The 60,948-nt window shown below is 44.7% G+C and overlaps 1 protein-coding gene across 3 annotated transcripts; it reads left to right on the forward strand.

Moving 5' to 3' along the window:
- Positions 1 to 5,777: 5,777 nt before the first annotated feature.
- Positions 5,778 to 59,633, forward strand: zeb1a (zinc finger E-box binding homeobox 1a). Of its 3 annotated transcripts, none has more exons than XM_029525603.1 (8): positions 5,778 to 5,870; positions 42,929 to 43,129; positions 50,519 to 50,671; positions 51,155 to 51,357; positions 51,671 to 51,797; positions 53,501 to 55,323; positions 55,759 to 55,939; positions 56,755 to 59,633. In XM_029525603.1, exons 1-8 carry the CDS (start codon positions 5,813 to 5,815, stop codon positions 57,447 to 57,449), a joined length of 3,441 nt encoding a protein of 1,146 aa, XP_029381463.1. In that variant the 5' UTR covers positions 5,778 to 5,812; the 3' UTR covers positions 57,450 to 59,633. The 3 variants fall into 3 exon arrangements, with proteins under 3 accessions (XP_029381463.1, XP_029381464.1, XP_029381465.1); XM_029525604.1 differs by having other exon boundaries at positions 55,762 to 55,939; XM_029525605.1 differs by lacking the exon at positions 5,778 to 5,870 and adding an exon at positions 7,541 to 7,590.
- Positions 59,634 to 60,948: the final 1,315 nt, after the last annotated feature.

Raw genomic sequence — 60,948 nt, forward strand, 5'->3', positions numbered from 1 at the left:
TGCATGCCAGTGTGCAAAGAATATTTCATCTTCCTACACACATGCCAAGCTTGTAGTTTAAATTTAAAACACACTCCAGTAGTGACTCTGTTGCAAAAAGGTCCAACACAGGATGTAATTAAAATGGCTGTCTAAGTGCACACTGGGGGATTTAGTACAGTCTGCTTTTGGAGTTTCCAATAAGATTAAAGCAAAATATTATCTGAAATGATTTAGTGTATATCTATAACCATAGCGCTGCACTGCTGAGTAAAAATTTATCAGGCTTTAAGACCTTACGGATGAAATAGGAGAGGTTATTCACATCTTAAAGAGGCGTATTTTTCAGATTTTAGATTTAGAGGTCCCACATTTTCATCGATTATGTTTCATCTAGCATCTGCAAAATGGCAGAGCTGCATGTCGAAAAAGCTTCCTTTTAAGGGGTCAGAGGAAGTTTAAAGGAGATAGAGCTTCCTAACATGAAGCTCAAAATGGCTGTTGTCAGAATAAGGTCAGCAGGGTCGCTAGCAGGAGGCTTTTGTTCCATATGGAGTGAGAAGGGCTTAGTCATGTGACTTCCATGTGTCCAGAGCTGCAGTGCTGCAACAAATGAGGTCAGCCTCCAGGTATGGGCCTGAACAGCAGGCGGTGCCTGGGGACGAGCACTGCGTTACACAAACACTCACACGCATGCAGGCATGCTGTAAAAACACACTCACACACATCCAGCCATGTAGAATGGCTTGCACTGTGGCACTGGCAGTGTGTGTGTGTGTCCGGTCCCAGCAAGATGAAGTGATGCAAAATGACATCAGTTGTTCCTGTTTCTGCATGTGACTCAGTGCACATGCCGACCACTATCACTGCTGAGAGTGAGCAAACAGGCCAGGTTATCACTGCACACATCACCTGAACTGGACGTGGGCCTATTGATCACTGGTGGGATGTGAGGAGGTTGATGGCCACTGCACAGGAAATGAATGTTGTGCAAGAGAGGAGAAGGGGGGTTGGCGTTGTTGATTGTTTGGAAGGTGAACAGTGGGAGTGTGTGAATATATGTCAGTGTGATTTGTCTCTCTAAAGCTACATGAGTCTATTCTGGGCCAGTCAGGGCCAGAAAAAAAATAACAGCCACAGATATCAGCAGGTTAAATGTTTATATATGCAAACATTAGCGTGATTTCAGGACTTTTATTTCTGCGAAATGAAATTTAAGCTGTTTTTCTTTGACTGACACATACGGCTGCTCAGCTGCTACACTTTGGTCTGTAGTCACTGTAGTCACCTCCTCAGTATGATGCAAACTGTGTATTCTTTCTTTTTGATTGAGACCTAATTGAATTTATTTAATACATTTTATTTTCTTGACAATACTGAACCAAAAATGACACTGCAGCCACTTATGTGTTGATCCATTTGTTTTGTCTTTAAGTGACAAATTAAGAATCACAGTTAGTCCAACCTGTTAACCTTGTTTAAAACATGGCTGGGTCTGAAATATCTGGTAAATGTTCAGGCTAGAGGAGTTTAACAAGGTGTACGAGCAGGAGAATCGCGACGATGTGGCGTGATTAACTCACTATGAATGTTACAAGTCAGTTAATTAAAAGTTCAATTTGCAGATATTGTTTGATGTCCATTTAAATTAATACATCAGACACACCTGACCTTAAATTATCATAAATTATAGCATCCGTTTTTTTAATTCAAAGAAACCACGTGACCTGTTGGTGTTTGTTCTGCACATGATCCACCTCATGAGTTTACCCATTACCTGCTTTCCTGGTGTTTAGACGGTTTATTGATCAGACAAGCAGAACAACACACACACACACACACACACACACACACACACACACACACCTGTGAGAGTGTCAGCCAACTGACCGTTGGTTTACCTGTTGAAGCCAAAACACCCCTACAGACTTTGCCCTGTCAAACACAGTTCTTATCTCAGGTAGGAGGATGCAAGAGAAGCTCACATCACACTGTCTCAGTCGATGAGTGATCAATAAAAAGAGCTTTGGATGATTGGAAATCCAATAATCGAGGTTTACAAATGTCCAAGGTTGCTTTTATAGTAATACACAGATTAATGAGTCACTTCAAAGATCCATATTGTTGTGTAAATACATGCATGAGCCAAATTTAAAAGGAACCGTGGCTTGAAAACAAGCACATTAATTAACATTTCTGTTTCTTTTATTCCAGGTTTATCCCTCTCTCTTCATTGATGATGTGGTGTCGCTACACTGTCTTTACAGCTTTTCATTAAGAGAGAGTGCGGCAGGGTGAGAGGATGAATTACCTCCATTCTCCTCCCACCTTATAAAAGGCGACTCGAGGACTCACCATTATCTGCTCCCCAGCCACTCATCCAGACAAGTGATCTACAGCCGTCATCCTGACACAAAATTACATTATTCATCTTTTGGTCACCGTCGCTTAGCCCCTCCGTGAACTACGCCAATGGAGCTGAAGGTAATTGATTTGTTCTGAGGAAATGGTACATGTTTGGTTTGATTAACATATGAGTCGTGAGTCTGAGCTCTTTTTCTTGGTCGTCACACCTCTTGAAAAGCACTTACTAACCTGCAGACCCATGTTATAGGAAAGCAGGGGAGGGGATCAACACACATTTAGCCTGACAGGACAGCTCTGCTTGAAAGGCCAACTCTATTAGCTCCAATACGTCGACATCAGAATGACAACGAGTATCACTTTAGGTAGAAAAGATCGCTGCGGGTTGTGACATCAACGGCACCACGGTCTGTTTGTCCTAACCTTCAACATCAGCACGCATCAAGTACCAAAAAGGTATAAAGGTTCAAGCTCTGCGTGAAACTGAAACTGAAACAATGATTCTAGGTTTGGTAGAAATTTCAGAAACAGCCATGTTTACATTTATTCTTTACTGGATTATTATTATCATTTTCAGGGATTCCTGGGGCAAAACTCTGAAGATGAATAATTACGTGCATTAATAAATATGAGGACTGTAAAACATATACCATATAAAATAAAGTTATGAAAGACATAAACATTAGATGACTTTTAATATCATTTATTTATATAGTGCAGACCTGCAAACCATGTAATGTTTCCCATCCTCACTTTAAAACAAAAAATAGCATCTGTTCTTTATTTTATATGTAGCTATACAGCTCACTGCAGCCACGCTGATCCTGTGCCTTTAAATGGTTAGTGTGAAGTTTTAACACCTGCAGGTTTAGGGGTTAAATTCTCTAGCTTCACCCTAAAGGTAAAGCCCCTTCCTTATGAATGACAAAAGAAACAGCTGATGAAGGAATAAAAAGCCGTGTAGCCTGAGGCTTAGCTGCTCTTCAAAGAACAATACTCGTAGTCTATTGGCCGACTCCCCATCGAGAAAGATTTTCCAGCAGAAACACAAATGAATTTACTAAGGAGAGAAGCCCAGAAGCCCTCTGAGACCAATACCCATGTCAATACCAAATTAGCATTGAATAATGACGTCCATTTCCTCTTTCACTTCACAAGACGGCTGTAGAGACGTTGTGATGTAGAGGCCTCAGTAGACCGCCATATCCTGCCAGTGGGAGACTCAATTAAAGCATTAGAGCTGCGTGGCCGCACAGCTCCGTTCAAACCGATGGACAGATCCACCAAAATGATCGTATGTAGGTGCAGAGGAAAATCTTACAGCTTTATTAAATGTACTTCTATTGTTATTCAGATCAATGTATCTCGTAGGTATTTTTAGTGTTTAACAATCATTTTGTGCATTCAATTCAAACAATTTAAAAACGATTTAAAAATGTGCCCGTATATGTGCCTCCTTAACTTTATTTAAAAAAGTGTTCTCGATACGATATCCTCTCTATTCACTCTTGCTTACAAGGTGACTCCAGCAAAAACTTTCCATCGCGCAGTGTGTGATATTTCATTAGACAATATCTGGGAGAGGCTGACCCCTTTCGACCTCAGTGACCCCGGTTCGTAATATAGTCCAGAAAAAAATACATTAATTATTCTTTCTGACTCTACAGCGCCCCCCCCCCCCCTCAGAAGACATTATTCAACTCCTGTCCTACCCTCAAAGTGAACTTCTTCATGTGCAATGCGTATGTGTGATGTTTTTACATTCACTCAGATCAGCAGACAAAGCCCCGCCACTGTGTGCTGCCATGCTGAGGCAGTAAGTACCTCCCAATGTGATTGGTTGCTGCTTAATTGGTCAATTAAGTCGCAGCTCATTCAGCCTGAACAACAAAGAAACAACAGGCACGAGAGTCGTGTGAAGCTTTCTGTTCATGTGAACTATTAAACCTAGCTAACCATAGATATATAGACATGTAGCTGCCGGACAAATGTTGTGAGTATAAAGTAAAATAAAGTGTTAATACATGGAAGTCATTTATTGGTGCGGTGAAAATCTCCCTGCTCAGATTAATTGACCCTCGTATATATAAAACACACATCGTCCAGTCTGGTCTCATGACTCCGGCAGCTGAATTTATAAGCTCAACCAGAAAAGCACCTTTGAGCAAAACATATAATCTCAAACTCTCTGCCCCAACTCTAATCCCCTCACACACCCATTCTCCACTCAGTGTGAGCGATTCACAGCAGCACCTGGTGTGTCTGAGCTGGAAACCCGATCGTCGGCAGGTACAAGAATAGCTCGACAGGAGTGCGGAGGCCACTCCCCTGACCTGCTGCGAACTGTCCTTGGACTTCTGTCCCTGCCGAGGACGAATCAGTGGGGAAAGGGGGTGGGGGCGCTCAGGCCTTGGATGGTGTTTAGGTGCCATGTGTTTCATTTGAACAGCAATAAATTTCAGCGCATGAACTCAAACATACAAGGTCAAGATTGTTCAGGATTTCTGAGTATTGGCCGTTTTAGTCCGACTTTTATTCCTGTTTCCAGATCCACCGGTTCTAGAGGTGGAACTTCCCTCCTTCAGATACGCCTGTTCGTTTCTCCCCTCATCGGCGCTTCAGTCATCCTCACGATCATTTTTCATTGCATGCTAAGTTAAGATTTTCCACTCAGTGCTTTAAATCCTTTCTGCAGGAATACTCTTTAATATGGATCAGAAGATCAATATTTGTCTTCTGCTGACTCTCACTTGCTCTTTGAAACTTAAAAAATCTATTTTCTTCTTCGAATGCCGGAAAGTAACTCCTTAGATTTGCACAGCACCGTGATAAAGTGCACTTAATGCGAGTATTTCTCTTTTCTAATTATTTATATTGCACCTTTAGTTACGTTTCACACTAAGACTGGATAACATTATGTTAACTTATAATTGTATATAAAGTGCTTTGTTATGGATTAAACTGGCTTCCTTCAGATTAGTTCTCCCCACTTCCCAAAAAAAAAAAAAAAAAAAGTGATTAACCTGTGTTTTGACCACCTTGATGGGAGGACTCTCACTTCAGTGCTCTAAGTTTTATTCACGTGAGTTGGATTTTGAATGAAAGATCTGATCCCTGCTCAGCTCTTCAAACAAAAACAAACAAACACACCAACACCTCAGTGCCTGTGCACCCTGAGTCCTCCAGGAGGAGCAGGGACCGAGCTGGGTCCACGGCCGACCCCTACCGGCCTGCAGGAGGGGCCGTGCGGCGCTGAGGTGTTGGGGAAGGTGCTGCCGTAAAAGCGGCCCATGTGTCGCAAACCAGGTGTTTTTTTTTTTTTTAACAAGCTGGGGGAAGGTGATGTCGTAAAGCGGACGCAGAGGGAAGGGAGGGGTGAGAAGGGTGAGGAAGGAGGGAGGAGGGAGGAGGAGGAGGAGGGAGGAGGAGGTGACTCTCAGCGGCTGCGTTTCAGACTCAGCGGAGGATCATGGCGGATGGCCCCAGGTGTAAGCGCAGAAAACAGGCGAACCCGAAGAGGAGCAGCGGTAAGTCCCGGCTCCTCCGTGACCGGCCGGGGAGCGACCCGGCCGGTCACCCTCCTTAGCGAGCTCCCCTCCCGGACACTTTTTTTACTTATTTATTACTGTTTATTTCTGAAGCTGGTGGAGAGTTGGAGCACGTTTCAGGGGAGTTTTAAGGGTGGAGGGTGGAGGAGGAGGAGGGGGGGGGGGGGGTTCGGAGGACCGTTATACCTGGATGGGTCCTCTCTCTCTCCGCCTAGCGGTGCTCGGGGCAGGCCGGCCCTGGTGAACCGTTATCCGGCAGCGACGGCCCGGAGGAAGCCGAGCGCGTCTTATTTCTCCTCATGCAGTTTTTCTAACACTTTCCCTTCCTCCTCTTCCTCCTCTTCCTCCTCCCTCCGCTGTCTTTCTCTTTGTTTCTGCACTTTTTTCCGACACTTTTCTCCACCATGAATAACTCCTGACGGCAACGTGGCCCGCAGAGCGCAGCTTTCTATCATCACCGTGATAATAATAATATTAATAATAATTATTATTATTGTTATCATTATTATTATTATTATGAGGGTCAGGTTGTGGTTCAGGTTGTCGCTCGGTTTCAGTCCAAAATAACTCAACTTCGGCTAAAGTCGCGCAGTTGCAGACGAAAGCATTGGATTATAATTTCTTTTTATTTTTGGTGGTCGGTGTGTTCTGCTGCTGCTGATGGATAAAGAGATGGGATGTTTGTTTTATCTGCTCTTCACCCTGCCACACCACATGTTCCCCTTAGTTAAGGTAAGGGTGGAAATCGGATTGTTAATATCTTAAAAATACATTTTTTTTTCTAATATGTTTTTATTTGCATTCGTTTCCTCATCAGTTTTTATTATTATTATTATTATTTTGCAGACTGTAGCTGCAGCTTACCTTTCAGCCTTTACAAATGGACTTATAAAGCCTCCTTGTCTGCCACAGTGTTGATATTATCTTTACTCTTAGTTTATTTCTGTTGTAACACAGCAGTAATAATCCCTTCAGGTCACCTGCAGGGGGCTTATCCTCATGATTTTATTATAAACAGCTCAGAGTTGGTGCCTTTGTGGTGGTGGTGGTGGTGGTAGTGGGGGGGGGGGTTCCTTTCAGTAAACCTCCACCTGTTATAAAGTATAGAAATAGGAATTTGAACGTAACTTTAAATCCAGACAGCTATTTGGATTCCGAGTCTCTGATTGGTCGGTGCCTCACCTGTCCTCCTCCCCCTCTTACGTCGTATCCACCAATAAAAACATTTATATTTATTTATTTATTTGCCCCCCCCTTTCCACCCTCCCTTATGAGGCAGGGTGTGTTTGAGCTGAAAGGATGGAAAGCACCTTTATTATTATTTTTTTTTTATTTTAAATAAAACACCCTCCTCTCCGCTCCTGGTGACGACACGACGGTGACTGTGTGCGTCCGTGCAGGAGCCATCCTCCTCCTCCTCCTCACCACCATCATCACCATCATGTTTACCTGAACGCGGATAACGGGTCTGACAAAATGGCCTGGAAATAAACACAAAATAACACACCTGCGGCTTTTTTTTTTTTTTTCCTTTTTTTTTTTTTTTTTTTAATTTTTATTTGGCGTGGATCGTCGGATCCGGATCTGCTTCTGCTTTCCTAAATGCTCGGTGTCTGGTGAGGAGTCCGGAGGAAATTAAAAAAAAAAAAAAAAAAAAAAAAGAAAAGAAAAACACCACTCCAAATGTCAACTTGTGCAGGTAGAGATGTTTTATTATGACTGTTATTATTTTCATGTTTTGTAGTTCATCACCGTGTACCGTGCCACCTTCGCATGGATGCCTGCCTCCCTTCACTCTCGCGGGATTTATCTAATCGACACGCATTTCTTGTCCCACTTGTGCATGTTTCTAATCTCTATTTTGTGGATTGCTTGGCTCGTTTTGGTCGAGTGCACCCTGCCCCCCCCCCTCGTCCTATCTGTGTGCAGAAAAATTAGCGGTGCATAAAGTGGTTATTCTGGTGTTAATGCCCCCCCCCCACCCACCTCCACCTCCACCGTGAGGGCGCACGGAGCCTCAAACCTTTTTCCTCTCCGTCTATTGTTTTTGCGGTAATTTGGCTGCACAGCTTCCTGAGCGCTGCGCGGAAAAGGGGCGGATGGCGGTCAGTACCATTACTGCAGTGAAGGCGGGGTTGCTGCCTGTTTTTATCCTGGACCGGAGGCAGCCAGGTACGCAAGGTGATGCAACACCTATGAAGGTGTCTTTTTCTTTTTCTCCCCCCCCCCCCAACCGATTTCCTCATCTTCTCCCCATTCAAGGTGAAAATCCTGCACAGGAATACTGTCTCAGCTTTCTAAGTATACATATGTGTGAATATATTTATATAAAGTCAAAGGAGATTAGAATATGCAAGAGGTGCGTTTAAGGGCGGACAGCTTTGATCAGATACAAGTGAAACTCATCTGCCTCTCACTTCAGTCGTGTTATTGTTGTTGTTTTTCATTTATTTAGTCTTTTCTTAGTTTTCATCCGCACTGCCCGTTCACCTTTTTTGAATTTCAAAAGGGCTGATGTGCCAAACATTAGCCGGTGTTAATGTACCGTGACCTCCAGGCTGTCATCAGCAGGGTGAGGCGGCCGATGCTGTTTATTATACTGTGACAGGAGCTTTAATTTGTCCTTGTCATTTCCTCGACAGTTCGTGTGCTCACGTTATCTGATAGCACTGACTGTGTGTCCAGCTCATTAACATATATGCAAATCTAAAGGTGTACAAACTACTAAAAGTGAGTAAACAGACTATTTCTTATGTTTAATTATCGTACAGCTGATTACAGATACATTTCCCTTCGTGTACTTTTTTTAAGTCATTATGGAGTTTAGTGTCAAAGCAAATTCACTGACTCATCAGTTTGTCACCAACTTGTTTCTAGAGCTGATCAGAGTCTCAGGGAAACAGGTCTCTTATCTCAGATCTCTGTCATCGAAATAATCAGATTATTTCAATCTTTAAATATCTGTCGAACACCACAGTGACAAATCCAATGTGTTTTTGGAACAACACCGGTTGTGAATAATGATACAAAACAGAGAATAGGCGCAAACCCTCATGTTGAGATGTTCAAATTCGATAATTGTGGCAGTTCTTGTGTGACAATAATGATCATTCAGCTGTCCAAATAGTTGCCAGTTTGTGTTCTTTTGATTGACTAATTACAGGAGCTATAATAAGAATGACAACCTGACAGTTATTAATTTATTATTTTGTTTCTTAAGAGTGTTGATATTATCACTTCCTCCAAAACTTAGTTTCATTTTCTTTGAACTTGTGTCTTTTGTTTGTTTTCAGGGGCCCACTTGTGTTTGAAGTGAAGTTAGAACGGTGAACTAACTCACAAGTAGAATGTTATCAGATGGATTAGATAGCAGGGAAGTTTGGGGGTTGAAGACTAATCTCCTCCCTCTCAACGAACGTTGCACTTCTGCTGGTTATTAAACTAGTTAGTGAACACATAAAAAGAAAAAGCTGGATGAGAGCAACAGCGCCGACTTTATCTTTGAGCACTTTTTTTTTTTTTTTTTTATTTGTGCATCAGAAGCAGTCAGGTGTTGACAATCGTCTTTTCATATCCATAAAGCTTTGTGTTTTGCAGTCATTTCCTGGAGATGTGATCTCTTCCATAACAAGCCAGGTGGCTTGGCTCTGGAGTTTGCTTAAAAGAAGCCTGAGACTCATTTTCCGCCGCCCCTGAGCTTTTACGTGGTGCTGCATAAATTCAGATGTTTTTGTTCCAGCTCCAGCTCAAACAAACACACCCTAACCTGCCTGGCATTAATGATAGTTGACGGTCTTGCTTTGGCCTAGCTCTGCTCTTGTGCTGAGATAATTTCCCACCAGGCAGCGACTGTAAACATGCCAGCGTAACAGGGCTTTCGAATGACGAGAGCCATCTTGATATACGTCTGCAGAGACACCCAAAAACTTTCACCCCAGCCCAACTGCGCTCACGTATGTGTGCATGCACGCCGCTCATTGTGTTAGAAGAGGTGAACTTGTTTTTGATAGCTGCAGCCTTAATGACCTCTTTTTCTGGCTCCAGTGTAAACGGCAGGTGTCTCCGTGCTTGGCTCGGCTTGCCCACCCCTCCGAGTCACCTTGCTCGTCGCTTCGTCATCTAACGCCTCCCCTCTCGCTTTTAAACGCCCCCTGTTTGTGTGTGCCATCTAATCTGGGGCTGTAATGTAACACCACAATTTAGGGACTACAGGATCACGGCCTGGTGTTTGCATACCGTGACGGGGTAAAAACAGCAGCCCGCTCTCAGGCTGGAACTGAATGTGCGTACGTACAACCTCGACATGTTACAGCGAGGGTCTGTCCAGCGGCCCTGGGGGGGCTTTTGGAGAGGGGGTGCTGAAGAAGGTTGTTTTTGTCTGGGTTCCTTGTTTTGGTGCTTTACAGAATGCTGGTCTCTGTATTTTATATGAATCCTACACTGATTTCATGGGCAGATGTTAGAGGATGCAGTGATATTATAGTATATAGTGTCGTGTTGACAGCACTTTATTAAATCAGGTCAGCCTGCAATGAAACAGACATTTATTGCTGTGAAACTCCTCTGTCTGACTGTTTTAAAGGAATACTCTCTGACCGGCTCTTTCTGTGACCCTTTGACTGAGAATATTGGTTTTACATAATTGCTTTATCACTTTGTCCAACTATATATCTGGTACAAGTGAATCTGGCTGTCTGCCTCGCATAGTCACACTGCAAGTTTTATATATATACATATATATATGGCTTCTGTTTTTAAGTGTGAGGGAACCATTTGTTATGAGGTCCCCCTGAAGTGCTCCTCTCTGAGGTTTATAGGAGCATAGGAGTCATGTGAGTGTGCTGCCTCTGCTTTGCCATAGGCTGGATTCATCCTGTTACACTCATCTGATCAGACTGATAGAAAATAATAGATGTTATAATAATATATAATGCAGTTAGAAGAGCTAAACAGAGTTTGTCGCCTCTAATTTTAACTGTGCTTCCTGCAGGGCTGCACAATTAAAGGCTGTATAGTTGAAATCACAACATTGTTGTATCTTGTTCTCCTCATAAATGTTGCAGTGCTGCAGGTCTACAAATCATGTTGACAAGATATAGGTGCTTTCAAATGCTTGTTTGGCACGAGTCACGAAAAAATGCATCGTCATTGCTTAAAAAAACTTCGCTCAAACTCAAATCACAACTTCTATAAGATGTGATATTTTCTGTTTCCTACAGAACAAATTTTCCTTATTCCATATCTATCAAATTTCTTTGCTTGGTTTTAAGATTAATTTGCTTCAGTTTTTTAACTCTGGACTCACCTTTGTTGTGTGATAGAGAGAGAAATGTTCTGAGTGGGAAAAGAAGAAGTGGTTGTGGTAAAGAGTGGCTCTTAATTGATCCATGACCACTGGTCATTCATGTCACTTTCTCCCTTTGCATAAGAGCCACAGGCTGTGTGTGTGTGTGTGTGTGTTGTTTCCCTTGCACAAATGGGCCTGTGGAATGACAAAGCACTACAGGATGTCTTTAGCAAGTCAGCATCACTCCCATTGCCTTTTATGGTTTAGAGGGGGAGGTGCATCGGAGCTACTGATGCTGCTGCTGTGACTAATTGAGTAGTTTGTGTGTGTGTGTTTGTGTGTATACATGAAAGAGAGAGAGAGAGAGAGAGAGACAGTGTGTTTGTGTGTGTTAGCATCAAGGTGGGAAACAGCTACTTTCCTCCAGGCTTTGCATAACAACACGGAGCCTGCTTGTTGGGATTTACATGCATTAACATGGAGCCTGTGAGGGAAAAATCTTCCTGCTGATGCTGTTGTGTTTCAATTAGGTGATGTCGGACAACCAGGGCACCTTGATGAACAGGGCGTGGAAGCTAAGGCAGATGGCTGAACACAGCCAAACCGTTAAAACATATCAGTTTTCAGCACACAGCCCCTCCCACACACACACCTTTGACTTGTGCTGTGTGCCTGCTTTCATTGGAGGGAAGTCAAATGCCAAATGAAGTAGTCAGAGCCTAATGTGGATGATGATATAAAAAGTGTGAAGCGTACACAGAGGTTGTAACGCAGAACAGCTTGGTGGATATAAATAGTAAAACACGCATCCTCCTCATTCTTATCATGTAAACATGCCACACCACCTTAGAAGAATTTTAAAATTTAGCCCGAAGTTGCTTCGAAAATGTCTCATGAGCTGAAACGTAGAAACAAAGCGGTGGGGTCTTCAGGCGGCAGCAGACATTCGCAGGGTGTTTAGGAAAGCTGCTGATCTAATCTCTGACAAACTGCAGCCAGAATCACAACATTAACTAACCTGCACTTTCAGAGAGAAAGGACAAATGAGCCTGTTTGTCATGCAGGTGTGATTTGACCCAGCAGCTCGACTATTTTTAGTGGCTGTAAAAGGGAAATAGTCAACCGCCTCTGATTGAGCACCAAACTGTTGTCAGTTCAATCTGCACTCACATTGAGAAGCGTAAATACGTGTGAAACTTGCACGGCAGCACGGCCCAAGTAACAGAAACACCCATACGCTCAGGTCTCCACGTAGAGGTCAAAGGTCAGCGGAGCTGCCCTGCAGCTGAGCCACACGTGAACAGGACATAGATCCTCCAGGGTTCCATTGTTTGGTACAAAAGCAGACAATGAAAAGTCAGATTAGCACAAAATGTGGTGGCACAAAACACAAAAACAAAACAGAACAGGTTGTTTAGACCCAGTCAGTCCATCACAATAGTTATTTTCTTACCACAGCTGGCATTTATTATGCATTCATTTATTCTGCGCTGCACATTGAAAAAAGCAATAAAGCCAAAATTATTCACAATAATGCCAAAGCACAGAGGAGTAGCTTCACAAAATCAGTGTCTTCAAGGGAAATTAAAAATGTGGGTTTTTTCTGAATAATTACAAAAAAACATTCCTGCTGTGACTTAATGAAAGACATTCAAAGTTTAAAGCTGCCGTGCTCTTATTAAACTAACAGGGAATAGATGCCATGAAGAGCTGAGTGCTGGAAAAGATCAGTTTACTGCCGCGTTCAAATCAAAATAAGATTACAGCGAAGCCAAATCCTGCTCTAAACTTACAATGCTGTTTAAAATTGATGTTACGGAGACAAAGTTTGCTCACTGCCACCTACGCTCAAAACAAAAGCTAAATGTGGAACCAGAAGTGAAAATCTACCTCAGGCGGCAGAAAATCACAGAGGAACTGCCAAACTCCTATCAGCACCTTCTTTTCTTAAAGGTGGCCTAAACCCGTTTCCACGAGTAACCTGCTTTGCTGATGCCTTTCATCATTCTCATTCAGCCACCTGAATATTCATGTATTCAAGAGGCTCCCCTGAGCAGCCAGCAGCTAAAACTTTAATCTACGCTGCTTAGCAAACCGAAGCTGAGCTGTGAAAGGCGGCCTGTGGTGAAGGGACTGGGTTTATTCTGCTGCTGACCACCTCAAATCATGCAGGTCTGCGTTATTGTGCGTCAAAATGTCAACGTGTTTGTGCATTTGTGCAGTTTTGTGAGTGTGAAAATAGCGTTTGGGGTTTTTTAATGCGTTGTGGAGATGGTGCGATTGTGAGGGGGTTACACGGGCTCGCCGGCCTGTGTGTGTCCAAAGAAAGAGTCCCATTCAAAGTCCTGCATGTGTGTGGGAGAGGGGGAGCACTCTCTCACACTCAGCTGGTGGGAAACTCCTCGCCCTCGTCTTTGGTGGTGGTACAATTTGCATATTCTGCCGTATTCCATTCTCTTCCCTCTCCTGCCACCTGAGACGCGGAACAGAGGCTGTCGGCTCCTCGAGCTCAGAGGAAATCAGCAAAAAACGCAGCCCAAAGCTGCCGCCGCCTTCAGGCTCAACGCCGAAGCACGGAGTCGAGCCGTAATCCTGTGAATGTTGGTAATTGAAGAGGAATGCAGCTTGCCTGTGATAGGCTGCTGGCTTTGATTTGGTGCCATTGAAAATTGGGACACATCTCAAAGGTAAAGCGAATGGAAACAGGTGCAGGAAAGTTGAAACGGGAAAGAAACGTGGAGATGAGAGGAGGAGGAGTGGAAAGATGAAAAGGGCAAATAGAACAGTGAAACGGTACAAAGTGAAAGCCCAGCACTTTATTCGATTTTCTCCCCTCTTCCTCGCTGTATGAAAATGGTGTAATAAGCCTTTCCTTTCTGTCAATCATAAAACAGGTCAGGTGACATAATACTGTGATTTTTCAAGCAGAAATGTCAGCTGTCCTTAATTTTCTTCTTCACTTGTGAGATTTTTCTTATTTTGCTTGGTTGAGATTGAGTCACTTTAATCTTTATGACGTACCGACTCAATTAATCTCAGTTTCTAAGATTAACTCCTGATGAGAAAATCATTTTTAATCTGGTGTCATCTTGACCTGGATGCCTTCTGGAGGTTAACATTTAATTTAAATAGTTCTGTGACTGTACAGAGTAATACGACGGATTTCTTTAGGCCTGTTATTTATTCTGATTTCATACTGAGTTGGTTTAGTTACCAAACCAAAGCTATAAAAAGAAACCTAAAGCTTCGTCTTTTTTATAGTAAAACCTACAGTTGGAGCGGGAGAGGCGACCTCCCAGCATCCTCAGCGGTCTCGGGAGACATAAATCATGAGTGGTGGACAGGTGGGTTAGGAGGGGCCTGGGCTCACTAAAGACCCCCCAGAGACCTGAGAGAGTCCAGCAGCAGCAGCAGGACAGGTGGGAGTGGAATAGAGAATCAGATTAGAGGCACAGTAAAGTGATTTCTCTCTCCTCTTTTTGTCCTTAGCTGGGTCTCCATTTAGATCGTCTTTGTTTCAGGCGTGTGTACGAAACGGGAGGAGTCGCACAGGAAAGGCAAAATCTGATAAAATATTTTCATACACAGTTGAGGCGGAAAACTCAAGCGAACAGAACTGAAACCACAATCACCTCACTGGTCAAAAAGCGTCTTGGCTGAGGAACTGTATCAACATACCTGCTGTTCGCACACCTACTGTACCTTTAAATGACGGCCATGCTGCACACGGGAGGGGGGCGGGGGGATTTCAAGGCGTTTTGAGAAAAGTCTGTTTTACTAATCTCCTGTTCACACATATGCAAAGTGACAGGTCCTCTCTTGCCCCTCATGAGCCTGAAGCTTGTTGCCGTGTTTAGCATGGAGTCTGATTTACATCACAAATGGAGACAGTTATTGTCTCCTGTTTCCACATTAATAGTGAATAGTGAAGTTTATTTCCTCTTCGAGTCACATCGGAGAAGGATTCATGAAGCGTTGACCCACTTTTGCTTGTCACATGCCAGCGATTCAGACATTTTTGCGTAAATTTGGGATCTCAACATTTGACCAATCTCCATGTGAATTTGTTTATTCCTGGTGTTGATCCTGCCAAGTTTTCATGTTGACATCACACCGCTGTGCATTTTTTTCGTTTCTATAGACGAGCAGAAATAGAGATCTTTGGAAACGACCTCTGTGGGTCTGTGTGGCCTCGAATACCAGCGGCAAAAACAACATTATTGACAAATTAGAAGTTTGTTGTCTTTGCTAGCATCTGGTGTGCCTAGTGCAATATTTTCCTGGTTATACGTTAATGGTCATGTATTTGTTTCTTGTGTTTTAGTAGATAAAGGTAAGACATTCGTCAGTTCGGGAATTTTTAAAGCGTTTTGACAAAGCAAAAAAAAAAAAAAGGTAGCAGTGTGGATGCAGTTTTAGTTAACAAACTGTGGGATTGTGTTTTTTGTAGCAACTGAGCAAACAAAGAATTGACGCCCACCTTTTCTTCCTAATTATGTGTTAGCAGTCACACCGTACCTGATTCATCCTGCTCCATCACATGACCAGCAGTGACTCACAGTCTCTAAGATGATGGTGCAAGTGAATCAACCAGCTCTTCAAAGCAGAAACTGAGCATCCTAACAGGACAGGGCTGCGGCTGATATTTAGGTTTTAGCGATATAATTAGAAATGCTGCCCCACTTGGTGGGTTTTTCTTTTATTTATTGCGCCGTATTTAAGTTTTACAGTTGGATAGAGACAGAGCCGCCGTCTCACCGTGCAGGATGGATGGTGAGCAAACACATTTTAACACAGAGCAAAAGATTTGATTAGAAGCTGAGCAGAGATGTGCAATGTGGAGCCCCTCTTTGTGCCTGTCCTCCATCCTGTGTCCTATGGGTTTGATTTGCAGTGTGTGGAGCCACAGGGATGATATACGACGCTTATAAAAGTGAACACCGGGAGGAAGCAGAGAGGGGAGGGGGGAAGACACCTCCTGCTTGCAAACAAAGTATGCAAGTCTATTCAAGGCCCTTAATAAACTGTCAGTGTAGATTTAGATTTGCCCGCTGATGTAGGAGAGCATTAAGAGTCGTCCGTTTTTTAAACCACGTGAGCGAATTCACGATCGAGTGAGAGGCTGAAAGAAAGGGAGCGTTGTTATTGAATTACAGGTGATGGTTGCTAATTGGGCCCTCTAGAGGTTGTGTGTTTGGTGTGAGCGTGTGTGTTTCGCTCTGGGGATGCAGAGTTGATGAAGCTGTTAGGGTAAAGTGCGGGGCCCCTGTGTGCTCCCTGAGTGCCGTGCTTTAGAGGCCGTCCTGTCCCTGTGGAGGAGCGCTAATGGAGGCCACCCAGCCCTGATGAAAGTGCAGCCCAGACTGGATGGAGGGAGGTGGGGGAGGTGTGGGGTTGATGCTGCTGTAATTGAGGCGGCTGCTGGGTGAGAAGAGTACTCTGTTTCTGATGAGCTGCGGGCACGAAGCAACACGTTTACGCCGCGACAATAACTGCATTACCACCCCGCCATGTTTCAGCCCCGAGAGTCACACCGCTCGAGTTTTCTATCGGAGTACGTGTCATTGTGCTGTCACCGCCATGACTCAGCCTGTAGCCTGCCCGCGACATTGTAAAACCGTGATGTGGTCAGTTTTCTGGGAACGTCCTTCCCAGTGTAAGAGGCAGAGTGTTTAATGTTTACTACTCACGCCTTCTTTGGAGTAAACTGGAGTAAACTGGAACCAAAAAAAAAAAAATCTCATTTACAGTCATTTTTTTGATTTTTGATTTTTTTGCTGATATTTTCAGATTGCAGCTTCACAAATATAAATTTATTGCACATCAGGGACAAAAACAGTTGATCAGAGAAATGAATGGAGATATTTTTTCATCATTTCTGGACTTGCAGTGCACATCACAGACTATGCATCTCTCCATGCTGTCGCCATAAGTAATTAGTTTGAGCTGCATGCTTCGTTGTCAGTGAAGCTCCTGTGCTCTCTGGGGAAATAAACTGGCACTCATGTTTTTTGCATCATTTTAAAGGACACTGACGCTCGTATGATGTGCGGTCTGGGGGACTTTCAGTTTTCACTGTCTTAAATACAGGTAATAGATCAGTAACAGGCAGATTAATGAATGAACTCCGTCTGTTGTGTCGCTAGAAAGCACGCTGAATAAAAATAAAAACACTTTTTTCCTCCACCATATTTCTAGCTTAGTCTGCCTGTGTAATTATTGTCCTCTTTTCTGCTGAGCGTTCAGGAGGTAGGACACACAATTTTCTGTGTCACCGTGTTTATCCACTTCTGTGTATTTTTGTTGATCAAAGCAGTTTAGGCTTCAGTGTTGCTGCTGCAGAATGACTGCTGAGGCGTCAGCTGTTCGGTCTACAGGAGATGCGCAACAGCAACATTGCAGGCTTTGCTCGTCTTTTTGTCTCTGCACCTGTCTTTCCCGGGTGAAACCTGCCGTGGTGCCTTTAGATACATCTTCTTATGCATGCGTGTGACGACATCAAAGCTGGTGTGTGTGACACCTCACCTGCAGAAAGCTGCAAAGCCTCGCTGTTAAAAAGGTCACAGGACCGAAGCTGCAAACAAAATATGTATACGATTGTGCGGCTTGTTTACTTTGAGGAAATTGTGTCAGTTATGGCAGGATGTACACCACGGTGTCTGCTCTGTGTCCTTGCTGGGTTTTCCTCTGGACCAGCGCTGGTCCGGATCATTGTGACAAAAGCTGATTTCCTTAACGTTACCCCGCGGTTGCAGTCGTGTCTTCTCTTGATGTTCGACTCCTGAGAGAGGAAACTGTGTTATCTTTACACCTGCTAAACTGTTTACACTGTGAGGTATAAACCACATCACTGCCTGGGAAGGTTACAGTTTATCACAATGTCGATAGGAAAGCAGCAGCACAACCCAGCTGAGTAACCAGAAAGTCAGATTCCTTAATGAGCGTTTGAGTCTGATATTACTGAGGCGAACACTCAGTGTAATTAAAAGATTTTGGCGTCGGTGAAACGTCACCATCAGCAATGCTGCTCCAAAAGAGCTGTTGACTTTTGAAAACCCTCAGCCGGTGTAATCGATGGGCAGAAAGTTTAATTTCCTGCCCTCATCAAGTATGAAACCCAAGCCAGAGTCTGGCTGGGCTGCAGTTTTCCTTTTCGGGTGATGGTTATGTGAGAGTTGGCACAGGTGCAGCTTTGACTGGATTTCATCAGCGCTGTTTGTTTTCCCCTCTCCGCCCTCATGCAGCAAGCACCTTAATGTGAGCTCAGAGAAACTCCGAGCTAATCTCGCCAACCTGTTGGGAGCTCGGGCAAAGGCTCGCTGGTCACCAGCCGATTTGGACTTTATGATCTAACGGAGGAGGGAGGCGGGGTCCAAGAGTTCACCAGCAGGAGCACTTTGACAGCGGTATGCAGTCGTGGTTCTGGGAGGGCGGTGTTAAGTTCAGGCTTTTTTTATTACAAAAAGAACTGAGCTAGTCTATGAGGAGAACAAAACCGAAGAAATGTTTGGATTACATGGTCAATATATGAGTCTGTGATCCCCCCTCCACCCCGGTGAGTTCCAGATCACTCCCCCTCTTCCTGTTATTGATACGAGTAACGAAGGCCCAGTCAGGCAATAAAAAAAAATCAAAAGCTAAACGTAATTCAATGCAATTCTGTGGACGCTCTGGCTGATGCCTTCCAAGTCGAGACAAGTACAAGTGTATTTATCAGATTAGTGTGTGACTGAAGATGAAGCTAAACCAGCAGATGAAATCAAACAGGAACCTGCAGAATCCAGAATTTGGTGCTGATGTTTACGTTTGTGTCTCCCCCCTCCTGGTGCAGCAGGTGTGCCTGGGATTCAGTCGCTTTACAAGTTTCATAAATACCATCTGACACCGCTACAGCAGGCAGACCTTGGTATAACCCCCCCCACCACCTCCTGTGGAGTAAGCACAGTCATATTATAGCTCAGTTGAAGGGTGGAAAGCTGCAGCTCTTAGCAGACCGGACCGGTCTCGGCACACACAGCTCCTCTCAAGCTGCGTCTCATGACTTTGACATTGAGCTGCTTTTACTTGTGTATTTAAAGCACGGTGTGTTTTCGGGGCTTCGTGGAGTCATTTGACTTTATTAGTCCTCAGTTGGCTGCTGCTCTTTTCTTTTTTAATGAAGGCTGCATTATGTAATGTCCAGAGCCACACGGAGTTATTTTAGAACTGCACACTTTAATTATACATCCACTTTACTCCTAAAAAACTTTGAGCCCTCGGTGCTCTGGGGGTGAATTTGTCTGTATCCTTTAACTGCTGGTTGCATCCTTTGGCTTAATAAATTTGTCTGGCATTCACTTAGTGCAGAAACACACCTCTGCATCGTCTGCCTCTCTCATCTGGCTGACATTTTGGTCAACCATGGTTTTGAACGTGCTTGACATTTTGCTAAACTGTGTTCGGAAGGTCCTGCCTGTCCCCGTGTTTTCCTTCCCCCTCCTCCCTGCATTGTGTGACTCTTTAAACAGGCACACACACACACACGTATAGCCTCACAGACTGCCTGTACATCAGGGGAGTTTGCTTTGTACGCCTGCAGGCTTAGGATTATGGCTTTGTCTTTTGTTGCTAACCGTGCAACAGAGCAGCCTTGAATTGTTTATTTTGACGTTTTCCCAGAACACACCTGTTAAGGAAAAAGTACACTAGCATCTCATTATGCTCTCAACACAGGTCATTGTTTCCTTGTGTTGTGGGAATGGCCCCTTTTTGAGGTAACACCGAGCACACTGTTGTTGTAAAGTTAGCCCGAAGCTGTGCCCCCCCCCCAACCTCTGCATCATCCCCAAAGTTCAATTGAAGTTTTAATCCTCGGGCCGAAAGCACATGAAGATCCTGCCTCTTTGAAAATGAATCTCCCAGCTTGACGTTCGCCTCGCTGACAGCCATTCAAAGCATGCTAGCTAGCTGCCCGGCATCCAGACGGCAGCAGCACGGTCTCCATTTAGCAAAGACAGAACGGCCGTGCCAGCAGAGGCTTCATGCCAGAGAGCCGCCCGCCGAGCGGCGCTGCGGCCGCTGCCAAACTCCTAACATACAGTAGACGGGCGGTTTTTATGGCGCTGCCAAAAATACAGCAGTCTGATTAAGTAACGTGATGTAAGATGGTGGGGTGGTGTGAAGTAGCATGCTGGATTTGGAAGATGGAGATATTGTTCGTGGTGAAAGGGACGAGGACAGTGCAGCTCTGTCCGTTCTCCATCTGCGTTCGGATTATGAAATTAAGCTGCGACCGGATACACAAACCCATTCATGGGGACTTAATCTTCAAGGAGGGCTGGGACTGTACAGCAGCTACACAGGTGGGCCAGGACAGCAACTTAAACTGTATCAGTGTCACTTTGTTTAGAGCTCGAGGCAGGAATTTAGCATATCTGAAAGAGATTTTTCTAATTCATGGCGAGAATAAGAAGCAAAATCTCATTAGACCTCAGGATCTGGATCTCAGGAGAGCTCTAAGGATATAATGTGGACTGCAATAAAAACTCCATCTGATGAATCTGCCCCCCCTTCAAAGAGGCAACGGTTGAATAATAAACATCCTACAGCACACCTGAGAAGATCTCTGACAGTGTGGGAGGACATTCAGTGAAAAAAGCGTCGTCATCTTCCGTCCTGCTTTTACCGCCCATGATTGTGCCTCCCCTGTCGGCTTAACGCTGTAATTCCTTGTTAACCCTGAGGACTCCTGGGATTTTAGCTGTTTGATTGCACTTTAAAAAATGTTTACCATGCCAGTGTTTATTTTTCAGCACATTAACTTAATGACTTTTCAAAATCTGGCATATGAGACCCAAAATAAATAAAAAAACATCCACAGTTCAAAAAATGTGTGTTTTGTTTTCAGAAAACAAAAAACATGAACATGCCAAATGAACAAACAACCACCCATCTCTCTCCCTCACTGGCTTCTGAAGACCTCTGTCCTTAGTTTACCCCCCCTCCATCCGGACGGGCATCCAGCCTGTAGAGCCGAGTCCGCAGATTACTTTCAGTGTCTTTGTATGACGAGAAATGGCGAAGGTATAAATTCAACTCTTGCCCATTATTTTAGTAACACAATCGTAAAAACTCGTACTTGATCAACATCAAACCAAAACTAGCATATTTAGCACAATGGAAGGTGACGTTTGTACGCCGTGACACTGTGGCAACTCTTTTCTTTTTGCTGGACAAGAGCGATCTCTTTCATGCCTGGGTTGTGGATGTGGGGTGGTGCTTATCCTGTTTTGCCTTTTGTGTGCTTGTTAATGGAAAATGGTTTGTTTTTCATCATAAAACATATTTAATAGAGAATTAGAATTCGCAAAATTACTATAATTAGGACTGCAACCAACTCTTTTTTTTCTTTTTTTTTTTTGGGTCCCAAACCCAAATTTCAACAGTTTACAGTCACATCAGAAAACTGACTGAATTAACTGGTAAACAGCTCAACTCCCTTCTCTCTGTTTATATTTGCAGTTAAAGTACAAACGATCTTATTTACTAACCCAAATCTGGGTCATTAGTTCCAGATTTAGACTGTCCTGGTCTGCTGTGATGTGTCGTCTCTCTGAGAGAAATAGCGACATTTTGGGTGTTTTTATGAGACGGACTTGAACAAAACTTGTCCCAGTTTTGATTTTATTGCTTGAAAAATGTGTGAGATTCTGCAACAGTGGCGTCTCCGGAGAGCAGCAGCGATACTGGGTTGATTTGACCCTCCACCCACACCGCCCACATCTGTGAAGTCAGATCAGGAGGCCAAGCAGGAGATTGATTTTAATAAATGAGACAGACGAGGCTCCATATATCAGGTTCTTGATGTACGGTTGTGTTCAAAATAATAGCTGTGTTTAAAAACGGGAGTAAAGCTAAAAAAAAAAAAAAAAAATAGCGGCATCAGTGATTCCTGTGAATCACTTCACATCTGTGTTGCTTCTGTCACCTGTGGACAGGTATTCCAGCCCAGCATGACTTGACAGCATTCATACAATATCCATCCATCCATCCAATGACTTAAAAATGTTTTCATGTTTCTGTAGCTGTGTATCTCAGGAAGGGTCAGGCTTAAAAGGTAAATGTATGTAAATGTCGATGAATCAAGTTCCCCAAATGTTATGAGGAAGTCAACTGGCGTCTTTGTATGGAGGATTTTTTCCCCTCAGTCATGTAAACATTTGGACTGACTCAGTTTGTCCAGACAGCCGAGGCCAGCAGTGTTGTTGTTTTTTTGTTTTTTTTTAATGCGACAGCAGCAGCCAGTTTAGCCAAAAGCCCCCAGCAGTCCAACATAAGGCCCGCCTGGTCCAGTGTTAAGCCAAGTGCTTAGTTTAGCGTAGCATAGCCTGGCAACTTTGAGATCTAGAAGTCGCTCGGGGCAACACACGCTTCCCGCCCTCCGCGGGCTAGCTTGTGTTGCACAGGCTAAACACACAGACGCCATGTTTTACACATCACAGTGCTCAGCTTGAACCGATTCTAAGCAGCTCTGAAAGTCTCCGGCTCTGCGACCTATTTCCCAAGGAGCTTTCTGCCAGCCAGGGAGCGCGTGTGATGTGAATACTGAGCAGGTGAAAGCAGGAGCGAACTGTCGTGAGCAGGAGATCATGACCGCAGCGGTGCAGCAGTGCCTGCTGGGACATAACTCAGACTGACAGAGAATATTATTATTGATAGGATGGAAGTGTTTTATCCCATTGAAACTCCTCTTGACTTCCACACCAAAAGGAGATAGGCAGATTTTGTCAGACATGCTGCCTGCAAACAAGCTGAAGAAGGAGCTTCCTGTTGCCTGATGGGAAACATGTACATGTGAATTGTGGACCTCTGGGATATGCCGGGCCTTCAGATGTGCGTTGCAGACTCGCCTCAGGGGCAGTTCCTCGGGCAAACACACTGATTTATAGTTCAGTGGTTTGACATATAATAATCTGAGCGGCTGCTCTGCCCTCAGATCGTCTTCTGTTGGTCTCCGCTGGAAGAGAAAACCTAATTGATATAAAATTAGTCCTCATCCAGATTGAAAAAACATTATGAATTGGAATGAAAGCAGATCTGGTAACATCAGGGTTGAAACACAAGACGTTTTGGAGGTAACTGGGCCGTCCACGCTGTCCTGTAGCCGTCATTTGAGTGTCTCTGGAGCTTCATCTCTTCCGTCCTGTTTTGTGATAATCACGGCGCTATAAATGGGTTTTAAGGCTGGAGTGAGCAGAGAGAGCGTCCTGTGTGATTCCAGCTTTAATAGGTGGGCCTGAATGAAGGTCAGTGGAGGCAGCGTTAACACGCAGAGCAGAAAACCAACGGAAGTGTGTCTGTTTTAACTTTCAGAGGAGAGTCGATTTTACTCTCTGGTTTCATTCAACAGTTTGACTCTCCTCTGATGATGGAACAGTGATGGAGAGGACATTAACCCTGTTGGACCCAGGACTCATCGATCCCCCCCCCTCCCATCCCCACTTGCAGTGTAGAGTGAAAGGAAAGATTGAAGACAGAGAACCAGGGCTGGGCCTCGTGTTTAAAGGTCGGAAGTCAGTGCCTCAACCCCCCCCCCACTGAGTCATCAGTCCACTGAGTGGCCTGTACCGGTCTTGTCTACCTGACTGGAGAAATCTGGTTGTGGGAGTCGTTGGGGGTCAAAGGTCAAGAGCAGCTGCAAAACTGCCACTCTTAATACAACAAGGAATGTCCTGTGAAGGACATTTCAGCAGGTCAGACGGTTGAACGCAGCTGTTTGGCTTTAAGAGCAGTGTCCTCTTCCCACAGTGTGAGTCAAAACCCTGCTGGCCCCGTAAAGTGGCCCTTAAATTGGGGCCCCATTATAACCTTGTCCTGCATGGATTACGGTATTGAATAACCATCTAACTTTCTAGTGACTGGGAATTGAAAATGTTTGTATTCTAGTTTCAAAAATGATGAAATTATTCAATGAACTTTGGGATTTGGTTTTAAATTTGATAAACAGTGCAAATATATTCAGTCCACTATCCCAGAGGATGAAGAAAATTAGCAAATCTGCACATCCAAGAAGCAGACACAGGCATTTCTGCTGAAATTGTGTGTCATTTATCAAAAATTGTTGCAGATTAATCTCCCGATCATCAGCTCCAATGAAAATCAAACCCTGTGCCGCCACCTTCTCTCTCTCGTGGCTGCATCTAATGCTCAACAGTATCTGACAATATAGTCAATTAGCTCGTCTGTCAATTTTTCAGTTGCACGATTATAAGAATCACAATCACTTGAGCGGCTGAGTACGATGAGCGGGAAGGTCATTTGTCTGGGAGAGGTTGCATTCAGCGGTGGCACTGTGTACACAGAGCTGCACAAAGATGACTGTGCCTCACAAACAGAGGCAGGGAGCAGTGAGGGACATCTGCTGCAGAGAAGAGAAATGTGACATCGGCGGCTGACTCTGGAGAAACCTTTAGAGCCGCTGAGATTCTGCAAAAACATTTATTGAATTAAAACCCTGCTGCCAGTTTGACATTGCACACAATATCCACAGTATGATCACATGGTTGTCCAGGTTCAGCTTTCTTTGTCTGCTGCCTCAAGCAAGCACAAAGCGTTGTGTCCCTTCTCTGTGTGTGTGTGTGTGAGGTTTACTCAGCACACACTGCCCAGTCCACATTCATGCAGACGGGACACATACAGACCTGGAAACCACCGGTGTCATCACAATCATCTGCTTCTATCACTCACCGCAGAGAGGCGTGAAGTTAAAAAAGTGATTACCACAGAAGACTGTTCTCCATTCATAGACCTCGAGCCATAATCCCATACATTTCAGAATTCATTTCATGAAATGTATGGGAAAATGTCCTTACCTCCCACTTGAGGTTAATTTGCTCAGTAATAGTTTTCTTAATGACTTTATGGTCTCAGTCTGTAGTTTCAAGTCCTCTTCATTAAAACGTGATGTTCATTGTTGAAACGATGGACAATTCAGAGGAAAAGGACCATAAAGCAGGTGTGGCTACAGTGTGATTGGCAGACTGTATCATACAATAAGGACAGAGTACAAATTACAATCACAGTGAATCTAAACCCCTTTTGGGTTTCCATGGTGACTGTAGGTTGGAGTGCGAATGGCGTTCCCCTCTGTATGTCAGCTCTGTGATTGACTGGAGACCTGTATTGGGTTTTCCCCCACCCCTGCATGAAGTCACCTATTATTGGTCATCCCGTGTCAGAGACAGTGAAGTGTCGGCCTGTATCTGTATCAGAAAAGTGTTTTTCATAGCTTTGGGATTGTACTTTTAATGAGATCGAGCAGACAGTGAAATGTGACGGCTAGTTGACTGAGCCGAACTGTCAGAGCGAAACGTTCCACCCGATCATGTTAGAGGATCTAACAGTCTGGAAATTCCCTGTTCAGCGACAGTACTGGGCATCCACAGAGCTGGCATGGCCCAGATTTTATATCTGTCATCCCAGCAAAAACCAAACAAACAAACAAAAAAAAAAACCCCACAGAAAAACAAAGCAGGCCTGGAGGGGCTGCCAAAATAAAAGAAGCCCTCCAACAATCTTCAACACTTTCTGAAAGTGTCATCGGCTGCTTGTCTGCTTGTTTGTTGTTTGTTTTGGTGATCACAAGACGCACAGTGCAGCATCTGTGTGCAGCAGGTAAAGCGTCACGTAGGCACATTTCATAGGAATCCAGGGCCGGCTAATAAGTTGTTCAGAGCACATCCAGCTCCAGATGTGCAGCATGTCTGACAGACGGGAGAGACTCAGGAGATGTTCTTTTCGCCTTTAGCTCGTGTTGCAGTTGATCTGGGTTTAGTTCGAAATCTGCATTCACGAGTCCAGAAAAACAGAAAACAGGCCGTAGACACAATTTAAAATGGAGCACAATTCGGTGGCGTCCGGGAATCGCCTGCTGGCCTCAGGCTGCGTTCACACTAATATCTCCGGCCAGATGGGAGTTTTCACCCTTCATCACAAACTACATACACACAAACACACACCTACCTGACCATTCCTGATCAATGAGCATAAGCGAGCAGGTTTTTCAGTGTTTCTCAGCAAATATGTCGGAGAAATTATAAGTGAGGAGTGGTGGTAGTCATGGCTGGTAAGAACCAATCAGGGAGAGCGACCTGGTGTGCTGTCTTTCCTTTTGTCCTGGCAGCTGTGATAGTTGTTTTGTTTTTGTTTTTATTACATGTTTATGGCAAAAATAACAAATCCAGAAAACAACCCACCAAAAGATTTTCTTTTTCTCTCGCCAAATTTGCATTTCCATTGTAAGTACTGTGAGAACACAACACGTTTTATTTCAGTGCACATTGACAGGAAACTTTAAATTAGGAGGCACTACCAGACTGTTGTGGATAATTTACATAAATACAAAAGGAAATGTGCAAATGTTACAGATTTTCATATTTTTTATTTAACTGTATTGTGGCAAGGAAATTAAATGTGTACCTCTCCGGAACATGAAGTCAATGTGATGACAACATGATGCTGTCTTTGTCAGGGGACAGTTCAGACTTTACGAACTGCATAGTTTACAGAGTTTGAGCTGCATCAGTCGTTTTTAAAACAGTTGTGCTCCAGTTCAGCGGATGGTAGTTTTCCTTTGGTCAGTTAAGGAAGGCTTCGGAAAGGTGCAGTCAGTTATTATATCCCAACGTTGTCATGGTCCTTGTTTAAAACAGAAGAATGTTTTCCCGCACACCGTGGCTTAGGAATCAGCCTCTTGGGCCAGAATTCAAAACCTGATGTAATTCTCGCTGTAAATTGTGTGCTGATGCCACCAGCAGAGAGACGCCGTCATCTGCTGCTGTATAAACTGATTTCTATTCAAATGGCTGGATTCAGGAGCAGCTCCAGCTCGACAGGGTCCATTGTTGCTTTTCAGCCACATGCTCGCTCCCTTGCTTTTCTTCTGCCCTACTGTTTGTCATGTGGTTAAGGGCCATGTGGTCAGAGCCCCCACCCCCACGTCAGTGCGGTGACCTGTCCCTCCTCCTCCTCCCTCGTGAGGTGGCCTCTCCATGCTTTGTCACTGCTCGTTCCCAGCCAATGGGCGCCAGCGGCCGGGTGGCGACCTTTCCGACCTCTTTAGCGCTGATTGGCGTAGCGTGGCTCTCAGCTTGGCCGCACTCTTTCCTCTCTGTCCTCTGGTCTTACACTGAAACATGGCCGCTCACCAGGAGGGGGGCTAACAGTAGCTCGTCATCATGGAGGTTAACAGTTGCACTTTATGTCCGTCTACTCTGAGCAGATTTAAAGGTACATCTAAAAACGACTGAAATGAATCTACATTTTGGTCTGAATTAAAGAAATCCAGGCCCGCACATTGGGTGTTAGAGGAAGTGCATGCTAATCTTTATTTTATTTTTGGTCATTTATATTCCTGTGTGCTGCTGGTAACCACACCTGAATGTAAAACAGCTTGGAGAGAATCGACCTTGCTGCGTAGAAAGAAAAGGACGTAAAAGCGCGTTAAATAAAATGTAAAGAAGCTGGTCTGAGCTCATTAATCACATTTATTGATCTGATTGTTCACGATTGCATTTTTGGCAATATGTATCGGAAAAGCTCACAAAGCTGTGAAGCAGATTTAAATATGTGACTCACTTCAGCAAACCATCCACCATCCAAGATGTCCCTCAGTAACACCGCTGATCTCTGTATTCCTTGACCCTCTCATGCTCCGGTTGCCAAATCTCATCTGCTCTGGAGCATAATTAGCTCTGAAACTGTGTTCAGTAAACGCATGGAAGAGTTCTCCAGACCGAGACTTGTATCACTGCAGCAAAGACAAATACTGGACAGGACTGCGTGTGTGCGCGTGTCCTTGTATCCATGAGTGTGTTGACCATCCTGATGTGTATTTCTGAGATCAGGGTTTTTCAGTAAAGGAAGTCAAACGGAAAGTAAAAAAAAAAACATTTTTTTTGTTTGTTTTGTTTTGTTTTGTGAGTGACTCACAAGCTAAACATAGCTGACATCGTAGCCTTGCATGTTTAACAACTCATTTGTCCTAAATTATGTTTTTGTTACAGTGTTTGACTTGTATATTTGATTTATTGAGAGGGAGGGGAGAGAAGCGAATGAAGAAGTTGTTCGTTATAGATTTTTAGAGGTGGTGAGGTCTGCTCACCTGTATGAGAAACCAAAAGTACTGGGGAGGTGTAAGTATGTTGGTGTTAGTATGTTGTGGTTGTGTGATGTAGGTGGTGTTTGGCATGTTTGGCTGTAAGTCGTATAGATCAATTGTCTCTATATCCCTCTATTCATAAACCATCTTAAATGAGCTGATGGGAGACAGAGCAGTAACTGGGGGGGATCAGCAGCCAGTTATCTCTTAATATGTGAAACTGAAAACAAACTGCACGACGCTGAAGGACAGAGGAATATGTAAAACTGCTGCACCAAGGACGAGGAACAGGGAAATGATGAGCACTGAGCAGCTTTCGATAAGGAACCTGGTCACAGAAGGTCAAGCTGCACATGCAGCGCTCTCTATTTGGGCCCATAATGAAATCAGAGTTACATGCAGGTGACGTAGGGATAATGTATAGCTTGTCATGAGCTGAGGTACTGAGAATGGTCCTGCACACACACACACACACACACACACATTCATTTAGAAAGCCAACAAGATTTAATGTAACTCATGTTTCCCAAAGTGGAGACCGCCATAAAAATGGAATTACAAAAAGGGAGATGAAAGGAATGTGCTGCTATGGTAGTTTTTTTCTCAGCAGGCTGTCTTTAACACACACACACACACACACACACACACGGACACACCCCTCTCTGTCCATGTCTCAGTGTAACAGCTGGGCTTCTTAGGTAAATTGGATCAGACACTCCCTGGTCGGCCGGGCTCTTGTGTGGCCCCTGGCATGGAAACTCAAGCTATCCAATTGATTTTCGCTCTCCTCAGCCTCCCGCCTCCCTCTCCCTTTCTTCTTATTCTGCCCCCGGTGTCTCACAGCTGCTTTGACTGGTCCACTGAATCCAGCAGAGCTGAAAACCTGGGGAGGCCGGTAAATGGCTGCTGCCTGCTGCACCCACCAGACTCACAGCTCATCAGCTGGTCCACCGACGGTGCCGTAAGAAGTCGGTCTGTGTGAGCGCGACAGTCGCTGCTACACTGAATTTGTGAGTGTCTGCTGGGAGTGCAGCTTATGTAACCTCCCCAGTCTTTGATCCCCACAGGTCTGCTTCAGAGCAGAAAACTGGGTCAGACCAGCTCCTGTTAATCGCTTATTCTTGGTGAGGCAGCCTTGAGACAGCACACACACACACACATGGATCTCCTTGAGCTATTCACTGGCCGACTTCAGGTCCTGCCCTCAAACCTGTCCGCCATCTAAGCTCTCAGACTCAGAAGGCTATTAAAGAGATATTTCACCGAAACCCAGCCTCTGGTTCAGCAGGCTGTTTGTCACTCCGTGGGGATGCATCACTGTGATTAGCCTGCTGGCCTCTCAGTCCGGAGTTACTGATGTTACGGGAACACAGAGCCCATCAGCCGCTGCACGAAGGTGTCCTGGACTCAAATACAGCAGGGTCCGTCTTTTTTATGCCCCCCTCATGTATGTGTGTTTCCTCCAGGTGCCCCTGACAGTCCGAAGTCATCCACGTCAGGTTAATTTCAGTTTGTGTGTGAGTGTGAGGCGACTCTGTCTGACAAAATGATGAATCCACGATAGCCTGCTGTTACACATTAAAGCGCATACTTATGCATTTTGACACCTCATAAAACGTGTGACTTTCCCAACCACTGAAGACCAAATGTAAACAGTTCACATGTGTTTTTGTAGTTTTGTTTTGGGGTTTTTTTTGCAGCTGCCAGGCTGTTTTTATTGGCTGATGTCAAACTTTTTACATAAAGTCTTCATTGTTAACAAAGCCGAGAGACACTTAGAATCTGTCTTAGAGTCTTTTTAACTGAATATCTCCGGATTTTTTTTTTTTTTTTTTTTTTTTTTTTTTGATAATAAATAATAAAATGTCCTCCATACAATCTGATATTATTGGAAGAGAATTCGCCAAATGTGTGATGTCATCTGCAGCTATCTCATTAATTTTGACCTTGTCAGTGTTTGTCTGCAGCTACGCTCCGATCACCGACTAAATTGACGCACAGGAGCTGAAACCGAGTGAGTTCAGGGTACAAACATAAATCAGACGTGATAGATTACAGTATAAAAGCTTCTAATCCGGGAGCAGGGCTGGTATGGATGGCCTTTTTGGTAGAGAAGATTAGTGGATGTGTGTGTGTGTGTGTGTTTACCTCCTGTTGTGGCAGATTAATGCATGTACTGTAGTATTAAATTAAATTTAAGCTGGAGCATGAGCAGCCGCTCTGCTGATGGAGGGTGGGAAACGCCCCACCACAGAGTGAGTGTGACGGAGGTTATGAGCGAATATTACATGCAATCACACACACACTCCTACTGACAGGCTGCCGCCACCATCACACACACACACACACCTCGCCCTGGAAGTGGCAGCAGGGAGTTTCCACCAGCAGCCCGTTGTTAGCGCTGATGTTCCTCTCGGTTCCTAGATGTGAATCAAACAGCGAGCACGTGACGAGTGAGAGAGGATGCGGTCCATCAGGCCAGAAAACAGTTAGAGACCTCCAGCATCTGTCTCTGTTTCTCCCTGTTATACTTAATACATGCCAAGGGTCGCATTATAAACACTGCTAATTTATTAAACCTTTCAGGAGCGTTCCCTCTGAAATAAAACAAGCTGCTTTAAATCAGCATGTAGCGAAGCAGTAAGTAGTTCAGACTTCAGCTTCCTCATCACAGTTTTTCCACGTTGAAACATATTGATCAAACATTTGTTTTATGAGGGATTTGATTTTCCTCCTCTGATATTTGTTTGTGCAGCAGCTCTGCAAGTGTTGATCAAATTTAGACGAGTTGAGGAAATTTTTCCTCTGTTGGGGGACGTTATTATCAAGTGAGGTGTTTGCTCATGGTTTTGACTGATTTGTGTTGGAGGTGATTTAGCGAAGTGGATATCGGCCTGAAGGTGACTGATCAACACTTAATAGAATCTCATTATTATTATGACAAAACCTGCAGTCATTTTTTCATTACAGGCCACATTCGAGCTTCATTTTATCCCAGGAAGTGAATGTGTAAATGTTGATTTTTGCGTTCCTAATTTTACTTTCAAAGATGAGACTTTCTAATGTTGGGCTTGTGTTGGCAACCAAAAGGCTACAATCTGCAAACAATGCTACACAAATGAACAATATTGTCGCATTAATGAGGTGCATCCAAGTTGCACCCTGAGCAGCCATAAAAATGAAATGCATTCTGTAAAACATCATATCCAAACTCATAACATCAGGCTTTTCCATGTGCCTGTCAGTCTGCCTGATGTGTTTCAACCTCAGAGCAGAACTGAGCAGTGAAGACCGGAGGAGGGAAGGTACTAAGGTAAACAGGAAGTGACCACTTGCCACTTTTAACCCCCTCCCTCCCCACTTCCCCATATGTCATTTCCTGTATATGGACTGCTGTAAGCATCGCCAACTGAGGGAGAACACACACCTCCCCCCGTGTGTGTGAGTGAGGAGAGAGATGCAACATCATGTTGTGTTATTTATAAGGAGGCCGGACTGTCGTGTGTTGATATGTAGGTCAAAGCTATGTTTATGCTTCACGTCTGTATATATACAGTTTGTGTGAGAGTAGATTCCTAACAGCAGTGTGAGCATGTGACCAGCTGTTGTCACAGAGAGTTAAATGCTGTCGTCTCACACACACAGAAGATGAAGTGTGTGTTTCTTGTCAGGCAGGCAGTGGTAAGTCATCGTGGCAGGTGATTGTCAAAGTTACATGACTCACTGGGGCCTGGAGAAACTGCAGCACCGGCTCTGTCTGTGACCGTGGAGTCTACTCACACAGAGACCCGTTTCTTTTGTCTGGCTTCACCCCCCACCCCCCTGCCTCCATGAGGTCAGAGGTCAGAGTGCAGGTCGCATGCAGAGAAATGCCCTGAAACTGGCAGCTGCAATAACTGCTCAGTGGAGAATATTAAATCAGGGCAGCTCCACACAGAAATGCCTGAGGCCTTTAGTTCTCCCCGTGCCTGTGTGGGTTTCCTCCCCCCGTCCAAAGACATCTTGTTTAGGGTCATTGGTGGCTCTAAATTGTCTGCAGGTCTGATTGTGACTGGCTGTTGGTCTCTGTCTGTCTCTGTGTGTCGGCCCCGTGTTGGACTGATGACCCCGCCCTCGCCCAGTGTGAGCTGGGATTGGCTCCAGCACCTCTGGTGACCTGGAAACACATAAGTGGTAGAAAATGAATGAACAAGCAGATTCTCAGCGTGTGTGGTTGCCGTGTCAGGCTTGCCTCAGATTATGACTTTACGCTTGGATTTTCAACGCTGGTGTTTTCACTAATGAACGCATGGCTGCTTTGTGTGTCCACTTTCACTTCAGTACAGGAGAGTTCACTGATGCAGCGGCATGTCTGCTTCACCCAACATAAATGAGCTAAATGGACCTGGCCTGCGCTGTCAGAGCCTCGAAACCGAAAGGCTCTGATTCTAAAATGTCGGGTTATTATTTTCCCTCTACATGAGCAGCAAGTGGAGAATATGATTTGGTTTCATTTTGACTTTGCCTGAGAACTGCAGGTGAAAATGACAGAAATCGCTTGTTTTTATCGAAAACATCTTATTTTTGTATCCATAATTCAAACACAAAAACAAAAAACACAACCACCAGACATGATTAGTCAATTATTGTCAATGCCAACAGCTAATGTCATTATTGTGACATTGTTTGGACATTAAAGAGGGAGATTTGTCCTTCTCTGGTTTACTCTCACGTCACAGCACTGACGACCTTTTCTGATGATTCATGCAACTTAAATATTGACAGGAGAGTTATTCATTCATTCATTCATTAATTCATTTATTCATTTATCCTCTACCACTGCTCCATCTCCGGGTCGCGGTGGCAGTGGGCGGGGTCACCATGGACAGGTTGCCAGTCCATCGCAGGCGAGTGGAGTTACACAGCTGATATTGTCTTGATGTATCATGCTGCTGAATTGTTCAGCGGTTTGAGAATAAGCTGTAACATGTTAAAATGAATGACCCTCCATCAGTATATTGATATCAGCTTTACCCTCGAATATCAATTTCGGCCTCATAAATCCAGCATGAGTGAAATGGGCCAGCATTTCTGGCAAACCTGTGATCTATCTATGAGAAGAGGAAATGATTAAATGTGGGTGAGGCCACTTTGTGATAAATTCTGCTGACTAGAATACGGTTTGACTTTATTACAGAAAAGCACAGAAAGCAAAAGAAAAAACAAAAAACTGAAACGCTCCATTAAAGTTCCTGCTCATCTTCATCTTAACGCCGCCCTTTGAGGAGACTAATGAGACAGGAGGATTTTTATATGGAGCGCTTGGCCTCCAGCAGCCTCGGCGCATACCTCCTCACCCATTAGTGTTTATATGAGTCACTGACGAACTTCATTTGATTACTTGGTCTTGGTCTGATTTGACTGCAGAGGTGTTGTGGATTTTCCAGGCAGCTGTAGCAGGACTGAGATCAGAGCTGTTGAGAGTTATGTAATGCCCCTGTGTACCGCCACCCCCTGTAGAGCATGAGTCATTACACACTCACACAAATACAGCATGCACCACGGAGTGCATCATTAACCTGATGCATTTTAACACTTTTATCGAGAGCCTCCGTGAGAAAGGAGAAAAGGAAGCGGCTGAGAAAAATCTCCAGTAGACTAATATTGATCCAGCGTTTGGGATCGTGATAGTGAGCTTCAAACCTTCAAACCCTTTCCTCTGTGACCTCTGACCCCTCCTGTCCAGGGCCGATTACAGCTGAGAAGAAAAAATATTGTCAGGCATATATTATCAGAAGGCAAACTTGTTTATGGTTTGGAACTGTTCCCACGACGCCTCTGAATATAACTGACTGCGACAGGTTTAAAGGATTTAAATGTTGCTCTTAAAGCAGCCCAGAAAGTTATATTTTTCACACCCTGACTCAGTCCCACCTCCCTCGTTTCACACGTTCTGTACAGGCCGAGTCTCGCGGTGATGTCAGTAGTTTCCCAGGTGTTGCGTCATCTCATGAGCCACCACTCAGTCAGCGACACTTGCAGTAAACAGCAGCTTTAGGAAAATGACATCAGCCACCCCGACACCACCTATCACCTATAGGTCCCTTCCACAAAATCTGCTGGCTTTTACGGGCAACTGGTGACAATCTCTGCTCACGAGAGTTCGATCTCCGCCATTTGGAAACATTCAGATGACCCCTGGGAGGATAATCATACTGTAGCGACAATGAGCTGAAAAGACCCTGAAGCATCCCTGTCTGTCTCTCTCTGCTTCTTATATGTTTAATGCAGACATGAAAATTTGATTTTGTTTTGAGTGGTTTAGTTTAAAGTGGCATTACGTGCATTTTAAACTACATCGTCCGGTTCAGGGGCAGAAACCAGGACAGGTAACAGAGCAGTGTTAGCCCCAGCTGATGGACAGTGATGTGAAGAGAGAGGCATATTTATAATCTGCAGCAGCTTTTAGTTCACTCATATAGATTCAGATACATGAACTGATGAACTCTCATGTGTTCATATCTCACTTTGGGCAGCTCCTGGTTGGCTCAGCGGGTTGGGACTGGGTCCAGGATTTGAGTCCAGCCTTTGGCTCTTTGCTGAATCATCCCCTCTCTCCTTTTTACCTGACTTTACTGTGTCTCTCTGCACAGCTGCCATCGAGAAAAGAAAAAAAAAACTATATGTGAATTTTCAGGGAGCTTTTTCCTCCGTCCCTCCGGAGTGAAATGAAACTCTTAAAATCAATCCCTGACACTTGACTCTCACGGCGGTGCACTAAAAGGTCTACCTTCTGAGAAAGGAGCTGTAATCTCGGCGGGACTCACCCAGATTCATCTCGATCCTCTCACAGAGGGTTACTGAGAGAGCAGAGCAGGTTGTCAAGTCTGTTAACTGAACGCTAACCTGCCACAGCTAAATAATACATGGAATCGTGTGTCTTGTACAAAAAATAGTGTTTCCACTGTTTATGATGTGATACAGGAAGTTAAACCTTTAATGTCTCTTGGTAAGCTATGCTGGAAAACACTAATTTATGCAAAATTGCAATAAAGCTGCCAGGCATTGCATTTGATTTGCTGTTTTAAATCCATCTTTTTCCTGTTAGATGATGGAAGAGTAAAACTGTTGTCCTCTGTATTTATTGTTTTGTTGCTTCATGCATCCTCTTATCTGTTTTTTTTTTTTATGAAAAATATAAAATTCATTGTCAGTTTGCACTACACTTCTGTTTGTGATTCACGGTTTAACTGACTTTGATGTCTCTGCTGATAGTGTTGGCTGTGGAAACGTCACATTTCCACACAGTCAGAGAAAGTTAACGTTGTCGTCTTCGTTGTGGCTCGGTGATGAAATCCTCTGTGCCGTACAGAGCCCGCCGTGCCGCCCTGCTGAGTGTAACTTCTGTGGCTTTTTGGCAGCTTTAAACAGGTCTTGGTCGGTGAAGTTTAAAGTCTGGCACTGTGTGGGTCTGCGTTCTGTGAGGCAGCTAAAAAAAAAAAAGTGCAGTGAGTTGACTCACAAAATGAAAGTGTACCTGAGCTCTGCTGGAAATGACTCATCGACTGCTGAATCGATACCAAACATGTAGACCGGGGCGATCAGCTTAGCATAAAGACTGGGAGGGGAGAGGGTGAGGCTTCCCTAAAAAATATTTGAATTACCACATACCAAATTAAGAGCTTAAATATACCCAGAACGCCATCAAACAAACATATTACGTATTGATTAGCCTTTACATTTAGGCTGACAGACTGCTGAAGAGATTAATGGACTCCCCAAAGACAGGCCGAGTGAGTCGCTTCTACAGTGAAATAAGATTTCACCCATATGACCTGATTAAAAAAAGAAAAGTGTGCTTATTGTGTTAAATCAATGTACAGGAAACACTAAACAACCCCCCCCCACCTTCTACGTCCAATTTGAGTGCTGTCTCTGAGGGCAGGTCTGAGGCTTCATGCAGGGGGGAGAGAGAAGGAGGGAGGAAGGTCTGACCGGGTCTGATTGAGCACCTGGGCCAAGCAGGAAGCAGCTGGAAAGTCCTGATTACTGCGGACACACACACACAGCCCTGAGACACGTTGATCTGAATTATAAAGTAGAACAGTTATTAAACACAAACATGCACATCAGTGTTGTGTCTCTTCCTCTCACTGTCACACACACACACACACACATATGAAGATACACGTGGCAGATGCTCTTTCTCTTTGAGAGGATGAAGGGGAAGGGGCGGGTCTTCGGTCTTTGGCTTACATATCTGGCTGCTAACAGAGGGGCTTTCCTGTGTGTGTGTGTGTGTGTGTGGAGCATTTTTAGCTCGGCAGTGTGTGTGTTGTCCTGAGGTTGATGATGGTTGTGTTAAAGCGAGGTGGGCATGGAAACACACTGTGCTGTGCCAGCGACATGAGCAGCCACTCCCCTCCTCTGCTGTCTGCGAGGATGACGGAGCCTGAGTCTGACCTCATGATGGCGAGGTATTTACAGACACCTCAACATGACTCAGTGCTCAGTCCTGCTCTCTTTCCTTTTTCTTTTTGTTTGAATTTTACTGGACGACGTTCCAAAGCATGACCTGCACTATTTTTATTCTATAAATCTATGGCAACAAACAATAATGGTTTCTACATGCGATGAAACACGGCGCAGGTTGAAATCTGCAGGAGAAATCACTTCAGACTTGAGTGTCCTCTTCAGGAAAGGATAAGAGGGGTCAACAGGAAACATTAGGAACATGACCTCTCTTTGTATTTTTTCTTTTGCTTGTGCCCTCATTGCAAAAATATAAAAGACAGCGAAAAAATATTCAATTTAGTGTCACATATGAAGAAATCCTGACATTGAAGCAGCAATTGAAAGTTTTTTGTCAACGAAGGAATTAATCATCAGTTCACTGTTGCAGCTCGAAACTACATCTCTCAAATTATGAAGACTATTGATGTTATAATTGTCAGATTAATAATGACAACTTTAAATGTAGAGATTGACTCACAGCATGAGCTTTGTGTGTTCCTTGAAAGACAAGAAAATGTGCGACTGTCCCTTTAAGAGGGCCGACTGTGCAGCTGCTCCGCATGTTAAAGTCTGCTCACATCTAGTAGCAGACAGAAAGCCTTAGTGATGTACACTCTTCTGTTTGGTCCGACACACACACACACACACACACAGTGGGGTAATTGTCTGTTAGAGGCTTGGCATAGGTCCCATCCTGCACAGCTGCACTGGGTCAATATGCACACACACACACACACACACACACACGCAGCAGGCTGCATGGCCGTCATGTCACACTGCCTAATGTTTTGTTCACGTGTATTTAGGACTTTTCAGTATGGGATCATTAATAAAAGAGTTGCCTCTTTTCCATTCACGTCCTTTCCAGTGAGTGTTTGTTCAGCTGAGTCTTTAATTAATGACTCACCGTGACGACTCGCTCACAGGTTATTGATGATGTTACTTAGTTAGTTTCCTGCTGACATGAGGTTGGAATTCCTGGTTTATCATCCCTCAGCTTTTTATTTAGCGCCATCATGAGGTCGGGGAAGATACAAACGTGTCCAAGCTGTGCTTTGTGTTTCGTGCTGCTTAGATAACCAGGGTTAGCATTTTACCTGCTGATCACTGTGTGCAGCCTCCCAATCACATCGTTATGTGCTTGTCTGGTGGTTTGTATCTGCAGACTGACGTGCTATTTTTAGCCCTCCTCACCCTCACCCTTCCTCCCTCTGTCTCTCCTGCATAGCAGCTGACCTTTGACCCAGATATCAGGTCATGTGGCCCAGCCAGGCCCATGTTTTGGCGTGTCAGACGCATGATTTCCCCTGCAGGGAAATCTTGTGTTGAAGAGGATCCGGTTCACTGGCGCTGAACCCCACCGCTCTCATGCTGTAACTGTTTATTTCCTCCTTTTTTCACTCATTGAAAACAGAATGGTGTTGAATGGCTGAGCTGAGAGGGCTCATTCACAGGAGGAAGTTTGTCCATGATGTTTTATTTTCAACCATGTTTTCGAGGTGCTTCTTTCTTAAGGCCTTACTGGATTTTTTTCTTTTTTTTTCCAGAACACCTCAGAAGGTTAGATTGACTACAGTGAGATGAGACAGAAAGGAAATTATGAACTCCATCCTCTGACTTACTGCTTTCACCCTCTCTGTAAAGTTTCCTTTTTAATCAACAGATAACTTCGCTCGGCTATAGAAGAGCTTTGTGTTTTCTGTTTCAGAACAACAAGATGAACAAAGAAGGCCAATATTTGATATAATTGAATATTGTTGTAGTGCAGTGACATTGATGCTCATATTCTCCAGGTGTTTGATACAAGACCAGATAACATAAATCATGATAATTTTTTTCATTGAAAATAAAATGCAAATATCTTAATATCACAATCGCAAAATTATCCAGCCCTAATTTTTCAAATATATCATAAAATGTATATAAGAGCAGCAGGTGGACTTTTCATTTTGTGATTAGCTGAGGAACATCTGGAGGAGAAGTTCAGGTTTTGACCCTTGAAATGCTATGATTACTGATCTGACTCTGAAACAAAGCTGTGTGGGTCAAAGGCTCATGGTATGAATCCATCAATAACAGGAATAAAAGTAAAACACCTCACTTCAAAACCAGTGTGCCCTCTTCAGTTTGAGAAATTAAATGTCCCCAAAGTTTACATTTGTTTTATTAGTAATTGCAAACAAAGGGGGAGACGTTTTATGGCAGCTTTCCAGCCTCGAAGTGGCAGAAAAGCTATCAGCAAGAAACATTAGTTCAGGCTAATAATGAAGAGGGCCTGTTACAAAACAGCTGCTTAATCAGAGAGATGGATGACAGGAAGGGAGGAATGCTGTCGTCTAGACTTCTGCCTTCCTCTCCTGGTTGGCCTCTGCTCTGCGCAGACCTCCAGATGGAGGATTAGCAGTTCACTTGATGCATTTCGCGATGATGTGGACGCGTCTGTCTCTTTCCAGCACAACGCGGCTCTCTCTAACTGAGCACACACATGTCGGTGTGTAGTTGTGTTTGCGTCACGTGTTGGGAGGTGGGCCCTGCCTTTTCGGTGTCATCCTCCCTGTCGGTGCTGCCCCCTGTCGGCCGTGACAGTCACCTTGTTCAGATCACAATGTGGCAGTCAGGCCCAGGTTGTATTTGTGGTCAAAATGGACCGCCCACATCCTGTTTATCGTTTAGATTCAGCTCCACAACGTTGGCCGGACTTGCAGATGATTGTTGTGCAAGTCACAGCGGGTCAGGTTTGCTGCTATAAATTGCACTGAGAAGTAACCATCAATAATACCCAGAAATCCTGAATCTAATGTCATTAAAGCACACACGTGCCATCTAACGTCATCACCTTAATTGAATCCAAACCGGCAGGAGGAGACGGATGTAATGTGACTGAGTTCAGGTTTCCCAGGAAAGAGTGCTGCTTCGGCTTCCTTCTTCTTTGCTTTCTCTAAACTGCTTCTACTTTAAACTCTTGCTGAGTGCAATTTGAATTAACCTACTGTTCCTTATTCCAATTTCATAAAACGACCGAGGAAATGAACTGTCGCTTACATCAGCCTCAGTGATGCTTTTTAATGAGAATATTATCTGATACATCATCATCAGTGTAGACGCTAAGAAGATCAGTTTAACTTTGCCATCCTCCTCCAACCCGAGCACCTCGAATAGTTGTACTGAGAGAGTTAAATAAAAGAGTTTCACCCTCATACACACCGAAACTCTGCCAAACAGCACATTGAGCAAAAATACCAAATTTAATCTAGGAATGAGTGCAGGCTCACTGCCTCCTGTGTTATCTGGAGCTCAGCTGATTGCTGTTCCCTGCAGCCAGCGCTCTTAAGAATAACTCGCCAGTTGCAGGAGGCGGCCTCTGGTGTGCAGAACAGACACAATCTGTTTATCTGAGCGTATAGACTTTTCTATTATTGGAGCTTGCCTCCTGCCCGTCTGGTTATTTTGTCTGAATGAAGGGAACCACAGTTTGTTGGCCGCCTCCTCCTGGGCGGGCGTTTAAGGCGAGCCGTTCTACCGCTGCATCAGCGTCAGGCCAGTCCGCAGAGGTTCACTCAGGCTCTGCTTTTCAGCCCGTCGAATACTGACGCTCTGTCGACCCAATCAAATGTATACATGGATACACAAAGTAGTCAAATTCAAATTGTGGGTATAAGTGCAGATCTTAAACACCCGATACAGCAGAATCTGTCTCTGCTTGGTCATGTGAAGCTGCAGATTTTATTGTCTCTCTGTGTTTTTTATTCTGGCTGCCTCACTACTGTTAAAATAATCAATCTGTTCTTTAAGTAAAATTAAGGATTTCTGGTTGTTAAAAAATGAAAAGAAAATACCACAAAAGATTAACACAAGGTTAGCTAAAGTGGCAGCAGAGTGAAGTTTTGAGATAGATTGAATAACAGATAGCGACCGGTGATTAAATCAATAATCAAATATAAAGCAGCACCTGTTGACTGTTGTCATGTGACCACACACACGTGTTGCGAAGAGCCGGATCTACATCTGACGATTCAAAACATCAACAAGCAAAAACTGAATCCCATTTTTTCAACTCTCTCACATTGATCCAGACGTGTATCGATCCAACCCTCCAACCCTCAGCGCGCTTCTTTCAGTTCAGAGCTCTGCTCATCTGTCTGGGGCGGTGACAGAGTCCTCTGCAGACATCTCTTCAGAGAGGTTATAAAGGAGCGTGCGTGTTTGGACAATCTTTGTGTGCTCGAGGTGTGTCTAAGATGGCGGTGGTTGTGCGTCATCTGGTCTGCAGTGGTGGTTAACGCTGCTGCCTGAGGTGTTGAAGCACACACACGTAGAGCTTGTTTTGTGGTGTGGGACCTGTGTGTGTGTGTGTTTGTTGTTTTGTGTGCACTTGTCACCTGTGAACAAACAGTCCAGACTTTCCTCCCCAACAGGCATCTTCAACATTTATCAGAGCACACACACTCATTTTTGTTGACTTGTATTCATTCATTTAAACTTACGCACAGTCACACGTTGATGGTGAAAAGACAATTATACGACCTGCATCATCGCTCACCCGCCCAACAAACACACACACACACACACACTTCACTCTTAAGTTCATTCACAGCAGTCCAGTTGATCCATTTTTCACCCTGAGCTTGCATTAAGCAGCGATGCCCCACAGACACGCTTGGTGACTGCACCACAGTGGAAAATGGATTTGCTCTCTGAGGCTGATAAACAGCTGATTATTTCTCCCCGTGGCTGTAGTTTGTCCTTTTTAATGTCTTCTCTGTGAAATGAAGAGAAGGAAATCGCGTGCAGCACGAGTCAGAGGTTGATTGTTGCGGCAGCAGTGGATCTGGATCGGGGGAGTCAGACTGGTAGTCAGCTTGGTAGTTTGGTGGGCTTCTGGCTGAGAATCCAGGAGGAGAGAACGTGCAGTTCCCCAGGAGACATTGTACTTTTTACACATTTTCTCTGTGTTCCATTTGCTATAAATTTTGGTTTATCACAGCTCCAACATTCCTCTGAGCTCAGAAAAACTGAACCGCTTATGAAGTAGAAGTAGAAAGTGTTGCTGCACTTTCCTTTCAGTTCCTTACTTATTATTCATATTTTGAAGCACCTAGAGCTTTTACTATTATACTGACTCATCTCAAACATGAAAACACAGGCGATCCTCGGAGATGCAGGAACTGTGTGTTTTCAGTTCTGTGATGAGCACGAAGACTGTTCGTTATGTACGCACTTGGAGAACAGATGCCGTGGCCACATCTTGAGGAAATTACCGTAAATGTAACAGGAAAATTGTGCTTGCCATGTTTCAGCCATTGTTCCAGTAAATTTACAGTAGATGATTTAAGGGGTGCATATTTTTCCACTCAGCTTCATATTGGAGAGTTTGTCCGGACATTGAGTTGTTCAGGTGCAGCTGAGATCACTCAGACCACATTTCTAGGAGGCCTGGGCCACATGTGGCCACGTTGAAGAATCACTTCCTCTGCTGACGTCCTCTGACACGGTTTCATTATGAGCCGTCCATCTTTGAGCAATAGTACTCATCTATCAGCCAGTCACAGCTAACATCAGGTGAGGGCGCTTTAAAGCCAGTGGTTATCCTGAACATACAGCTTTTTTGAACTGAGGGAATTAGGTGGAGGAACCCAAAGCCCAGGCCTTCTTTCTAAATAGATTTTACTTGGTGCATTGATGTGCCCCGTTCTCTCGCTCTCACTTTGTCAAGACACATTGCTGGGAAGAAAATCTTGCTGTATCGTTGCATAGAAGCAATGATTTGTTCATTTAGTGATACTTTCTTGCACACGTGGTTTTATCTGGGCTGTTTTGGACTTTTTTGTTCTGTAAAATATACAGTTGAGTATAAATAAACACTTAAGCTAACAAACGCGCTGTGAATGACTGAAAACTCATCAGGAAGTGAGATCAGATCAAGGATGCAGGTGTGAACTGGGACAGCCACCTTTGATTCCGCAGCTCATTGTGAGCAGAAGTCATTGAGTGGACAGCTTCTCTTTTCTGTGGTAGAAATTTTAGAAGTTGAGAAACTCTTCGCTCTGCAGCCAAGCTGTAGATGTTTCACTGAGTGTGACGCTTCAAATCAAGTCCCGTTTCCTCGTCTCTTTACTGCAGTGACAAACTTCAACAATGGCTTGGAGGCCAGTTCAGACTCTGACGACGAGGACAAGCTACATATTGTGGAGGAGGAGAGCCTGCAGGATCCCGACGCCGCTGAAGCCGAAGGGACCACGCCGCAGGAAGGCCATGATACTGCCGCCGCTGCCACCGCCGCCGCCGCAACAGTATTACCACAAAATGGCTCCTGGAATGGAGGTGAGACGCAACAACGGACGCACACAATCGTATGTTTATTGGTGTCAGAGTGGAAGTTTGAGGAGCACGCACAGGTCAGCCTAATACCTGCCGACCAGGACGTTTGCTCGTTGCTTTCTCCTCATCACTACCTTCTTTCAGGTCCACACAGTAACACACACATACGCTTCCCCAGTGCAACCACACAGCTCTGCTGCAAACAGGTAGACGAGCTCAACTTTTACCAAGCTGCACTTTGCTCGTCGCAGTTGGGGGCAGAGCAGAAGGCGACAGTGGTGTTAGCTTTAAAAGGTCTGCACGGGGGTCAACAATCAGACACCGACAGACGGTAATTTGAACTAAAATGTCCATATGTTAAACACTATTTTTCACTGTCATAAATCTTGCAAGCTGCATTACAAATGGAATGAGTCAGCTGTGTGTGTGTGCGCATTCATCTTTGTACGGTCATGGGTTGGCTCTTCGGTTTCGGGAGATACATTCGAACAGGTGGTGAGGCTAATTATCCGCACAACTGTTATCAAGTGGAACCAGGTCAGGGCAGAAGCAGAGTTTGTGTTCACTGCGTTGGCGAAGCAGACATAAAGGATGCTTTTTTTTTTTTTTTTTTACATCACGTGAAGGGAAGATGCCGCAAGGACAACAACAAAAAACGCACTGACTAAACATCCTGCTGCCAGAAAAGCTGGAGTCAGCTGATCACAGCTCGGTGTTTGTCTGTGTAATCTCCAGCTCTCACATCCAACAGACCTGGACAAACCACCACTCCTTTTCCTGATACAGCTCGCTGCTCTGGGTCAGTTTGTGCTCTGCTCCTGAATGTGACAGGCAGGTTTCGGCTCAGTCAGACAGATTTTACTTCCTATTTAAGTTATTTCCTCAGCGTTCGATCTTTATTATATTGACAGTGAGAGACGGAGAAGCTGCGGAGAGAGACAATGACAGAATGACAGGCCGGACTAAAGCTGGAGACAAAATGGATACAATGGTGCGAATGTGTTTGAGGCTTTTGGTACTCATATGAAGAGAGAACACGAGTCGCAGCTGCTTTACATGATCTAGAGATTCTTCTCTTACATTTCTCCCAGAAAGACAACGCCTTATTTTGACTTCATATCAGCAATATTACACTAAACAGACACTTTCCACTTCACCACTTACAAAGGCTGACCTTCAGTGGCGCCAAAAACCGACAGTAAGATGACGATCCAAATAAAGCAGCTTAATGCTATCTGCAAAAAGCACAAACTGAAAAGGACAGAGCTTCGGAGAGGAACACAAACAGCAGGGTTGGATGCTGCTGGACCGACTGTGTGGAAGTTCTCCCCAGCGTCTGTCGTATGACGCCAGAGTGATGCAAGAGGCAACACGTCGACAGCTCTGCTGCTCAGCATCCAGCTCCGGACAGACACAGGGAACTGAAATGATGTTAAGTTGAGGAATGAAAGAGACAACTCGGGAAGTGAGATTTCACTCCAGTCGGGAGTTTTGAAGCAAAGAAGTAAAGTTTGTAGAATAGAAAGAAAAGACGTTATGTTCCAGCTGATGGCTGATTGTTGAAACGTTCCTAATGATGCATCGTACGTACTCTCATGTAGGTCAACCTGACAAAGGTTTCTCTTTATTTCAGCGTCTGCCAGTCGCTTTTTTCTCGTTTTGTCTTCTGATGAACTGTGGAAACAATCTGACATCAAACTAAAGGTCCATTAACGTCGTCTCACAGAAAAAGAAAACACCCTTAAGAGGTCCACTTCAGGTATCTGGTCTGACATGACAGTCTGATGTCCTTGAAAACAGAGACTGACACATTTTCCAAGGTTTTATTATCAAACGTAGACGAGTGTGTTCTGCAGTCACAGTTTTTACGAGTTCATTCTTTCCATTTGGTGAGTCAGTCGGTGTGTCTCGACCTGCTTCTCTCTCTCTCTCTCTCTCTCTCCTCTGATCGGATTAGTTCCCTGACTCTCAGCCTCGGTCAACGCCCACGAGGCTGCAGAGCAAGATGTTCTGCTGGCCTCTCTGTACGTCCCCACATCCACCAGGCTGAACTACACACACACTGAGGCGTCCACCTCTCTCTGATAACACACAGGGATGAGCTGCTGAACTCTTCAGTAACAATGAGCACATCTCTGCTGCCGTTGTTGCTTGTTGCATTATTTTGCTCTGTGATTACATCATCAGAGTGGAGGCAGGAAGTAACTATGCTGCTGTTTGGACATCCACTTTGGTAATTAGGTTTTGGTGAACAAAGGTCAAAGGTCAATGATATATATTGACCTCATAAAACAGTGTTTTGTCACCTTAATGGAGATTTGGTAACAAACAAGAATTTGGACTTAAGGATGAACCATGAACTCATAAAACACTTTTTTATCACTCAGGATTCGATTCTGCAATTTCAAACAAATTATTAATATCTTATATTGTGTAACGTGAAATTAGTCTGAGTGGGAAAGAAAGCAAGAAAAATCCTATGAATACAAAAGCCTCTGAGTTGAGCATCAACCATCATTGATTCTCAGAAATACTTTCTTGCGTCCAACAGTGAAGACTCCAGAGATATTTACTTTCACATAAGAAAAGAAAACAGGTGTGCAGACTGAACAGAGATATTAGTCATGAGTTCCTTCAGTACCAACCGCTGGGATTGTGCAGGAGCTGAGTCAGCTCTGGTTCCTCAGTGCAGAAGTCTTTTTTATTTATGCTGCACGTCCATTTGTAGATCATCGCACAGGAGGTTTGGTCACGTCCTCATCATTAGACACAGTTGGACGTCAGCGAAAGAGACAGGAGTTGTTGTTTTTTGAATTGGTTTTCACTTCCAGCCTGTGAAAAGCTCTTTCAAACTCTTCCATTTAAACCTCCACATACTCCCTGGTAAGCAAGTTTTTGCCGGATTAGCTACTTACCTATCCGAAAAGAAAAGGAAAAAAAAAAAAAAACATGACACACCTCAGCATGCAAACCAAACTGCAGAAGAGAATTTAATAAGCAGAGGCAGAGCCGGGACTGCATTCAGCAGCCGAGGTTGATTGGCTTGTGTTCACGCCGCATCTCAATGCCCTTTTTAATCCTCGATTCCCCACAAACAGCTCAGCCCACGCAAGCATCTGCCTTCATCTCCACAGCAGTTCGTTACAGCCAAGCAGGAAATACTAAAACCATGGAGACAGCGAGAATGTGACACTCAGAGATATGTCTCATTGTTGCTGAATAAAGCCTTACATGGTGTGAGTAGCGCTCATGAGTGCCGCTCGCTCTCTCTCACTTTGTTTTCCTCCTTCTCTCTGCTCGCTCTTTTCTCTGCTCTTTCTACACTGATCCCTTTTTTATTTCTGTATTCTTCCACCTCACCTTTTTTTCCTTTCTGCGTTTGTCTCTTCTCTTCTCCCGCCAACTATCCGACGTCAGATAGTGTGTGACAGCTTCTCTTTTTGAAGTGATCGGTGGCGCTCTGCTCACTTTGGGTATTATTAGCTGAGCTTGTTGTTGTTGTTCAGTACATTTCAACGTTGGCGTTGTTTCATTTGACAAAGTAACTTCTCCAACTTCTGCAGGTCATACAGGAAGTACACAGGTCAGATGGGGTGTACTTGGAGGTACATCAGGCAGCAAGTACACATTTAGTCCTGAAGTTGATGTGTTGAAGCAGGAAAATCGGTCAAGTTTGAGGACATGAGTGATTTTGACAAGGATCAAACTGTGATGTGTAGACGAGTCAGAGCATCTCCAACACCGCAGCTCTGCAGGACGTCCGTGGTCCGAGGAATGAAAACTAGGGGACGGGGTCATGGACGGCAGAGACTCATTGATGCATGTGGAGAGCGAAGGCAACAGAAGAGGGACTGCAGGTCAAAGTGCTGCTTCTGATAGAAAGGTCAGAAGAGACTGAGCATCGCAGTTTATTGTGTGTGATGGAAGAAACTGTGTCAACACAGTCAAACACATTTAACCCAAAACTGTCCCTACAGATAAACACACCAATCAGACTGGCAATAAGGTTTGATAGCAAATTTAAAAAAAGGTTTGTATTTAATTTAAATTTAAAACAGACCTTTGCTTTACTCGGAAAGTTTCAATTTATTTGTCTTATTATGTGTCAGAAAGGTGTGTTTGTCTTGTGTTGTAGATTTGATGAGATATTCAGTTGTGTAGTAAATAGGCCGTTAAGCAGAGAAAGAAATTCTGAATGCTGTTTTTTTTTTTTTTTTTGACCCTTGACCCTTGACCCTTGACCTTTTGCCTTCAGGTGCGTTTCATGGGATTAAGGCTTTCTTCATCCCAATTTAGTTCCTTTTAAGTACGTAAGAGCAGTCATCAATATAATGACTAAGACTTAACATTTACTCAGATAAATGCAGTCCTGAACTCCTGAACGTAAACACAATCACCTGTGCTTCACCTGCACCTGCTTCAGAAAAACATTTCTGGTGTCGAAGGACGAACTCTGACCAAGTTTAGGGTCAGCGGGAGGGCTGAGAAGCTGCGGAGACACTGTGGGAACCCTTCAGAGACTCAGCGTGATATTTTTGGATTGTCTAACGTCTCGCTCCTATGTTCTCTCCCCGTCTGAGGAGCGCGGAGAACGCAGCTGCTGCTGAATTGTTTCTCTGGTGAGAGCGATTAAAGCCTGCTACTCCCCCTGCAGTCTGGGCCGCACTGCAGCTCCCATCCATCCTGCCTCATAAATCCACCACCGACTCACAGTGACAGATTCTGGCAAGGTAGAAGGAGTGCAGAGTGTGTGTTTGTGTGTGTGGGAATAAGTCCGCCAGTGTGTTTGTCTGTGCAAACGTGTCCTGTTAACTATGTACGTGTGCGTACCACATGATTTCCTGTTTTCATTCCAGTCTGGTATCCCGTGTGTGTGTGTGTGTTGCAGGGCCCTGGTCATTATTACCCTGCAAATTTTTGTGAGGCATTAAGTGCATTTCTAGAGTTTGGTGGGAAAGTATTCAGAGAGGTGTATCGGAGCAGAGGGAGGGGAGCGGTGGGGGCAGAAACAAAGGGAGGCAGGAGATGAAGGTGGAGAGGCAGATGGAGGTAACAGGAGATATGTGTGGCAAAGAGTCAGAGTCTTAGAGAAACAGGGACGGTGGGAAGAGAGGAGGAGATTTTAGAAAACGCCTGTCTGTTCTCTGTCGTGTTTCCTGGTTGACTTTCAACTCCTCTTCCTCTCCGCCATAAAGAGAGAAAATATTATCAGGTCAGCTTTCATTGAAATACATCAGCAGCAGAACCAGGTTCTCCCAGACGGACGCGCTTTGGTCCACGTCGCTGTGATGAACCGGCTGCAAACGTGATGAAAGAGGAAAGACTTCAGCTCCAGCTACCTGATGTACCGAGATGTCATTCACACCTGTATCACCTGTACCGCCGTTCAAAATAACAAATCACAGAGCAGATTATAGGGGAGGCCAAGCTGTCCTCTCAGCCAGCTGTAAATACACCATTCTGCCGGTTTCAGGTTTAGTCACAGATCTTCCAGACGTGAGGAAGTCTCAGTGAATCTGGCCCTTCAGGCGTCCCAAAAACGAGACAAAAGAGCAACAAGGGAGGAGGTGAAGACAGAATAGAAAGGAGGCGGAAGAGTAAGAAGTAAAAGTCTGAGAACCTGAGGAGAGGAAAGATGTTTGGAAAGCTTTGGGATGAGATCATGGGAAGCTAAAATCTGTGTGTTTAAAATGAGGCTTCTCAGGGCTCGGCCTGTGCTGCCTCCCCACACACACACACACACACTCCTCCCCTCTTTTTTATGGCTCGCTCTGTGATTACAGATCCTGCAGTCTCTCACACACACACTCATGGCTGCACCTGTCCCTGACAAGGCTCAGCAGGAAGGGGCGTGGCCTTTGGCTCCGGTCCTGCCCGTGTTTCAAATGCTTGGTCTCCATAGAAACGCTGATCACAGTTTTACCTCACGGCTTGTTGTTATCAGTGGGTTGTTTTCTTTCTTTATTTTTTTATTTAGATTTTTATTTTCACACTAAAAAGTGAAGGAACTTTCTCCAGAGATGAATTTGGGAGGCTAAATCTGCGAGAAAAACAAATGTTGGTCTGAAGAACCGAAACAGTAGAAATGCCGCTGACGCTGACTTCAACTCGACTCAAAAGTTCTTCATCTTAACATTGTAAAGCAGACCAGTGGGAGGCAGTGGGGCTAATGGAGACATTTTCCAGATGCATCGTGGGAAATGTAGGCCACTGTACTGTAAGGGCTCCTCTGGGACTTTGATATAGACTGCTGTCTTGTGTTGAACTTGGTGCTGCTTTTATAGTCACACACACTAACGTCCTATTTTAAATTTTTGAAGTGTGACATATTTAAGTGTGTTCTGGGTAACTCTGTCCTCTCTGAATTGCAACACGTGTCTTCCCTGAGGTTCGTTTGAGCAGCGGGGGTGAATTTAGTGTGTTGCATTACGTTCCTGGGCCACTTTCCTATGAAAGGTGACGTTCAGATCACAGTCTGGTTTATTTGGTCACCGAGAAACACATCCTGTCTCTTTCTCATCAAAGCAGCTGCTCCAACTGAACTGACATATCAACTGATCTTTATCAGGACAGCTGAGCTGCTGCTGCAGTATCAGATGAGCTGGATCTAAGTGCTTGAAATTGAGGATGGTTTTATTCCTGAGGTGTCTCTCACAAGAAAACACCTCAGAGTCTCAGCAGAGCTCAGCGCTGGTTTATTCTTTGAAGAGTCAGCGCGGAAGGCTTTTTTGGTAAACACCTCAAAGGTCGCAGCTTCAAGCACCACATGGCAATTTTGGTGTTTTTCTTTTCCCTTCAGGTTGCTGAGAATATCTGCACTTTAACGTGTCAGTGGGAAGCTTTAAAAAAGTTGGTCTTACACAAAAATAAGCTCTGGAGGAATCATAGAAACAGAATCAATCCAACGCTTTGGATCGATGTTTCTTTCCTACTTTTCTTTTACACAATGATTTAAAAATGAGCTTTCAACTTTCCTAACATTTAGGAGAGGAGCTTTCACATCTACAAAACCTTTGTGGATATTGTGTTTTGATTTCAGAAATGACATTTTCAAATTTTATTTTATTTTTTAAATTTTTTTTTTGGGGGGGGGGAGTATTGAATTTTGAGCTTCACATGGGTTTATTAAAAAGCCCTGTGCTGCCCTCGAGTGGTGATGCTGCAAAACAGGCTCAGAAAACACATCTCTTTGTCCAAGAGGAAGGCTGCTGCAGCGTGTAAGGAGATATCCATCACATATTTTGTTTTTGTTGTGTCAAAATCTGATGCTGTGAATTCTGTAGAATTCAACGTAAGTATCAGCAGGAGAGCTAAAGCTGTGCTGATTCTAACCTTCGTCCACTCTTCAGCTGCTAAAACGAGCCTAAACTTTGTGCCTGTGTGTGTTTTCAGTGAAGGAGGAGTGTGTGTCAGAGGAGGAAGATGAGGCGGTGAAGGGCGCTCTAGTGGAGGAGATTCTCCAACAGGGAGACACAGCCATCATCTATCCCGAAGCCCCCGAGGATGAACACAGTCCGGCGGAAACAGGAGGCGCTGACGAGAACGGTAACGCCGACACACAACTGCACGCGCACACTAGATGAGCTTTTCATTTGAAAACCATTCTGTGGAGGCTTAATTCATTTCAAATGTGCTTTGGTGCCTCACCGTTATGACAAAAAAAGCAATATGCTGTTTACATTTAATCATTTGTTTCATCACAGTTTCAAACAGATCCCATCTGCCCTTTCACTGGAAACAAAGTGGAGAGAAATAAGATATAAATCACCATTAGCTGAATGTCGTAATGCCCAATTCACTAAATACAAATTACCCTAATTGTTTTCAGCCAAATTTATCCATATAGTGTCTCGCTTCAACATTTCAGCATAAAATACTGGAAACAGAAACAGCCTGGGACCAAAGATTAGGGAGCAGAATGAGTAAAGCAGCTGCGATGAAATGGCTTCAGGAAGGTTTTAGGTTTACACAGAGGCTGCATGCAGCTGAAGGTCGGAGGACGTTAACCTTAATGTGTACCTGTTCCAGGGACACCAGATTCCTTCTCCCAGTTGCACACTTGCCCCTACTGCTCCCGGGGCTACAAACGCAACGCCTTGCTCAAGGAACACATCAAGTACCGCCACGAGACCAGCGAGGACAACTACAGCTGCTCACACTGCAGCTACACCTTCACCTACCGCTCACAGCTGAAGAGGCACATGAGCCACCATCGGGGCAACAGGGAGCAGGTAACGTTCGATCCCGAGGGCACGCGTGTCGGTCAGTGAAACCACACTAAGGGCTTCGAGTCCTAAAAGGCCTGAGCAATACACTGGAAGTGTTGTACAGTTCAGTACAGCATTAAATCTTTTTATAAATGCTTCTCCACTTTCTTTGTTGTACTTTTGGGTCTGTTTTAGTCAGTCTGGGGGTAAAAGCAAAAAGCATCTGCTTAGATGACCAGCTTGCTTGGGTTCCACATTAAGTCGTGTCAGAAAAACAGAAGCTTCAAACATCAGCTCAGCTCTTGCCGTAGTTACTCATCGCCTTTATCTGTCGCAGCTTCATGTTTCCCAGTCGACGGTGGGAACAGGGGGAACGGGCGGGACGCGCAAGTTCAAGTGCACCGAATGTTCCAAGGCATTCAAGTACAAGCACCACCTGAAGGAGCACCTGCGCATCCACAGCGGTGAGCCGTCAGCACACACACGCACACACAAAATAAAATCCCCAGCCTGGAGAGATCGCAGCCATCTATGAGCTGCCGTCACTGTGTTTGGATTTTCTATCATTGCCTGTGTCACATCCACACGGTCGGCTTTCAGTCTGTAAACTTTGAAGTGCTGTGTTTCAGGTATTCCACTTCAATTGAAATCATTTGCGTGCCAGGAAACATTAACAATGTTGGGATCACATGTCGTGTGCTAATGGCATTCAAACAATGCAGGCATGTGCTCGAACAATAGAAGCACATGAGGAGCTGAGGCCGGACTAAGGGGCCCCTCTGGCCCCCTGCAGTCTATTCAACCAATGAAGAGAGAAAAGCCGGAGAATCATAATTAAAATCATTTCCTGTAACTGTGTCATGTAGGTTTCTCCATCTACCTCAGCCGTCAGTAGGCCAGCAGCAGGTCCAGTGAGCACAGACGAAGACAGACTTTTTCACACTGAATCGACTGATGATGCACTCAGGACCCGTCTTTGTCTCAGCGACACACTGTCACAACACTAATCTCCTGATCCTGCTCTGGATTCACTGTTAGGAGAAGTTTAGAAGGATTTAATCCACGAAACCATCTTAATAAAACAACTGATATGATCTCGTACTGGGTTGATCAGATTAACTGTGCAGCTGCAAAATCCGCCACAGAATTAGACTCTATCTAACGCTGCATTGTTCCGTTTTGGCACGAACAAGCTGTTGCGTCCATTCGAACTGCACACCATCTCATGCAATCGGTGCTGCTTGTAATAGGCCACCGTGTGTTTGTCCTGTATCCTCGGCCGAAGGAAAAGTAAAAGCTCTGGAATCCTTGAAAAAGTTCATTATGCAACCTCAGCTCGGTGTTTCCCACGAACTGCCAAGGAGCTCGAGGCCCCAAACAGCTGGATACTTTGGATGTGATGCACAACTAATCAAATCCTGGCCGTGCCAGGAGAGAAAAACAAGTGGGAGAGCAATGAAGAAATGAAAGACAATGTGTGGAACTCAACTCACACATTATAAAGGATTAGTGAACCCGCTTGTGTCTAATCCATCTCCTACAAATGCGAACTTGGTCCTAAACTGTAACAGGAGGCAGTTTCTGTCTCTTTTAATGTGGCAGGAGTGAAACTGTCTTTTTAGAATAATGCAGGCAATATCATGTTTTTCCACAAATGAAGAGGAAAGAGCTGGCTGTAGCCGCTCTAAATGGTGATAAAGCACGTGTTTCTGCTCTCAGTGCTGTTTACAATCTTTGGCTCTGCCCCCAAACCGGAGCTTGGCGCCGCAGCGCCGATCTCGACTACACTTAAACTCAAAGGAAACTGTCAACCAGTCTGCTTTTGTCTAAGACATCCAGATTGGGAGCAGACGGCTGATCCAGATCTGGAAGACAGAGATAAAAAGTACAGCTGTACGCCGTTACAACTAACCGCACGGTCCTGAACCCGGACTGGAGTCTTGGCCGCCATGTTTCCTCTGTCTTTTTATTCTGTTGTGTAGTAAATGAGGGTGATGTGTTACTGTTCCTGAGTATTCATGAGTTTTGCCATTAAAACCAAACACGAAGATCCATCCAACAAAAAATGTTTTTAGTCTTTAATCTAACTTTAGAACGAGATGCTTTCAAAATGCTGCTCATCTTCCTTCGACAGTTTTGTCATTTCTTCTCTTTGCTCCTGTTTTAGGTGAGAAGCCTTATGAGTGCTCAAACTGCAAGAAGCGATTCTCCCACTCAGGCTCCTACAGCTCTCACATCAGTAGTAAGAAGTGTGTGGGTGCAGCTCCCCCCAACGGGGTCGCTCGGACGTCGGTCAAGCCCCCCCCACCCACCACCCAGACCACGCCTGTTGTGATCGCCCCGGCACGGGTGATTCTTAAAGAGAAGACTGAAAGTAAACCGCTCCAGGAGCAGCTCCCTGTTACCCAGATCAAATCTGAACCTGTGGAATATGAGTGCAAACCTGTGACGGCGGCGCCGGCCACTTCGGCTGTTACCAACGGCGTGGTGAACGGAGGGACTGCTCAGCCACCCGTGGTCCCAGCTGCAACCCTGCCACAGGGTGTGGCTATGGTGGTGCCCACAGTGGGCCTGATGTCGCCCATCAGCATCAATCTGAACGACTTGCAGAACGTGCTGAAGGTCGCGATGGACGGGAACGTGCTCAGGCAGGTGCTAGGTACGGCTAACGGGGTGGTGACGCAGGGCAAGCAGGGAATCGTAGTCCAGCAGCCGCAGCAGCAGATCATCAGTCTGCCGGCGTTTGTGGATCACGACGGCACCACGAAGATCATCATCAACTACAGCATCAGCCCCGCTGCCGCCACGGCTGCCACCACCCAGCCGGCGTCGCTCGTTGTCAAAAACAGCCCCCCCGCCCCTCCCACGCTGACGAGCACTGCTGCAGGCCCTACCCCCTCTAAAACAGATAAATCCCCAAACCGAGAGGTGGCCGACCTCACCATCGTCAAGGCAGAGCCAGAAGCAGTGCCCGTCACAGACGTGGACATTGAGGCCGCCACACAGGCAGAAAAGGAAACTGTTAAAACTTTAGACACAGCTCAAATGCCAAAAGCCAACAGCACCAGTACGTGTTTACTATGTGATGACTGTCCGGACAACCTGGAGGCGTTGCACCTCCTCCAGCACCGTAAAGCAGCCAATGGGGAGGCCGTGGACTCCGCTGCCCTCGACCCCTCATTCGCCGCTTTGCTAAGTGAGGCCGGAGTGACGCTGGAGGAACCGCCTGTGGACGACCTCCTCTCACTCCTCAAGACTTACTTCGCCTCAAACGCCAACCCCAGCAAGGAAGAGCTGACAAAGATCTCAGAGTCTGTTAGTATTCCCGTGGACGTGGTCAGAAAGTGGTTTGCCAAGATGAACTCTGGGAAAAAGGTGTGCAAAAGCCACAGCGAGACGACGGCGGTGTCCAAAAAGGTTGAAAGTACAAATTCCAGCTCAGAGGACACAGCGAGGCAGAATGGAGAGGAAGAGGAAGACGCCACCCAGGAAACATCCAACAAAGACTCTTCAGAATCTGGAAGCACTTCACCGTCTGGATGTACGTCACTAGGCGTCAACACCGGAGAACTCGTCATTGTCAAAAGTGAGCCGGAGGACCCAGAGGACCCCGACGCCCCAGACTCCCAAGCAGAGCCCCTGGACCTGTCCCTTCCGAAACACATCGCAGCAGCATTGGAAACCACAATGAGCACGCCTGCCGCCAAGCAGCAGGAGCAGCCTCTGAACCTGACCTGCCTGAGGAAGGAGCAGATCGAGGGCGGAACCATCTACGTCACCGCGCCTCAGACCGGAAGATCCGTCAACATCGTCACTGCCGCGCAGCTGCCCACGTTGGTGGCCATTGCCGGTCAGGGAACGGTGGGCTGTCTCAGCGCCATCAACACCACGACGAAGAGAACCATCCTCATCCCCCAGCTCACCTACACCTACGCCACTGCAGCAGGAAACCCCTCTGGAGCAAAGACTGTCGTACTCAACGGCCACAAGGTTTGTGGCGTAGTAAACCTTTTTCTTTATCTACAGAACAATCTAAAGTGTTAAATTGAAATGTGAGCTCACAGCAGCTGTCACTGCTCATGATTGTGTATATCAAAACATCAGACGAGATAAAGCTGCACCCTCTTATTTCTTAAAGGCAGGTAAAAAACAACACGACTGTACTGCTGTGTGATTTTGAGGTAGTTAAAACCGTCCAATCAGCAGATGACTCATTTGGCTTTAGTCTGAATATTGTATGTCAGATGACTGATCAGATCTTTGGCTTTCATTTGGACATCAACTCTTGTTTTGTTTTTTTTTTATCGCTGACTGCCGAGCAGCAGCAGCAGCAGCAGCTGACAGCATCAGTTTTAGGGACAACTTGGATTTCTACGTTGACGGCGTTTGACAGGTGGCCTGAAATGATTTTTTTCCATGTTGCAGCAGGAGAAACGTTTGGACAGCGGCTCAGACGGCGTGTCCACCGCGGAGGAGCAGAACGACTTGGATCCAGCCGGGCTGCTGAAGAAGCGACGGCTGGAAAATGGCGTCTATCCCTGTGACCTCTGCTCCAAGGTCTTCCAGAAGGGCAGCTCGCTGCTCAGGCACAAATACGAACATACAGGTGCGCCTCAAAGTCAACAGCTCACTAAAACGCACACCCAAAGTCTTAAAACGCTGCGTTCGGCGTAATCCACTAATTAGTTTTTTTCCACGGAAAGCTGTTTTAAAGAACATTAGAACAAGCCCGGTTTAGTTTGTTCAGCAGGGGATTTGTTATTTGTTTTTCTTTTCCCCCTGCGTTGCCCAAAGGCAGTCTCAGCATTCAAGGCTGTGAATTTGCACGTGACATCATCTCTTGTTAAATATCAAGCTCGCCGTTTAAACGCAGCTTTATAGGACACCTGGCCTGTAAACGTACCGGCACAGAATCTGCTGACATCAGTGTAAACAGACATGAGACATGTGGTAGGACCGCTGGTGTCATACGGACTGTAGGTTTGTTCAAATAAAATTGGTTCAGCGTTGACATGATACACAAACAGACACACACGTTTATTGGAATCATTCAGGACTTTGGTTGGAAGCGATCTTTTCTCTCTGGTGTGTGACGTTCAGGTTTCCTTCAAAAAATATCACAAATTATCAAAAGTCATTTTTGTGGTTTTTGGAGGAAGTGAAGAGGAATAGTATCAGGCTGAACTTGAACCTGATGAGAATTACTGACAGTCAGAAAAAGGATTTCAGGACCTGATCTACTCTAAAACGCTTTTAAGAGGCGTCGTACTGTATCTATATTATTATTATTATTATTGTCATGCTTCCACTACAGGTTTATTTTGAAGTTCTGGCTTTTAGAGGTTTCTGTTGACTCCTTCTGACATTTATGAGTGTAACAGGAAGTGGCCCTGAACGCTCTGCCTCTTGTTTCATCTGCAGGAAAACGGCCTCACGAGTGCAACGTCTGCAAGAAGGCCTTCAAACACAAACACCACCTGATTGAACACTCAAGGCTGCACTCTGGGGAGAAACCGTACCAGTGCGACAAGTGCGGGAAGCGTTTCTCTCACTCCGGCTCTTACTCCCAGCACATGAACCACCGCTACTCCTACTGCAAGAAGGACGGGGCGAACTTAGGCGCCAGCTCGGGGTCACGCAGGGTCCAGTCTGAGCTGGGCAGCCCCGGCGCCGGGCCGCAGTCGGACAGCCGCACCACGACCCCGCCCTCACAGCTGGACTCAGACGAGAGGGAGAGCGAGGAAGACGAAGACGAAGACGACGAGGCCATGTGTATGGATGACATCCGGGTCGTGCAGGTGGACGACGGCGAGTGCGAGATCTACGAAGGTAACTTCGATGACGATGAGGAGGAGGAAGAGGAGGAGGAGGAGATGGCTGAGGAGGAAGGAACAGAAAAGGTGGAGAAGGAGTTTGCGTGCGATGTGGTGGAGATTGAGCTTGGGGACGATCACTTGGAGGACACGGCGATGGGGGAAATAACCGAAGAACAGCAGGAAGCAGCAGGTGCGGAAACGGAGGCGATGGCGGACGGTGACGCGATCACGGACAAAAGCATCAGGGAGGGGTCAGACAGCACCGAGCCCGCCGAGGAAGCGGACACAAACGCCAAGTGAAAGGAAGTAAGACGATTGGAACGTGTCCGTCTTCTGAGACAAAACCGCATCTCGCCATCAGATCCAAGTCGCGGCGGTTGCCTGATTTTTAACGGTCCACTACTGTGTACAAAAACCCAGGTGTGCCTGAACTCGAAAAAGGAGAAAAAAAAAAACAAAAACAAAAAAAACATCGGTGACTTTTTTTTTTTTTCCTTGTGAAAATGAAATATCAGTGTTAAAATTGTTTATAGAAGTACAGATTTTAAAGCAAAACTCACCCATGTTGTTAGACTTGTTGTTGAGACATCCCAGGTTGTTTTTGGTTCTCTTTATTTGCTCAATGTTACTAATCTTGTTCTTGTTTGAGACATTTTAACCTGTAAAGATGAGAGATTTCTATACCTTTTTATTGCCAATGAAGTTTCCTAAATCAGTATTTTATTGAGTTCTACGAACAAAAACCTCTGCACTACAGTATTCCTGGTTTACCTATGGAAACATGCCTCATGCATTGTATGCCCTTCAGTGTTATATATGTACACTAGCTGGCAAGATGTTATTTGTGTTAGTGTTAGTCTCTGCTAGCTAGCTTTACTTTAAGTTTGACTGTTAGCCTTAAGGAAAACAAAGTATTCTTGGGGAGGGTGGCGGGCGGGACGGGGATGAGAGCGTGGCTTCTGTTCGCCATAACCAAATTTGTCCTATCAGGGAAGGTAGAGTCACAATCTCAAAGCCAGCATCGTGCGCGTGCGTTTTGCAACCCGGCCGAGCCTCCCGGGTGGAAAAATACCCAGAGGAGGTCTGTGGTTCCAAAACACACGCGCCATTTCTTTACCAAGCTTCTCCTTACTTTTGGCTTTAGTTCTCAGTCGGTGTTTCAGTGTTAGTAGCTTATATAGGAAGTCAAACTGTACAAGAAAGAACGGGGCTGTTTCCTGCTCCACCCCAATGCCTCCAGCCTTATGCAAGACCTGTGTGCTGTTAAGTGCCATTGAACAGTGTTATCATTTCTTCTTCACACATGTAGCCAGTATTATGTCCCCTCTGTTACTTAAAAAAGGCCCATATTGACTAATGTTTGTTCACTTGCACAGAGCAGCAAAATTCTCTGTCACAATAATTGAAAGATAAGAGGATCGTGACATTCATGCAAATATTCGATGCCTTCAGCAGTATTAGAACCACACGAGATAGTTCAGCTCCAAAAAGCGGATCGATGTTTAATCTGGTCAGTGCATGTTTTCTAAGCTTTGAGTCGTTTGTGTTCAGGAATCATTGAGCTCGAGGAACGACAGTGACTAAAGGAAAAGCGGTTTAGGATCAGATCAGTACGTGGGAGCGCAGCCCGGATATAAAAAGCCTTTTCACCTCGAGATAATCAGTTTGATGATAGAAAAGTTTAGGAAAGCAAGTTAATGTTGGGCTAAATGTTGGAAGTCGGTGGTTTTAAAAATGTTTACAGAAGTGCTTAAAAAGAAAAGAAACTGTGTTTTGAAGTGAGTTCACTCCAGCAGGAAATGAAAAATACAAAGTCGAAGATCAGTTTAAAGCGAAATGGAGACTGAAGATATTTCTGCAACAGGATCATTTTGTCAGACGTGCACTTTTTTTTTCTTCTTTTTTTTTTAAAGCAGAATTTAAAGATGAATTTAAGATTAAAAATGAAAAAGTTACAAACTGTCCCAGACTTCAGGTAACGAACGTTAGTGAATGTGGTCTCTATCGAAGTGCTTTCAGTTGGTTTTACCGAACAGTGTTGATAGTGTTAGTCTGTTTTAATTTCTCGTTTTTATGTGTGTCCTCTGTATGTTTTTATTTTTCAACAAGGGCAGTATTAGAACCCTTTTCACAGATTAAAAAAAATGTACCTGTTTAGTTTTTAGAAGACTTTTTTATATTTATGTGTCTTATTTTTATATTTTCTTTTATGGTTATTTATTACACATTGTAGTGTACATTACTGTAGTTTGAATTGATACAATAATATATTTTAGTATGAAAAATAATCTCAAGACAAACACACAAAAAAAAAAAAATATCCCAAAATGTGGTTCTGGGAGCTGAAGTTTGTTTAATAACAAAAACACATAAAAAAGATGAAACATGTATTCTGTAAACATGACTTCTGTTTTAAGCTAAAAAAAAAAAGAAAAAAAAAAGAACGGAATGAATTGAGAAATAGAAACTGTTACATGTGCATCCGCTCTTTGCGTCGTTATGAAGCTACTGAATTTAAACCTCTGTGATTTTTAAAAGCATGAGTCGTTGCTGTTTTAATGAAGGATCTTGCTATGAAGACGTTATTCCTCCCTTTTTCATTTGGAAGCCACATTTAGCCGCCTCTTTGATTTCTGTTGTTGTGCCAACTCGTTCCATTATACTCCAAGTCCAAGGCTGCATATTTGTTTGACCTCCACACGCCCTTTGTAAATCCACTGTCTTTTTGTATTGTTTTTATTTTAGTTCTTTGCCCCATTTTTATGACTCCCCATCACAATAAAATGTGAGACAACGTTTCTCAGCTCCTGTTTTACTTCTTCACTTTCACTTTACACTTTACATCCAAACGTGGATTTACTCTGTAAAATTCATGTCACAGCAGTGATCAGCATTAAGATGCGCCGGATACAAAAGGAGAATGTTTACACACAATCCAACGCTGTGCAGTAGAAACATTCTATTAATTTTCCTTGAGATGTGTCGAGAACACATCGACCTGTAGCAGGTTAAAAGGTTAGAAGAGGCACAGACCTGCACATCACAGCAAGATGAAAAATAAAGACGCAAGGTCCAGGTCCTGCAGTCCTCCGCGGTGGAGTTAGGAGGAGGAGGGCGAGATCAGAGTTCTCAAATACCCAAATAACCAGCAGGACTCCTGATCTTAGTGCTCTTAGACCTGAATAAACCGATGGGCTGCAGTTTGACCTCGACCCTGCAGAGGAAGAAATAAAATTGAGGCATCACTAGGTGGCACCAGAAGACCACGAAAACTAACAAAAAAAAAAAAAAAGAGAGAAAGTGACTGACGTCTGCTGGATCAGGAGCAGAAATCAGCACTGATCATTCATGAATAATTGAGGATCCAGCCCGAGGGGGGGTGACAGAGAATAACAGAGTTCCTTTCCCATTCCCAGCTTTTTTTAACGGGGGGGTGTCTAATGTCCAGGTGCTCAGGATATCGGCTCATTGGAGCAAAGAGCAGCACGTGGGTTCTTTATGAGGTAATAGACCTCACCGAGCTCTGATGAATATTCACGCTGCAGCTGATTGGTTTGTTCTGTGCAGACGTGAAGACTCTTTCTTTGAGTAACAGTTCATGTGTCAGATGCGGTGTGTCCAAATGCACACACACGTTTGACTCTATGAAGGACCGGACGAGGCCTGAAACGTTCACAGTTCATCTTGTGTTGCTGTGTGTTTAATGTACAGCTCTGTCTGAAAGGTATAATTTTCATTTCAGCCTTTGGAGCTAATGTCTGTTGAGAACTTCTCAAAAACGGCAATTACAGTCACAACA

The sequence above is a fragment of the Echeneis naucrates genome, chromosome 17 (genome assembly GCF_900963305.1).
Source record: "Echeneis naucrates chromosome 17, fEcheNa1.1, whole genome shotgun sequence".
In the NCBI taxonomy this organism is placed as follows: domain Eukaryota; kingdom Metazoa; phylum Chordata; class Actinopteri; order Carangiformes; family Echeneidae; genus Echeneis; species Echeneis naucrates.

Excerpts from the sequence above, each read along its gene's own strand:
- zeb1a (XM_029525603.1), top strand. The coding sequence starts at position 5,813 with ATGGCGGATGGCCCCAGGTGTAAGCGCAGAAAACAGGCGAACCCGAAG. Across the intron at positions 5,871-42,928 it reads GAACCCGAAGAGGAGCAGCG|TGACAAACTTCAACAATGGC; the intron begins GTAAGTCCCGGC and ends TCTTTACTGCAG. Across the intron at positions 55,324-55,758 it reads TCGTACTCAACGGCCACAAG|CAGGAGAAACGTTTGGACAG; the intron begins GTTTGTGGCGTA and ends TCCATGTTGCAG.